This window comes from Papaver somniferum, chromosome 11 (genome assembly GCF_003573695.1).
Source record: "Papaver somniferum cultivar HN1 chromosome 11, ASM357369v1, whole genome shotgun sequence".
Taxonomy (NCBI): domain Eukaryota; kingdom Viridiplantae; phylum Streptophyta; class Magnoliopsida; order Ranunculales; family Papaveraceae; genus Papaver; species Papaver somniferum.
Genome location: NC_039368.1, coordinates 93235523 through 93307611, shown reverse-complemented (window position 1 = coordinate 93307611; position 72089 = coordinate 93235523). Strand labels below are relative to the sequence as shown.

General features: G+C 36.9%; 2 protein-coding genes, 1 long non-coding RNA gene and 1 other non-coding gene across 4 annotated transcripts; all 4 read left to right on the top strand.

Moving 5' to 3' along the window:
• Positions 1 to 37599: 37599 nt before the first annotated feature.
• LOC113324782 lies at positions 37600 to 38944 on the top strand. The gene is made up of 2 exons (XM_026573072.1): positions 37600 to 38212; positions 38310 to 38944. Exons 1-2 carry the CDS (start codon positions 37600 to 37602, stop codon positions 38942 to 38944), a joined length of 1248 nt encoding a protein of 415 aa, XP_026428857.1.
• Positions 38945 to 42281: 3337 nt separating this feature from the next.
• LOC113321848 (probable receptor-like protein kinase At5g59700) lies at positions 42282 to 45379 on the top strand. Its single transcript, XM_026569777.1, has one exon. The coding sequence runs from the start codon at positions 42627 to 42629 to the stop codon at positions 45138 to 45140; it is 2514 nt and encodes an 837-aa protein (XP_026425562.1). The 5' UTR covers positions 42282 to 42626; the 3' UTR covers positions 45141 to 45379.
• A 7586-nt stretch (positions 45380 to 52965) lies between these two features.
• TRNAT-CGU lies at positions 52966 to 53037 on the top strand. Its single transcript has one exon. It is a non-coding gene; the product is annotated as a tRNA-Thr (tRNA).
• Positions 53038 to 60919: 7882 nt separating this feature from the next.
• Positions 60920 to 64507, top strand: LOC113321527. The gene is made up of 5 exons (XR_003346734.1): positions 60920 to 61348; positions 61903 to 62645; positions 62945 to 63012; positions 63113 to 63220; positions 63936 to 64507. It is a non-coding gene; the product is annotated as an uncharacterized LOC113321527 (long non-coding RNA).
• The last annotated feature ends 7582 nt before the right edge of the window (positions 64508 to 72089 follow it).

Sequence of the window (72089 nt, the reverse complement as noted above, 5' to 3'; positions counted from 1 at the left end):
AATTACACTCAAAAGACGTACTTTTATGGTTCTCGCATGTGTGCATGTAGGAATGAGGAGAGAAATCTTGCGACACGTTGAATGGTGGGAAGGAAACCTTCCGAATATTTCTTGAGGTAAAAATCTTTTTCTGACGATCTATAAGAAAGGAAATCAACCATTATTATTGAGGATGAGATTATTTACTTACCTTCACATTAGATTGCCAATTATGATAGCACCACTCTTACAACATCCAATAGAAACATCTTCGGCTCCTCGTCTTCATCTTCTTGGTCTTCGTCTTCCACTTCAACTATTGATGATAAACTCTCGAACTTCGTAGATATTTGAAAATTTGTAACTATTTCTTTTAAATCCTTGTCTCTTGAAACTTCCTCATAGATTTTCTTTCCCCGCGGCTTATTGAATTAAAAATAAAAACAATGATAAATTTTTCTTTTGTCTCATTTTTTTATTTTTCAAGACAAGAGAAATAAAATACAAAACAAAGTGAAAATAAAACAAACCATGCCCGTGGGGAAAGTATTTTACCGCTTGATTCTTCACAACTTGCATCGTCTCGAAATCATAAAATTCAAAAAAAATAACCTTTTGCTTTTCTTTGCTCTTGTAAATAAGTCTTCAACATGTATATGTAATTCTTCTCCTTGTCTTGTTGCTTTACTTGAATATGAAATTTGCTCTTTTCTTGTTCCGTTGCTTGTAAACCTTGAACGTCTTCAACTTTCCTTTGAACTTGTGATGCTCCACTCCACATGTTGATGATGATGGTGTTTCTATGGACCCGTTGTTGTCGAGAGAATGGTGCTAACTCCAAATCGAACTACAAGAAGGAGGCTTTCATCCATAGACGTCACCCTCATGATTGACAAAATTAGCACTCAAGAGATCAAAAATAGTGCTGAAATTGGTGCGAAGTGGGGTAGCTCACCATTCTACCCGGAATTAACGTACGGTGACACACACTCAAAACAAAGCTTTTTTAGTCAGTTACAAAATATTTTGAGGTCGGTGCCTCACATGATGGAAACACGGGTAGTCTCCACTAATGATTGATCAGCAACTCTAATACTAAATATCTTTTTGCACCTTATTTTCCACCGACATGGTTAAATTGAGCCACAAACAGTAATGACTTCTCGCAAAGATTAATAACACCTAATTTTTAATATTCTCTGGCACTTCTAAGTTCCATTATTTCGGCCGAGAATTCCGTATGTAAACATAGATAGAAGTATACTAGTGACTCTAAAATCTCTACATGTTGGAGGTTTTATGCATTTTTTTTATATATGCTTATCGACTCCCCCACACTTAAACCTTACACTGTCCTCAATGTAATTGAATCCTCCTAGTAAAGTCACGGTGGGAAATCGTAACATGATATGAAACAAGAAAAATAAATAACAAAATAAAAAGCAAAAGGATAAGAAATACAAAACCAATGGGTTGCCTCCCATGAAGCGCTTGGTTTAACGCCGTCGGACCGACTTAGCTCTTGCTGCACATTACTCCTCCAGAGGGAGTACATCTTGAAGTCCAATCACGTCCACATACTCTGTTGGAAAGTTTTCATAATATGGCTTCAACAGTTCAACCTATGGTCGTTGAATTTTAAAGGTTTTCCTGTTTTGTCACTAACAATTTCAACTGCACCATAATCATAAACATTAGTAACAATAAATGGTCCATCCCAACTGGACTTAAGCTTACCCGGAAATAAACGTAAACGAGTATTAAATAAAAGAACTTTTTTCCCACAACAAAACATTTTCAAGAAATCATCTTGTCATGAAAAAGCTTGGTATTTTCCTTGTAAATACGGGCGCTCTCGTAAGAATCATTATGTATCTCCTCTAGCTCATTTGGTTGTAACTTTCTTTGCTTAACCGCTTCATAATAATCCATGTTGCACTTCTTTATCGCCAATAAGCCTTATTTTCAAGTTCAACAGGAAGATGACAAGCTTTGCCATAAACCAATCGATATGGAGACATACCAATTGGTGTCTTGTACGCTGTTCTATACGCCCAAGGTGCATCATTGAGCTTAAAGCTCCAATCTTTCCTTGTTGTGTTCACCGCTTTCTCAAGAATGGACTTGATCTCACGGTTTGAAGTTTCCGCTTGTCCACTAGTTTGTGGATGGTAAAGCGTACCAATCTTGTGTGTTATGTTGTACTTCTTGAGGAGAGCGTGGAAAGACTTCTTGAAATGTGATCCTCCATCGCTTATCACCAATCTTGGTGTATCGTGGCTAGTGAATATGTTTACTCTTACAAAATCACAAACAACTTGAGAATCATTAGTCTTGGTGGCTTTAGCTTCCACCCATTTTGAAACATAATCCACCGCAAGAAGTATATAAAAATTTCCATTTGAATTGACAAAAGGGCCCATAAAATCGATACCCCACACATCAAAAATCTCAACGACGAGAATTGGTGTGAGTGGCATTTGATTTCGAGCACCTAGATTGCCCATTTGTTGACATCTATCACAAGATTTACAAAAACCATACGAATCTTCAAACAAGGTGGGAAAAAATCCACTCTCGAGAACTTTAAGAGCGGTGCGTTTAGAACCAAAATGTCCATCACAAGAAAGAGTGTGACAAAAGGAAAGAATAGATTGAAATTCAGAGTTAGGTACGCACCTTCACATTATTTGATCAACGCCATATTTCCACAAGTATGGTTCATCCCACACATATTGCTGAGCTATCTTCTTAAGTTTCATATTTTGGAAGTTGGTCATTGTACTAGGTACCTTCCTTGTCACCAAGTAATTCACTATATCCACGTACCAAGGTGCAGAATCTTCTAACGAGAAAAGTTGTTCGTCCGGAAAACGATCTTGTAATGGAAGTTCTTCTTGAGACATAACAAGTCTACTAAGATGATCCGCAACGGTATTGTCCACACCTTTCATGTCTCAAATTTCTATGTCAAACTCTTGTAGCAATAGGATCCACCAGATGAGTCTTGACTTAGCTTATTTCTTCTTTATGAAGCATCTAAGTGCTTCATGATTGGAATATACAATAACCTTTGTACCACCAAGTATGATCAAAAATTTTCTAATGCAAAAACTATATCCAATAACTTCTTCTTCGTGGTAGAATAGTTGATTTGTGCATCATTGAGGGTCCTAGATGCATAATAGATAACATGAGACAACTTGTCCACTCTTTGACCCAAAACGGCTCCAACCGCATAATCACTAGCATCACACATTAATTCAAATGGAAGATTTTAATCCGGTGACTTGATAATTGGTGCACTTGTCAACATCGCCTTCAATTTATCAAAGGCATCCTTGCATTCCTTGTTGAAGTCGAAAGGTACCTGCTTTTGTAGTAACTTGCACATCGGCATGGAGATTTTGGATAAATCCTAGATAAACCTGAAAAGGCAGGGGTCTAACAACCACACCAAATATTTCTCTTAGCAATCTATATGGACTAACTCCAATATACTTTCAAGAGAATCAACTAGACAGTCGGACTCAATCTTAAGAAAAGTATATCAAAGAGTTGTATCTCAATTTGTCAATTCAATATGCAATCAAACAAATAGGAATTCGCGATCCCGATTGAATATAAGAAATAACTTGGACGGTATCAAAAACCAATATCCAAGTGTCAATAAAAGTAATCAACAACCAAAGGTTGGATTCACAATTGGTTGAACTTACGCACAACCTGTGATATTTCAATTATACAAACAAATATAATGCGGAAAATAAATAACACAGACATCATAAGTTTTGTTAACGATGAAACCGCAAATGCATAAAAACCTCGGGACCTAGTCCAGATTTGAACACCACATTGTATTAAGCCGCTACAGACACTAGCCTACTCCAAGTTAACTTCAGAATGGAATGTAGTTGAGCCCTAACCAATCTCACACTGATCAAGGTACATTTGCGCTCCTTACGTCTCTGAATCCCAGTAGGACTCTGCGCACTTGATTCCCTTAGCTGATCTCACCCACAACTAAGAGTTGCTACGACCCAAAGTCGAAGACTTTATAAAAAAAATTGTCTCACATAGAAAAGTCTATTGAGATAAATAAATCTGTCTCCCACAGAAATACCTATAAGTTTTGTTCCATCTTTTGATAAGTCAAGGTGAACAGGAACCAATTGATATACCAGACTTATATTCCCGAAGAACAACCTAGAAATATCAATCACCTCACAATAATCTTAATCGTATGGTATCGAAACAAGATATTGTGGAATAACGAACGATGAGACGGCGATGTTTGTGACTACTTTTTATCTTGCCTATCGGAGATTAAATCTCGAGCAAATATTAGAGAAGATAATACTCAATCACGATAGAAAACAACAAGATCAGAACATGCAACTATAGAGAAAATATTTGGGTCTGGCTTCACAATCCCAATGAAGTCTTCAAGTCGTTAACCTACAGGGTTTTGGAAAAACCTAAGTTTAAAGGAGAATCGACTCTAGTCGCAACTAATATCACACAGGAGGTGTGGGGATTAGGTTTCCCAGTTGTTAGAGTTCTCCTTTATATAGTCTTCAAATCCGGGTTTGCAATCAATTTGACCTTGTAACAAAGCATTCAATATTCATTGTTAGATGAAAACCTGATTATACTCAAGCTAATATATTTCTACCGTTAGATCGAACTTATCTTGTTACACACAAATGAAAAGTGACTTCATTTAGATATGAGTAACCGTACCTAAACGTGTACACCTTTGTTGGCTCAAAAATAGTTAACCGAAGTTAGCCATATGAATACTTTCATATCAACCTTATTCATCTTAACCATAACTAGTTCAAATGACTCAAATGAACCTAGTTCTAGAGTTGTTCAATTGTTTATATTCTCATAGAAATATACAAGACACAATTGAAGCAAAATCAATTTTGATTCACTCGAATCAAGTCATGAACATTATAGCCACGATTTGCAAAAGATTACATTCCCAAGGCCGGCCTTGGGCCAAAGCAGCCGAAGTATAACTTCGGGCAGCGCAAAAAGTGGGGCAGCAAATTTGTTGTCTGTAGTTATGTTGCATACAAGGATAAGATGAAATAACTATTTTTGTTGATGTAATTTGAAATAATTATATCATTAGTAGAGCAACAAAATGGAAACTCTATTAATTGAAGGGGGTGGCAAATAGCAAACATAAGAAAGATTGATTTTCTGGGGGAGGTCCTAAGGCTGATTTATGATATATGGAGGAGACATTAATTTGATTAGAAAATACTATAAGAATTTGTAGTAACTCAATTACTTCAATTTTGCATGCGACTTTGGAGTCGCTATAATCTCCATTATTGATCCGGAGACTTTATAATAAAATGAAAATTTGAGTTATATCCATATACATTAGACATTTTTCTCTAATTGTATGCTGATAAACCTTCGATGATTTTTTACCATCTGGGCATTGGAAAATGTCGGTTGTGGTCAATATTGACCGACTTAGTGAAATATTTAAAAGGGAAACACTTTCTTATTTGCTTTGGGCAGTAACAATGTCAGGACCGGCCCTGTGCATTCCTTATTATAATAAATGTATTAGTTCATGAACAAACCGATTTTAGAACATAACCCACTCAAATATGCAAACGGGTGTGCATACCTTAGTGGCCGGACTAAGTTTGGGTTCGCCATTATGCGAACGGGTACGCATACCACCAAACTCAGTAAAGTCCCAGAACTCGAACCTCACGCCAGTACGCGTACCAGTATGTATACTTAGTTCTCGGACCTCTACTAAACCAATCAGTACGCATACTGGTATGCATACCATGGTTCCCGAACTTGGATTACACATGTGCAAGTATGCATACTGTGCTTATATCCAATGTTTCATATCGAATGATCAATATGAAACATTTCGAGTCTACATCAAATGACTGTCTCACACAAATCATGTAAGATGTTACCAGGAGATTTTCACATGATCATCTTTTGACTTTCGTCAAGAATATAAGATGAACTTGGTTAAAGCGAAAGCTTACCAACACATATTTCGAGAAATATGTAAGCGAGTTAAACTCAGCTTGAAATATTAAATGTGTATAATTGAAGTTTATATAGCTATATTAATTTTGTCTCAAATAGGAGATAGAGTAGTTAGACTATTGAGTGTGATAGATGAGTTCAAGTCTCCATATACCTTTTGTTGATGAAGTTCCACAAGATCCCATTAGTAGTTATTCATCTTCAATCGATAACGCCGTGAAGTCTAATGCTTAACTACACTTTCTATCCTAATCTGGGACTTAGCTATAAGTAGACTAGAAATCAAGACTTATAGTTTTGGAAACTAAACTTGACAAACAAGCTTGAGATAGCAACGCTTGCGAGTTCGACCGAGAAGTGCTCTAACAAAACCGCCTATGGAAACATGCATGACCAAGAAATGAACGAATCTCCTCACCGAAGTGGGATATTGTAAGTTTCTTATTAAGTCTATCTTTGACTTGTCCACTTCGAGCCCTTGAGAGGACATAATGTGACCAAGTACTATGCCATTGGTTATCCTAAAGTAACATTTAAGGAGAAGATTAGTGTCTATACATCTTTTAAGAACTAGTTCAAGGTTGTCTAAACAACTATCAAAAGAATTTCCATAAACACTAAAGTCATCCATAAATACCTCAATGATGCGCTCCATATAATCGGAAAATATACTAACCATGCATCTTTGGAAAGTAGTGGGTGCATTGCAAAGACCAAACGACATTCGTCTATATGCAAACGTTCCAAACAGACAAATCAAGGTGGTCTTCTCTTGGTCCTCCGGTACAATAACAATTTGATAGTAACCCGAATACCCATCCAAGAAACAATAATGAGAATGCCCCACTAGCCGCTCCAACATTTGATCAATGAAAGGTAAAGGAAAGTGATCCTTTCGGGTTGCGGAATTACGCTTTCTATAGTCGATGCACATCCTCTAACCGGTTTGAACTCTTGTAGGAACAAGTTCATCGTCTTGATTTCTAACAACCGTAACACCGGACTTCTTTGGTACCACTTGTACCGGGCTAACCCACTTCCTATCGGAAATTGGGTAGATCACCCCTACACTTAGCAATTTGAGTATCGCTTTCTTCACAACCTCCATCATGGGAGGATTAAGCCTACGTTGAGCATCACGTACCGGCTTCACGTTCTCTTCCATTAGAATTCTATGCATGCACATTGATGGACTGATGCCTTTGATATCCGCAATTGTCCACCCAATTACCGTTTTGTGCTCTTTCAAAACTCTAAGCAAACGGTCTTCTTAGAGTACCGGCTTCACGTTCTCTTCCATTAGAATTCTATGCATGCACATTGATGGACTGATGCCTTTGATATCCGCAATTATCCACCCAATTACCGTTTTGTGCTCTTTCAAAACTCTAAGCAAACGGCCTTCTTGCACCGGTGTGAGGTTCTTTGCAATAATCACCGGAAGCTCATCTCCATATCCTAAGAAAGCATACTTCAAATGGTACGGAAGTGGCTTCAATTCTAGCTTAGGCGCCTTCACAATAAATGGTACAAGTAATTCATCATTTATGGGTAAAGAAATATATGAAACATTACCCTTTTTATCTTTTTGTAATGCAGTCAAGGAACCACACATCTGCACCAATTATTTGGAGATTTCAACATCCAAATTACACAAGACGTGGACGTCCAATTCAATGTTCTTTTGCAACACCATATCAAGTTCGTCATCTTGAGTCAATTCTACCATTTGTTGCGTTAATGATCCAATCACATCAATGGAGCAAACGGAATGCACGTCACTTGGATAACGCATGGCTTCAAATACGTTAAAGTGTACTATCTCCTTATCAAATTCCATGGAAAGGGTACCCTTGTCAACGTAAATCTTCGTCTTTGCGGTCTTCATAAATGGCCTCCCGAGAAGTAGAGAAATAGAAAAACGATTCTCATTGTTATCCATATACACCACAGAAATCAACCGGAAAAATTAGCTCGTTCACTTGCACTAGAACATCTTCTACGAGTTCCTTTGGATATAGGTTGGACTTGTTTGTTAATTGGATAATAACTCTTGTCTCTTTCAACGGTCCAAGATTCAAGTAGTCATATATATCGGCCGACATTACACTTATGGAAATTCCCAAGTCAAGTAAAACATGTTCAAACCTTTTCGTACCAATAGTAATTGGCACCGTGAAACCACCGGTATCCGTGCACTTTCTAGGAATCTTCTTCAAAAGCATAACCGACGCACACTTTAGTAATTTCATTATCAAGCAACCTATCATTCTTTGTGCACAATTCCTTCATGAACATAGCATACCTTGGTATTGTCTTGATGGCCTCTATGAATGGGATGTTGATTTCTATCTTCTTGAAGATATCCATGAGTGCCTTGTCTTGAGCTTCTTTCTTGGATTTAGAAAAACGACTAGGAAAAAGAGGTGGAGTAGTGAAAGTAGGAACCGGTTCCTTGGATTGGTCGGTTGATGTTGAATCCTCTTTTGGTTTGGCTTCCTCCTTGTCTTTGACTAACTTTTCAATAGCTTTTTCATGGTAACTTTGACTCTCCACTTGTATTCCACTTCTCAAAGTAACCACATTAACATTCTCTCTTGGATTCACAAATGGTTGTGAAGGAAGCGTTGTGGACATTTGAGTTTTCATTAAGTTCATATTGGTCGCCAATTGTCCCATTTGAGCCAAAGCCTTGATTGCCGAATCATTCTTTTGTTGGTTTTATTGTAACATAGAAGTGAGACCTTGCATCATGGTAATCATGTTCTCAGAGGAGTCTTCCTTGGAAACTTGTGGTTGAGATTGGAATCGTGATTGTTGGAAACCACCTTGTTGCACGTACGGATTGGGAATCGCCGCTTGCTTGTTCGCATAGCTAAAGTTCGGATGATCCTTCCAACCGGTATTGTAAGTATTTGAGTAAGGGTCATACTTTGACCTTTGATTAGGAAACAAAGAATTCACTTGTTCGGCCTCCTCTTCACAAGGAACAACTACATAAGCTATTTGTTGTACCATCTTTTCCATATTACTCATGTGATGTTCTATATGCGATAAATCTCCTATCTCGTTGACTCTTCGGATATTTAAATCATGTCTTGTATAAAATTGTTGTGCATTTGCGGCCATTGTCTCAATCAAACTAGTTGCTTGGGAAAGCATCTTCTCAGTAAAGGAACCACCCGCAGCTGGATCAATCAAGTTACGTTGCTCCGGAAGTTACTTCATAAAAATATTGAATGATGAGTGTTGTGATATGTTGTGATGTGGACAGCTTGCTAACAACTTCTTGTATCTTTCCGAATACTCATGCAGTGATTCCTGTAAAATTTGTAGAACACCACTAATCTCCTTACGAAAAATAGTTGCCTTGGAAGCTGGAAAATACTTCTCTAGAAATAACTTTTTCATCTCGGTCCACGTTGCAATGCTCCCTGGGGGTAGATAATACAACCATTCTTCGGCTAAGTCTTATAAAGAGAACGGAAAAGCTTGTAGCATAGCCTTATCCATATCGCCGTCTTCGGTATCTTGCGTAAGACTTGTCATCTTGTGCTGAAATTTTTGATGATGACGGTTTGGATCTTCACCAGGATGTCCTTGGAACTTCGGTAATGGTGAATTAGACTCGACTTCATCTTTATTGGGTTAGTTATTGAGATACCCAGTGGTTGCGAATCTAAATTTGGAGAAATTAACTCTCTCAACTTTCTCTCCACGGGTGGAGGTGGTGAAGGATTTACCATCTCTTCTGATGTAGATGGTTCTTCTTGCAAGTTACGAGCTTCTTGTAGTATTGTTCCCTTGCGAGTTGTAATCCCACAACGTTGGTAATCCCACTGTTTAGGTGCCAGAGATCAAGTACCTGAAACAAGATTCTCAAAAAACAAGTTAGATACGATGAATAAAGCAAAAAGAAAACAACTAAAATCGTCCGCTACTCACCGACAAGGGCGCCAAAATCTGATGCGCGTCGTAACCACAACAAATTAATTAATATTCTTCCACTTAATTAACAAGTAATATAGTGTAGTCAAGTTCATTCCCACGAGGAGCAAGAGATTTTTAGTTGTAAAATTGTCACAAAAGGGGGGGTTTTCTTGTTTTACGTTTGCAAAAGAAAGTAAACAAAGTAGTGTAAGTTGATATCAATAAGAGGGATTAGATCCAAGAATCGTTCTTCGTTGCCAAAGAATGATTAAAGTTATGTCATTGTCTACTTTTAATTAGTCACAAATTTTCATCAACCGTAGGTTAATAGGTTCGCTTAGCTAACCCGAAAATTCCTCTTTTCACTGAGTAAAAGGTCCGCTTAGTTATCAGATTCTATTCTAAAGAACGACCTTGAGGTTCGCTTGCAAGATGTAATTCAATGAACGCATTAAGATTTATGAATTTAGGTTTGACACTAGTAGTGAATTTATGAATTTAGGTCCACTATCTAGCATTGTTTTTACACAGAATTGCTCCACGGAATCCCTCCGCAAGGTCTTGTGTTTTCTACGTGTGTAGTGAATTATTCAACAATTACGTATATCCTAATCACCACTAGCTTTAGATCAATCAACAAATAAATTTAGTTGGCTACCTAAACAATCTATCAATCAAGCATAAACATTAATATTAGTAAAAACAAACGAAAATCATGTGAAAAACTTAGAAGTAAATTTAAAACAAAAACTCAAATCATGTTAAGAACTAGGAATTCATCCTCAATCAATAAGAAAATTAGCTACTCATGTTTTTGAAATTCACGCCAATAATTAAAAGAAGAATTTTAAAGTTCACACAAATAATTAAAAGAAGAAAAGATGTGAAAAGCAAACAAAAATACAAGTGTTGTTTGTGTAACGGTGTATAGAGAAAAGTAGAGAACTTCTCTATTTAAAGGTTTCAATTTGTTTGCAATCCTCTTAGGAATAGAATCTCTTCCCATTATAGCTCAAATTCCAAATCCAAACCTTTCTCAAATCCTTTCTTCTCTTTCCAAATTCAAGTCCAATTCCTCAAACCCATGAGTCTAGAAAATTCTGCACAAATTTGGTCGCCGGAATTTACTGGTACCACCGGAATCCGGTTAGAAAGTCACTGCGGAACTTTCTACTCCGCTAACAGAATATTCCGCCACATCGCCGTTAGACTTAACTGTCAACTGTTAGTCAAAGGATCAAGGAGTAGGAGATTCAGCTGAGTCAGCATCTGACTTGTCTGAATCGCCTTACTCAACTGAGTCATTGGCCGGATCGTTCATCGGCTAGTAACGAGTTGACTCGCCAGAATGGAAATACGGCCGAGTTTAGCCTGTTCTCTGGTGTTTCCCGTCCAAATTCAGGCCTTTCATTTCTTCACTTCCCTGCAATGTTTTCAGACATACATTCATTCCCTAACATTCATCTAAGAAACATCTTCAATTCAGCTCATCTGCAGCAACATCTTCTCGGAATCACAGCGTCATTCTTCACCTTAATCATCCAACGAAACCCATCTTTGATTCTTCTCAGAGGGTTCAAATCAACCCTCAATCCAAGTTGAACCCATCTTCAATCTACCCATTCAATCACCACCATCACAACTCTTCATGCCAGTATCAAAAACCCTTGTAAACATAACATCTCCAAACCCTTAGTTCGATTTCAACTCTCCGAATCACAGCAAAACCCTAACATCTTCATCACGAATCCATCAACAACAACAACACTGCAACTCCATGGCAGCTCCTCCATCTCGTCACTGTTTCCACATAAATCGACCATCAAACCCTTCTGAATCTGCCTCTGAACTTCGATATCCAACTGCAAGTCATCGCAGATCCAATTTCAAGCCATTGTTTGCCATATTCTCGATCCAGATTCAACGGCAACAGTCGCTGCTCGTTCTTCTTTCGATTCTTCCATTTCTCGATCTCAATTTCTCGGAAGTATTAACAATAGCAGCTGCTGCCTCCATTTCAGGTGGAATGAATGAGATGCAAATGATTGAGAGAAGATTACTCTTTTCGATTTTAGGGTTGGGGTATATTAGGGTAGGATGGGTACACCCCAGACTGGGTACCTATAATAGGTGGTCACTTCTGATAAGGGCTAGCCAAAGTTTCCAGCCTCGTATTCTCAACTGATTTGTATTTAATACTCCTTCAAATAGGGTTACCCCTTAACCTTGGCTGAAGTGCCACTAGCGAACGCTGTGAAATGACCTTTTTTTCTTTTTTTGCTTAAATTAAGATGATTTCTTCTTCTTTTCTTCCGCATGACTCCAAAGTAACTATAAAACTCAAAACACGCGTAAAATACATAATTTACATGAAAAATAGCAAAGAAAACATAAACACTAGATAAATAAATAGGGTGTATTCTACACCTATCACTAGTCATTTGTGCATAGTTCCTTACAGGTAGTCCTCTTTCTGGTTGAATCTCAGGCCTTAAGTTTTCGTCTTCATAGTTAGTCCAATTCTTATTATGATGGGTTTCCTGAATTACCATATTATGGATAATTATGGAAGTCAACATAGTCTTATGCATTTTACGAGCACTTAAACCATGATAAGGCCCACAAATGATGGCGAACTTCCGCTTCAGAATTCCAAAAGACTGTTCCACATCCTTTCTCAGTTCCATTTGTATACTATTAAAGTACGTGTATGAACGACCCATTTCACCGATAGGTGGCTGACGGTAACATTAAACTAAAGATGATCATTTTGGATAAATTCCATATGCAAGATAATAACTATGAGTATAGCGATTCTTGTTGATAGTGAGATCTACTTGAGGACTAAATCCACACTTTAAATCTTCAAACAAAGGCGATTTGTGTAAAACATTTATATCGTTCTGAGACCCGGAAGACCAAAAAAAGCGTGCCATATCCAACAATCATAAGAAGCAGCAGTCTCAAGGATAACTGTTGGTTTTGCGTAGTGACCCTTATACTGACTGGCCCAATAGGTAGGGCATTCTGTCCATACCCAATGCATGCAGTCAAGACTACCCAGCATTACTGGAAATCCCCTTTCCTGATTTTGCTTTAATATTTCTCTAACATCCGCGTCAGTTGGTTTTCATAAATAGGTTGGACCAAAATGATTAATCATTGCTTTGAAAAACAACGAAAGATACTTGTATGCGGTTGCTTTGCCCATACGAAGGTACTCATCATTAGAATTTGGAGGTTTGACATATCCTTGAATCCTTAAGGCCGGAGTAACCTTTTGTTCAGGGCTATGACCTCTAATATTCAGTGTATCATACTGATAATTACATTGAGGTTCGACCCGACAAATCTCACCAATAATCTTTAACACCAAATGTCGGGGCATGCGGAACTGGCCTTGGAAATTTTCATCAGAGAACACATAGTCGGGAAGAAAATAATCGTGCATCAGCTTCTCGGGCCATTCATCCCGACCCCGGTACGTATATCTTCTTGTGAACACTTCTCTTGGCTCTGGATCTCTAGGTATTTCCCCCCTATGAATATAGCTACAACAAATTGTTGGTTAGTTCTCTATCTTCATCTGGCTCATCATCAATTTGCTGCAACGCCTGAACGAACATTCTTTATTGTTCTTTAAATCGATCCATATGAATACGCACCTCTTTGTCAGAAGAATCCATTGATTTGAAACTAAAAAGTAAACTGAGGATTAAGGTACAAAAGAGTTGGATGATAAAGTTAATGAAAAAATGAGGTATGATTAAATTGAATTGAATGGGGTAAAATTATAGGGAGACGTGGGCAATGGCGAAGCTATAAACTAAACTAAAGGGAAGCAAAGTCTTGTTAGGGGCATCAAGAAAGCAAATTAGGCTTGGAGAAATTTTGACTTATATATTTTAGGCTTGGAAGCCCAATGGGTAGGGGTAGCAAGTGCACACCCTTGTTATTAGCTAGATTCGCCACTGGAGGTGGGGGGAAATAACCGTTGTATCATTATCTAATAAGCGACAAACTCTAAACTGAGTGGTCCCTTGGCCGCTGACGGTGCGGCAGAGACTCAATCGCTTAACCATTTTCCCATAGTAGCACGAACAATTTACCAGGCCAGCTGGCATGGCAAATGAGTGGGTTAGCCATCCCAATTCCCCGTAAGAACCGGCATAAGTAGCCAAACACAAAGAAAATGAACGCGCGATTGGGGGATATCAAAACTAATTGGGGGATATGAATTACTTTCCCCAACCAAAGGTATCTGCTAAGGGGTGTTTTTTGGGGCGAAAATACTAAAACACCCTTTGATTAATTAAAAAACATTATGAAAAGACTGTTATACCCTCTCCACAAAATAAAATCTTAAAACTAAAAATCAAAATACCAAATCAGTATCCCCCATTCAGTTCCGGCACACTCTAGGTTAGGGTTTCGATTTTTTTTCATCTTCTTCATCGTTCTTCATCCGCTCTTCATCGACGATTAATCGTTAATTCAAAAATTTCTTCGTCGATTAACCTACCCGAATCATAACCATGCCTCCACGAAAGAAATCAGATGCCCAATCGAAATCAAAATCGATTGCTCAACAGAAATTAGAGAAAAGGTTTGCTTTGATTGCTCAAGAGCAAGAACACTAAGAACAAGAGTTATCGGACGATCAACTACTCGGAAATATGGCTTCTGTGGAAGGTAAGTCATTTAAAACTGTTTAATTAGTGTTTCAATCGATTTGTATCTATGGGTTTAGGTCAAAATCGCGAAACCCTAACTGAAACAGTTGAGTTTCAGTAGTTCTGGCATTCAATTTAGTATGAATACCACACTGGAAATAAGTACCGGCATTCGATCTAGGATGAAGACCACACCGGTAGTGTCTCCCGGCATTTAATTTAGGTTGAAGACCGCACCGGAACATAGTTTCAGCATTCTATTTAGGTTGAAGACCACTTTGGAACCCAGTACCGGCATTGATTTTAACTTTTATGAATACGCCGGTAGTGAGCTTCTAATAAACAGAAAACTCTAGGATTTTGTTATTGGTACCGGCATACATTTTAGGTTAGATTCCATGCCGGTACTGGACTTTTGGTATCCAGGAACTTCCGAAAGAGTACCGGCATCCTAGAGATTTTTTTGCCAATGCCGGTATTAGGTCCCGGCATGAGTTTTTATTTTCCTTATCTGCCGGTACTAGTATTTTTTTATCCAGGAACTTCCTAAAGTGTACCGGCATCCTCGACAATTACTTTTCAATGCCGGTATTAGCTCCCGACATGTTTGATACTTTTTTTTAGTATGCCGGTAGTGATGATTCTATGCCGTAATGTGGTGTATATATGCCGGTATTAGAAATGAAAGTTAATTGTCTTATATTCATTTCGTGATTCTTTTGAAATAGATCTAAAGCAAAGGAAGCTAAAGCAAAGGAGGCTAACAAAGGAAAAGCTAAAGATGTTGTCACTAAGAAAAGAAAGAAGGATGGTCTTGATACTCCTCAGTCGCTGCCTCCTCAAGGGAAAAACAAAAAGCGTTTGGGTGCTGATACAAGTGGGGAAATTTGGGAGAGTGGTCGTGATCGTAGTAAAATCGTAACCCGTGAATCTACCGGAGCTGTTGAGGAGGAAGATGAGCAATATGAGCAAGATGAAGAGGAAAGTGAGGAGGAAGATAATGAGATTTGTCCATGCACGCACAAATTTTTCCTTAAACTTATCCAACAATTTATCCCGATAATATGAGACGGCACTTGGATACACTTCGTTATATTTGGCAATAAAAATGTTCAATCTCTTTTCATATATATCCTCGGTGAGAGACCAATAAACTTTCTCTCAATCATTTAGAAATTCCAACCATCTTTATGATTTTCATCGTGTTCTTTGTCTGCTCGCTCTTTAATCTTTCATCTTCTTCTTCTTCGGGTGATAGTTTCTTCTTGCGAACATCTTCCTCTAGTTGAGCAACCGTTATCTTCTTAATATCTGCCTTAGAGGGTTCAAACAAAGCATGACAATGTTTTATCATATTTTGACGTATATGATATGTACATAGGAAATTTTGTGCATCCGGAAATACGTCGGATATAGCATTCATTAGTGCGTCATCTTGATCGGTTATGATGACCCTCGGAAATTGATTTTCCGGGAACAATAATTTCAATTGTCGTAATGCCCAATGATAATTGTGATCCCTCTCGTTTTCCATTAAGCACCAAGCCAATGTGAATGATACCTTGTCCGATGTTTTCCCTACGATGTTGAAGAACGACATGTTGTATTTGTTTGTCTTGTAGGTGCAATCCATCATAAGGACACCACAACATGTATGAGCCAATTGTGAAAGCAAAGGATGCGCAATGAATATTTGAAGGGGTTTGTTGTCCGATCCTATTTTAATGTTACGCGTGTAGTTGTGATCCTAAACTAACTTCTCAAATTTTTGCATAACGGTCCTCCCTTTCCATTCCACCCTTCTAATGGTGCTTGTGCGCTATAAATTGTACTTAGGGAAGAAACGTTCTGATTAGCCTTTTCCTTGAAGCCTCTGAGAATCACTCTTGGTTTCATACATGCTTTGGTCATTATATTTATATCCTCGAATTCATGAGGTTTTAGCTTCGCAACTAGGGAGTGACCAACACAATCTTTCGTATCCCGGTGGTTATGACGGACAAACCACACCGTACAATCTCATTCCTTTTCTTTGTCTCTTAGATAGAATACAAGCTTAAAGGGGCAATTATCCTTCCTCGTACGAGTCTTGTATATCCTATTAGTCTTCTTTGGATATACATAAACCTTTCTCTTATGGCTAACCTTCTTCTTGTATTGCCCACTTCTCTCGCAAACCATCTCAAAACGATTGTCTGAACGTTGGGTATTCCTCACCAACACACACATGTTCTTAAGAGCCGTCTCTTTTGCCCAAGCAATTGCTTCCTCTGAAGATTTTATTCCCTACATAAGGACAACAATGGGAGATTATAAGGTTAATTACAAGAAATCCACACATAAAGTTCTAAAACTAGGTGAAAGTATTGTTTGGTAACATACCGGAGGCATTTTATAGTATTCGGACGTATCCAGACCAAGCGGTTTGGAATTTGTTGGATCAATGTATGTCACAATCTAAGAAATGAATGCAAATAAAATTAAATTAGTTCCAAATAAAATTAAATCACTATAGGGTACTAGTTCCGGCATGCTCGACGACAGTACCGCCAAAACAACCAAAGCCGGAAACATGTGACGGCATTCTCGAATAATGTTCCGGCATTCCGGAATTGCACTTGAAAAAGAAGACCTAATTTTAAACAGTACCGGCATTGTATTTTCTTGAACATTAATGTCGGAATTTGATGAGCATGAAAGTGCGAAGCATTTTCACCCATAAATACATTAGCTGGGACTCATTTTATCACTAATAAACTTGTTTGTACGTGTTTTTATGAAATAAGCTCTTATGGAGAAAGTTGCTCGAAAAGTGGTTTTTGTACCCCGAAGGACACATGTTATTCGGACTCTCAGTTTTGGAAATTATACTTAGGGAAGAAACGTTCTGATCAGCCTTTTCCTTGAAGCCTCTGAGAATCACTCTTGGTTTCATACATACTTTGGTCATTATCTTTATATCCTCGAATCCATGAGGTTTTAGCTTCGCAACTAGGGAGTGACCAACACAATCTTTCGGATCCCGGTGGTTATGACGGACAAACCACACCGTACAATCTCATTCCCTTTCTTTGTCTCTTAGATAAAATACAAGCTTAAAGGGGAAATTATCCTTCCTCGTACGAGTCTTGTATATCCTATTAGTCTTTTTTGGATATACATAAACCTTTCTCTTATGGCTACCCTTCTTCTTGTATTGCCCACTTATCTCGCAAACCATCTCAAAACAATTGTCTGAACGTTGGGTATTCCTCACCAACACACACATGTTCTTAAGAGCCGTCTCTTTTGCCCAAGAAATTGCTTCCTCTGAAGATTTTATTCCCTACATAAGGACAACAATGGGAGATTATAAGGTTAATTACAAGAAATCCCCACATAAAGTTCTAAAACTAGGTGAAAGTATTGTTTGGTAACATACCGGAGGCATTTTATAGTATTCGGACGTATCCGGACCAAGCTGTATGTCACAATCTAATAAATGAATGAAAATAAAATTGAATTAGTTCCAAATAAAATTAAATCACTATGCCGGGTACTAGTTCCGGCATGCTCGACGACAGTACCGCCAAAACAACCAAAGCCGGAAACATGTGACGGCATTCTCGAATAATGTTCCGGCATTCCGGAATTGCACTTGAAAAAGAAGACCTAATTTTAAACAGTACCGGTATTGTATTTTCTTGAACATTAATGTCGGAATTTGATGAGCACGAAAGTGCGAAGCATTTTCACCCATAAATACATTAGCTGGGACTCATTTTATCACTAATAAACTTGTTTGTACGTGTTTTTATTAAATAAGCTCTTATGGAGAAAGTTGCTCGAATAGTGGTTTTAGTACCCCGGAGGACACATGATATCGTACATGAGCTAATTGAAAATTTTCCGGTCCCAATAATATCCCCATATTATGTTCTTTACACACTTCCTTGTGTTGTAAAATCTTGGTTTGGAGGTAAGTCTCGGTTTTTGATAGTTTTAGTGTCTCCGCATCGTGATAACGTAAGTGTGAAGATGTCATTTGTAAATGTTGTATTTTGGGTGGATCCCCAAATTTTCAGGTTGTTAGTTTATGGGGATCCTTTTTGTATATTCCAGTAGGTGTATTTTTTTTTATATATTTTCGTTTAATTTTTGCATTTCTCATCTTAATATTTGCGTTGGATGACTCAATTACATTGAGAACAATGTAATGTTTAAGTGTGTGGGAGAGGTTAACTTTTTACTTTATTTTTTCAGGAAATTCCTTGCACATCATGACCAGTTGTGTAGCGGGTCTGCTCCTTTTTCTTGCATGTTATGACCAGCTGTGTAGCGGGTCTTTTATTTTTTCTTGTATTATATGACTAGCTGTGTAGCGGGTCTAAAAAATATATATAATAAAAAATAAAAAAATATGACTAGCTATGTAGCGGGTCTCTTTATCTTCATGTTATTATATGACCAGCTGTATAGCGGGTCTAAAAAAAAAGGACCAGCTGTGTAGCGGGTCTCTCTTTCTCTCTTATTATATGACCAGCTGTATAGCGGGTCAGTTTTCTGTTTTGCTCGAGGACTAGCAAAATGTAAGTGTGGGGGAATTTGATGAGCACGAAAGTGCGAAGCATTTTCACCCATAAATACATTAGCTGGGATCATTTTATCATTAATAAAATTGTTTGTAGGTGTTTTTATGAAATAAGCTCTTATGGAGAAAGGTTCTCGAAAAGTGGTTTTTGTACCCCGGAGGACACATGTTATTCGGACTCTCAGTTTTGGACAAGGGGTACCCAATTAATAAGGGGCATCCTAATTGCTATTCACACTACCGGATTGGATAAAGGGAGGAGTGGTGATTGCCTTTGATTTGTAAAAGGAAGGATATATTCACGGTTTGAAGAAAATAAAGGTGAAGCTATTGTTTGTGTTATTACATGCTGATTCAGAGAAGATTTTTCGTGGGAGTATATTCTGCATTGATTGGAGGAGTTATATGGAAGGAAATGGAAAGAAGATATTCTGTTTTGATTTGTTATTATCCTGAAGATAGTTCAACAGCTCATATACACGTAAGAGAAAAGGGAAGGAGAATAAAATCTCCATGATTTGGCAGAGAAGTCAAAAGAAGATATTTTCGGGTTTAAGTGATTTGATTCTCTGAGTTATAGTAAGAAGTTGCGTAGGATATTCTTTTAATATTTGTGGATGTCTAATGGGGGGTTTTGGGATGAATCAAACAACTTAGAATCATGTGATAATGATGGAAAATATTCCCGTGGAGAATAATGGAGTAAAGAGAGAATATTTGCGCATTGAACAAGAGATATTGGGTGCTGCTGAGACTATATAATGAGTTTACTGGAGTCATAGATGGGTATCGGGAGTTGGGAGAATTTGTAACGCTTGTTTAACGGTTTATGTTATTTTTCTCCTTTTCTTCATTGTAAACACCATTTGAGCTACATAAAAAATATTTTGAGAGTGTCTACATCATGAGTAGCTAAACCCCAACACTGGGACGACGGAGGAAGCCGAATTTCATACATGGGTTAAATTATTTTATTCTCTATATGACTTTTGCACTAATTAAAATAGAATTATGATTTTGATTAATTAGTTGTCATTTCATTTGATGGGTCATGCTTTCTTAGATGTTTTGATGTCCCAAACTTAGGATTTACAACTAATATTTTGAGAATCTATCTTAGAAAAAATAAGAGTCCATGTTTTTTATTTATTGAGATAGAATTGTTGAAGAATAAATAGTTGAACTTGATGATATGAATTCGGTGAAATCCTAGTCCCAGTAACTCTCGCTTTTATTTATCATTTTCATTAAATATTTAAATTTAATCTTCACAAGTCTTAGAGTTCGAATCTTTATTACTACAACAACAATCAAAAATCTTATAATTTTGGCGCCGCCGACGCGGATTTGTTTTTAGATTAATTTTTAGGTTTATTTTTATTTATTTTGTAAAGTATTTTTATTTCATTTTAGATTATTTTTTTCCTTTTTATGCGTTTCTTTTTGTATTTGTTTTCAGGGAATTTTTGAGGATGATGACTTCTTTTGAGGAGACGTCACCTAAGATGACGCTGGCGGAATATAAGCGTAGAAATTCAAATTATCAGGAAACCTCATCTGATATGACGCTTGCTGAATATAAGCGTAGGCAACAGTATGGAGTTTCTACTCCACATGTGGTAAGTGAAGAATCACCTTTAACAATATATGAGAAGTATTACAAACACACACCGCCTAGTTTGGAACAAATATTGAGAGTTCTTGAATGTCAAAGATATATGCTGATGATGATGAATCTTGCAGTGACTCTCTGTTCCAAACAGAACATATAGATGACCATGTGGATGATTGTGTGGATGATTTCCCTAATTCCATAGATGAATCCATCCCACAAGATAATTCACCAAACTTAGAGGTTGTTTCTAAACCCCTAGACTTCCAAAAGTTGCCTAATTTAGGGTTAGAATTGTGTGCTTCTACAGTGTTGTTGGATTACTTTGCATCTAAGTACCCAGAGGACTTGCCTATTCCTGATATCGTACATGAGCCAATTGAAAATTTTCCAGTCCCAATAATATCCCCATATTATGTTCTTTACACACTTCCTTGTGTTGTAAAAACTTGGTTTGGAGGTAAGTCTCAGTTTTTCATAGCTTCAGTGTCTCCGCATCGTGATAACGTAAGTGTGAAGCTGTCATTTGTAAATGTTGTATTTTGGGTGGATCCCCTAATTTTCAGGTTATTAGTTTATGGGGATCCTTTTTGTATATTCCAGTAGGTGTATTTTTTTTTTATATATTTTCGTTTACTTTTTGCATTTCCCATCTTAATATTTGCGTTGGATGACTCAATTACATTGAGGACAATGTAATGTTTAAGTGCGCGGGAGAGGTTAACTTTTTACTTTATTTTTTCAGGAAATTCCTTGCACATCATGACTAGCTGTGTAGCGGGTCTTCTCCTTTTTCTTGCATGTTATGACCAACTGTGTAGCGGGTCTTTTCTTTTTTCTTGCATGTTATGACCAGTTGTGTAGCGGGTCTTTTCTTTTTTCTTGTATTATATGACCAGCTGTGTAGCGGGTCTAAAAAAAATAAAAAAATATGACCAGCTATGTAGCGGGTCTCTTTATCTTCATCTTATTATATGATCAGCTGTGTAGTGGGTCTAAAAAAAAAAGACCAGCTGTGTAGCGGGTCTCTCTTTCTCTCTTATTATATGACCAGCTGTATAGCGGGTCAGTTTTCTGTTTTGCTCGAGGACTAGCAAAATGTAAGTGTGGGGGAATTTGATGAGCACGAAAGTGCGAAGCATTTTCACCCATAAATACATTAGCTGGGATCATTTTATCATTAATAAACTTGTTTGTAGGTGTTTTTATGAAATAAGCTCTTATGGAGAAAGGTTCTCGAAAAGTGGTTTTTGTACCCCGGAGGACACATGTTATTCGGACTCTCAGTTTTGGACAAGGGGTACCCAATTACTAAGGGGCATTCTAATTGTTATTCGCACTCCCGGATTGGATAAGGGGAGGAGTGGTGATTGCCTTTGATTTGTAAAAGGAAGGATATATTCTCGGTTTGAAGAAAATAAAGGTGAAGCTATTGTTTGTGTTATTACATGATGATTTGGAGAAGATTTTCCGTGGGAGTATATTCTGCATTAATTGGAGGAGTTATATGGAAGGAAATGGAAAGAAGATATTATGTTTTGATCTGTTATTATCTTGAAGATAGTTCAACAGCTCATATACACGTAACAAAAAAGGGAAGGAGAATAAAATCTCCATGATTTAGCAGAGAAGTCAAAAGAAGATTTTTTCGGGTTTAAGTGATTTGATTCTCTGAGTTATAGTAGGAAGTTACGTAGGATATTCTTTTAATATTTGTGGATGTCTAATGGGGGGTTTTGGGATGAATCAAACAACTTAGAATCGCTTGATAATAATGGAAAATATTCCCGTGGAGAATAATGGAGTAAAGAGAGAATATTTGCGCATTGAACAAGAGATATTGGCTGCTGCTGAGACTATATAATGAGTTTACTGGAGTCATAGATGGGTATCGGGAGTTGGGAGAGTTTGTAACGCCTGTTTAGCGGTTTATGTTATTTTTCTCCTTTTCTTCATTGTAAACACCATTTGAGCTACATAAAAAATATTTTGAGAGTGTCTACATCATGAGTAGCTAAACCCCAACATCGGGACGATGGAGGAAGCCGAATTTCATACATGGGTAAAATTATTTTATTCTCTATATGACTTTTGCACTAATTAAAATAGAATTATGATTTTGATTAATTAGTTGTCATTTCATTTGATGGGTCATGCTTTCTTAGATGTTTTGATGTCCCAAACTTAGGATTTACAACTAATATTTTGAGAATCTATCTTGGCAAAAATAAGAGTCCATGTTTTTTATTTATTGAGTTAGAATTGTTGAAGAATAAATAATTGTACTTGATGATATGAATTCGGTGAAATCCTAGTCCCAGTAACTCTCTTTTATTTATCATTTTCATTAAATCTTTAAATTTAATCTTCACAAGTCTTAGAGTTTGAATCTTTATTACTACAACAACAATCAAAAATCTTATAATTTTGGCGTCGCCGATCCGGATTTTTTTAGATTAATTTTTAGGTTTATTTTTATTTATTTTGTAAAGTATTTTTATTTCATTTTAGATTATTTTTTTCCTTTTTATGCGTTTCTTTTTGTATTTGTTTTCAGAGAATTTTTGAGGATGATGACTTCTTTTGAGGAGACGTCACCTAAGATGACGCTGGCGGAATATAAGCTTAGAAAATCAAATTATCAGGAAACCTCATCTGATATGACGCTTGCTGAATATAAGTGTAGGCAACAGTATGGAGTTTCTACTCCACATGTGGTAAGTGAAGAATCACCTTTAACAATATATGAGAAGTATTACAAACACACACCGCCTAGTTTGGAACAAAGATTGAGAGTTCTTGAATGTCAAAGATATATGATGATGATGATGAATCTTGCAGTGACTCTCTGTTCCAAACAGAACATATAGATGACCATGTGGACGATTGTGTGGATGATTTCCCTAATTCCATAGATGAATCCATCCCACAAGATAATTCACCCAACTTAGAGGTTGTTTCTAAACCCCTAGACTTCCAAAAGTTGCCTAATTTAGGGCTAGAATTGTGTGATTCTAAAGTGTTGTTGGATTACTTTGCATCTAAGTACCCAGAGGACTTTCCTATTCCTGATATCGTACATGAGCCAATTGAAGATTTTCCAGTCCGAATAATATCCCCATATTATGTTTTATGCACACTTCCTTGTGTTGTAAAATCTTGGTTTGGAGGTAGGTCTCAGTTTTTGATAGTTTCAGTGTCTCCCCATCATGATAACATAATTGTTATTCGCACTCTGATGTAATTTCAAAGTTGTTGTAGTAATATGATTCGTTCAATACTTGTGAAAGCGGATTTTTAGATTTTTTAATAAATAAAAATAGCGACCTAAATTAAAAAGATGTTGTGAAAATTATGGAGAGAATAGGACTAGGATTCCACCATTGGTTGATATTAGTGATTTAATAAAACAATAATTATTCAACTCAACATTCAAATTGATTCTAATAGTATTGCCTAGACATGTAGATTTCCAAAAGAATAGATGTTAATCCAAGCATAGAATATCAAAACCCTAAAGCAAGCATATTCTATCAAGAGAAAATACACCTAACTAATCAAAATCATATAAACAATTTTTAGTTCAATGCAAAAATCATAATTGAGTTGTTGTAATTAATTAATAAAAATATATCACTTTTACCGAAACAACGGCTTCCTCCATAGCCCCAAGGATTGGATTTAGCTCATCATTGTGGAAATGCGCGCAAAAGTTGATTTCATTGCTCAAAGTATTTACAAATGATGAATTGGAGAAAAACTATTAAAAATCGGGTGTTTGCAACGTTTTTAATTGTTGCAAAACACTGTTACATAAAACGATAAAATCCAACTGTCGATGTTCAGCTTCTACGACCCCCGCCTCTTTGTCGTTATCACTGTTGATAAACGACTGTCTTCGTGAGTCTGTTCTTCGTGTTCTTCAGTTCTGCAGCAGCAGAAATGGTGTTCTCTGCAACTCGATTTTTCGGCTCTGTGATGCTCTGTAACTCTCCCAAACTCTCTATCTCCTCATTGATACCCAAGACACTTTTATTTATACTGTGAAGCCAATCTTAGGTCGACAATCATCTCAATTACTCCAAAAGATCTTCGCAATTAATGAAAGTATTTCACGGGAATATTTCCTCTCCATTTTCACACGTCTTCTGAGTTGTATGGTATATCCAAATCTTCTCATTTAATTGAGCCAAATAATGAAGAGAATATCTTCAATTAATTCCGTGAATAATTCCTTCATCGTTTTCGAAAATATCCAAAAGTACACGATTTCCTTCCATTCAAGAGACGTACAAAATATTACTATCATGGTAAGAAGATAATCATGTCTTAAAGACACAAATATCCCATAATATCATGACCAGAATCTGACACAGTTGAGATTTCTTTTCTCGCCAAATATCTTTCCCGTGAAGAAGAAGATGGGTTCCCCCTATCCGGTCCTGGGGTACGAATAGCAGATGCCATGAGGGGTGTCTCTGATCAGCTGTTTGGGTGCAAATATCCTTTGGGTACCCCTTATCATTTGGGCGCCCCTTATCCACAAGTGAGAGTCTGAATAACACGTTCCTTCCGGTGCTTTAGACGACTTTTCGAGGCGATTTTTCCAAGAATGTTTATTTCCAAAAATACCTAAAAAACAGATAAAATACCATAATAAGTACAGAAAATCGAGTACCAACAATACATGAAATTTAGGACAACGTAGACACAAAAATGTGTCTATCAAATACCCCCAAACTTATTATTTGCTAGTCCTCGAGAAAATCTAGAAAATAAAAATGACTACACTTAGCACGTGCAACAAGCCGTTAAACCGCTAGGTGGCCCTAGTGGTGGAGTGTTGTCTCCGGAGGGTTTACCAGAGGTGTACCCACAAAACCTTTACTCCAGACCCTAGCTATCTACGCAGAACCTTGGAAGGCACTAAAGAATCTCCTTGGTTGGAATACAATCATTGACTATAGGAGGAAGTACCCTGATGCGAAATTCCAATTGATGTACACGAGTTTGCACTCAGCATACTAAAATTCATATATAAGTGACAGAGCTTTACTCAGATAGTTTATGTACATCATAACCGGAGTCAACCAATCACATGGAAAGATTAAGAAGATGGATAAAGAGATGGTTAAAAGTGAACGGTGTTTCCGATATCTGTCTGAAGGCCTCTGCCAAGGTGAACCTATCCTAATGTACTGAGATACCGGTCTGACTAATATCAACACATCTGGCATATACAAGGGGACTAGTGGTCGATAAACCTAACTCTAGGTCAACACAACTGGCATATACAAGGGCACAGTGCTCGACTTTATTGAATTTATTCCGGTTGGTCTAATGTTCTGGTCTCTTTTTTTTTTGTTGGTATCTCATTCATCTATTCCACCCCAGCAAAATTAACAACTTGAATCATGTGCCCCACCAAATCACTTAAAAAATAAAAACAGAAGGATTAGGATTCAACGAGATATGGCGAAACTACCATGTTTTTTTTTAATTCTAACACATGAGCTCTGTGCTTTTATGAATAGACTCTTTAGATGTTTCCATCTAATAAGATTGGTTTCTCAACTCCTACAACCAAGATGTTCCCATCCACTTAGATTGGTTAGTGCCAACCTTAATAAGCATAAATTTCTAGGCTCTGGAGTTTATTTGTTGCAGCTAAGAGCTAACAAAAAGTTTCTTCCCCCCCCAAACTTAAATCTAACATTGTCCTCAATGTTCTAAAGATGAAATTAAAAGCATGAACAATAAGAAACTGTTACCACTTGATGGATGGAAAAAGAAATAAGGAAGGATATTACCGTAAGCATGAGTACCTCCCAGGAAATGCTAAATTTAAAGTCTTTAGCTAGACATCAAATACCTCAAAAAGGATTGTCACCTTCCAAAGTCATATATCAATAGTCGAAACAATTGTGGGTCCATAAGACCAAATAGAGCTGACACCAGTATGAGACAACTGCACTGATTCAGAAAAATGAAAAGAAGGAGCACGTCCTCATCTAAGGTTTCTGTCAAGACAACTGGGTTTATCTGCGGCGCGTAATTGAACTTCATATGTGTGTCTCGATAAATAGATTCATCCGAAAAAAGGGTCTCTAATACCTGGGTTACCTCCTGGACAGTATCAGGAGGATCGGGTTGCGGAGTCTGAAAAGACTCAAGTAATATCTCAGATGTACAAGGCTCGAGTCCCAAGTTAGGGACTCTAATTAGGGATACGATACAATCACAAGAACCATCACTACCCCCGAACTTAGGGTTCACAGACAAACCTCTAACTATTTCTTGAATTTCCGGATCTTCAGAGTCCTTAAAATACTCAAGAGATTCTTCTAGTTCTCTACCCCCAAACTTAGGGTCATCATATTCTCAGAAAAACCTAAAACTATTGCCTGAATTTCTGGGTCCATAGAATCTTTAAAATACTCAAGAGCTTCTTCTAAAGATTGATCACATATCTGATCTAAGAGAATGGTTTCCTCAAAATCATCTAAAGAATCTACCAGTAAAGTGTCAAGCCAATTATCCTGAACCAAATCCTGAACTAAAGTGCTAATCATATTCACTTCTTCTAAATCATCATTCTCAGAAGGTTGTCTAGTAACATTAAAGACATTTAGTTCAGTGGTCATATTACCAAAGGATATGTTCATAAGCCCAGTCCTACAGTTGATGACAGCGTTAGCTGTGGCTAAAAATGGGCGACCTAAAATCACTGGGATTTGACGACTTGGGTCCTGAACAGGCTGGGTGTCTAGAACAACGAAATCCACAGGATAAATAAACTTATCAACCTCAATCAGAACATCCTCTATGACACCACGAGGGACTTTGACAGACCTATCAGCTAATTGTAGTGTCATTTTAGTCGGTTTCAACTTACCAAGACCTAGCTGGGTGTATACATGATACGGGAGTAAGTTAACACTAGCTCCTAAGTCAAGTAAAGCTTTATCGACCATGTGATTACCAATCGCACAACATATGGTGGGGCATCCAGGATCCTTATACTTAGGGGGTGTTTGGTTCAGAAGAATGGAACTTACCTGACCAGCTAAAAAAGCTTTCTTATGGACATTAAGCTTACGCTTTCGTGTACAAAGATTTAAGGAACTTGGCATAAGCAGGCATCTGCCTAATTGCTTCTAATAGCGGAATGTTGATGTTCACCTGCTTAAATGTTTCCATTATCTCGTTGAAAGTCGACTCCTTCTTTGTTGGGGCTAACAAATGTGGATATGGGGCTCTAGGCACAAAGGTAGACCTATCAGGAATTTCTTGGGAATCCTTAGAGACTGTTTCAGTTTCCTCGTCTACGGGCTCCTCTTGGGAAGTAGAAGGTGGAACTACAGTATGTCCACTAGGCATGGCTACCTTATTGTCTACCGTTTTACCACTCCTAAGGGTTGTTATCGAGTTCACATGGTTTGATGATTTCTCACCAGCTAAAGATATTTGATGGACTCCCCTAGGGTTGGGTTGTGGTTGACTAGGAAACTTTCCTTTTTCTCTCAATGTCTCATTTATCTGACTAACCTGGGTTTTCAACTCGGAAATAGCCTGAGAGTTAGCCTGACCTATTCTCTTATTTTCTTCTAAACCTTGAGCAACAGATTGCTGAAACTGCACAGTGTTACGAGTTAACAAAGCAAGAGACTCTTCTAAACTCATAATCTTCTTATCCGAAGGGTTCTGAAACTGTGCCGGAGCTGAAGGATTCTTAGTATAGCCAAAACCTGGGGGAACCTGAGCATTACTAGACTGACCTTGATTCTGGCCCTTGGACCAAGAAAGGTTTGGATGGTTTCTCCAGCCAGGGTTATAGGTTTCTGAATATGGGTCAAACTTTGTTGGTTATCAAACCTAGTGTTGTTATAAAGAGCATTGGCTTGCTCTTCAACAACATGGCCTTCCCAAAAAGGCTCATTTCTTCCACTACTACCACTAGAATGACCTAATTCTAAGGCTTCTAACCTTTTGGCTATAGCTGCTATTTTGGCATCTGACTCATAAGATCCTTCTACCCTATTAACATTTCCTCTACTTAGAAGAATTGTTTTCTGGGGTTCCCTACTATTTTCCCATTGTTGGGTCTTATCGGCGATTTCATTCAAAAATGTCATCGCTTCATCAACATTTTATTCTCAAACCCACCTGTGCATAAGGACTCAACCATGGTTGTTGTTGAATAATCTAAACCCTCGTAGAGGATCTGAACTAACCTAACCTTCTCCAAACCATGATGAGGACATTGAGATATCAAGTCATTGAACCTTTCTAAGTACCTATATAAAGATTCTCCCTCTTGTTGGGCAAAAGTACATATTTGTGTCCTAATAGACGATGTTTTATGCCTTGGGAAAAACTTATGTATAAAGGCAGAAGTAAGTTGGTCATAGGTTTCAATTGACTCAGAGTCCAAACTATACACCAAGATTTGGCTTTATTTTAAGGAAAAGGGAATAACCTAAGTTTCAACGCATCATCACTTAGGTTTTTAATTTTCAGAGTACTACAAACTTCCTCAAATTCCCTAACATGAAAATAGGGGTTCTCATTCTCCTTCCCTAAAAACATTGGGAGCATCTGTAAAGTCCCAGGTTTCAGTTCATAATTTGCCTCGGTTTCAGCTAACTTGATACAAGACGGACGAGAGGTCCTAGTTGGGTTTAGCAAAGCTTTCAAAGTTGTCATTTATGGCACTACCAAAGGACTAGGAGTACTAGGGGTACTTTCCTCACAAAGAGACAGATTCTCAAAACTGAAGTTTCCAAAAACGGGGCTCTCAAAAGAAGAGTCTTCGAGCTCCCCGTCTTCACAAGAAGAACTACTAGGTTTTTCACTAATCAAACGACCTAGAGTGTTTCTTTTCCAAGCCCGTTTAAAAACTTCGGGCATACACTAGAAAAACAAAATCAAAAAGAAAAGTCCTGAAAAGGAAGGGATGTTCTATGCAAACAAAAACAAGGCTGACTCCACCACAACAAACCTACTGATTTCTAGCAAACAAAAAGCATGATGGCTCCACTTAGATTGTTTCTAGACCAGCTTCTAATCCTTCGAACGGGAATTCGTTATAATTTAAGCAAACCCCTCTGGAATCAATTCGAGTTAAAGTAAGTTGAATAGAGGCGAGGGAAGCTCGGTGGATCTTTGATACCCAAGGCCTCACCGGTATTACAAGGCGGCGCAGTTACGCATTCAACTTACATAAACCGTCAAGAACTACGAAGTATGCTTAAAAGAGTAACCAATATTTTTCGAATGACTTTCCTGTTAAGCTCGTTACCCTATCGGTCTCGTTCTAGTCAAATTTTTAGGCCTAGGTTCGCGTTTGGTGTCGTTTTCCTAAGTCGGGCAAGAAGAGAACGGTGATGAAATCCGAACCCTTATCTTGTATGGCCAGTCCTTGCCCTTTACTAGGTAATTAAAGCAGCCGTTTCAAGTCCTCAACATATATGCATACGAAGGAAGACAGTAACTCGTTGACAGGGGATTCGCCAGTGTTTCGACAAACTTACCTCCCGTACCAGACGGGGGATGAACCTTTGTAGTCGACTCGGGCCATGACTCCTATGTCATGTACGAACCCGAGGGGCCGAGGTGATATCGTAATCACCGTCCTTTTCTGCAAACAGTTTATATTTAAACTACCCTTCCGTAGAGTTTAAAAATAATTTCCCAAAATTTAAAGTCCAAAGTCCAAAAATATAAAGTGCAAAAGAAAAAGAAAGTCTAAAAAAAATAAAAATCTACAAAAATAAAAATGTCTCTCTCTTTTTTTTTTCTCTCTTTTTTTTATAAAAAAAAAATCTTCTTCTTTCGCTCCTTTCGCTTTGCCTTTTACTCCAGTCTTTAAGTATTCACCAAAAGCTTTGGAAAAATTTTCTTTCGCTCCAAATTCCAAAATCTGAAAGAAAAAGACAAAAACCCAAAAACGTAAAGAAGAACAAATAAAAATAAAAACCTAAAAAATAAATCTAAAAACTCTAGCCTAAAGACAAGTCCGCGTCGGCGGCGCCAAAAATTTGATGTAATTTCAAAGTTGTTATAGTAATATGATTCGTTCAAGACTTGTGAAAGCGGATTTTTAGATTTTTTAATAAATAAAAATAGCGACCTAAATTAAAAAGATGTTGTGAAAATTATGGAGAGAATAGGACTAGGATTCCACCATTGGTTGATATTAGTGATTTAATAAAACAATAATTATTCAACTCAACATTCAAATTGATTCTAATAGTATTGCCTAGACATGTAGATTTCCAAAAGAATAGATGTTAATCCAAGCATAGAATATCAAAACCCTAAAGCAAGCATATTCTATCAAGAGAAAATACACCTAACTAATCAAAATCATATAAACAATTTTTAGTTCAATGCAAAAATCATAATAGAGTTGTTGTAATTAATTAATAAAAATATATTACTTTTACCGAAACAACGGCTTCCTCCATAGCCCCAAGGATTGGGTTTAGCTAATCATTGTGGAAATGCGCGCAAAAGTTGATTTCGTTGCTCAAAGTATTTACAAATGATGAATTGGAGAAAAACTATTAAAAATCGGGTGTTTGCAACGTTTTTAATTGTTGCAAAACACTGTTACATAAAACGATAAAAGCCAATTGTCGCTGTTCAGCTTCTACGACCCCCGCCTCTGTGTCGTTATCACTGTTGATAAACGAATGTCTTCGTGAGTCTGTTCTTCGTGTTCTTCAGTTTTGCAGCAGCAGAAATGGTGTTCTCTGCAACTCGATTTTTCGGCTCTGTGATGCTCTGTAACTCTCCCAAACTCTCTATCTCCTCACTGATACCCAAGACACTCTTATTTATACTGTGAAGCCAATCTTAGGTCGACAATCATCTCAATTACTCCAAAAGATCTTTGCAGTTAATGAAAGTATTTCACGGGAATATTTCCTCTCCATTTTCACACGTCTTCTGAGTTGTATGGTATATCCAAATCTTCTCATTTAATTGAGCTAAATAATGAAGAGAATATCTTCAATTAATTCCGTGAATAATTCCTTCCCTGTTTTCGAAAATATCCAAAAGTATACGATCTCCTTCCATTCAAGACACGTACAAAATATTACTATCATGGTAAGAAGATAATCATGTATTAAAGACACAAATATCCCCATAATATCATGACCAGAATCTCACACAGTTGAGATTTCTTTTCCCGCCAAATATCTTTCCCGTGAAGAAGAAGATGGGTGCCCCCTATCCGGTCCTGGGGTGCGAATAGCATATGCCATGAGGGGTGTCTCTCATCAGCTGCTTGGGTGAAAATATCCTTTGGGTACCCTTTATCATTTGGGCGCCCCTTATCCACAAGTGAGAGTCTGAATAACACGTTCCTTCTGGTGCTTTAGACGACTTTTCGAGGCGATTTTTCCAATAATGTTTATTTCCAAAAATACCTAAAAACACATAAAATACCATAATAAGTACAAAAATCGAGTACCAACAATACATGACATTAAGGACAACGTAGACACAAAAATGTATCTATCACACTCTCGGATTGGATAAGAGGAGGAGCGGTGATTGCCTGAGCGGTGATTGCCTTTGATTTGTAAAAGGAAGGATATATTCTCGGTTTGAAGAAAATAAAGGTGAAGCTATTGTTTGTGTTATTACATGCTGATTTGGAGAAGATTTTCCGTGGGAGTATATTCTGCATTGATTGGAGGAGTTATATGGAAGGAAATGGAAAGAAGATATTATGTTTTGATTTGTTATTATCCTGAAGATAGTTCAACAGCTCATATACACGTAACAGAAAAGGTAAGGAGAATAAAATCTCCATGATTTGGCAGAGAAGTCAAAAGAAGATATTCTCGGGTTTAAGTGATTTGATTCTCTGAGTTATAGTAGGAAGTTACGTAGGATATTCTTTTAATATTTGTGGATGTCTAATGGGGGGTTTTGGGATGAATCAAACAACTTAGAATCACGTGATAATAATGGAAAATATTCCCGTGGAGAATAATGGAGTAAAGAGAGAATATTTGCACATTGAACAAGAGATATTGGGTGCTGGTGATACTATATAATGAGTTTACTAGAGTCATAGATGGGTATCGAGAGTTGGGAGAGTTTGTAACGCTTGTTTAGCGGTTTATGTTATTTTTCTCCTTTTCTTCATTGTAAACACCATTTGAGCTATATAAAAAATATTTTGAGAGTGTCTACATCATGAGTAGCTAAACCCCAACACTAGGACGACGGAGGAAGCCGAATTTCATACATGGGTAAAATTATTTTATTCTCTATATGACTTTTGCACTAATTAAAATAGAGTTATGATTTTGATTAATTAGTTGTCATTTCATTTGATGGGTCATGCTTTCTTAGATGATTTGATGTCTCATACTTAGGATTTACAACTAATATTTTGAGAATCTATCTTGGCAAAAATAAGAGTCCATGTTTTTTATTTATTGAGCTAGAATTGTTGAAGAATAAATAATTGAACTTGATGATATGAATTCCGTGAAATCCTAGTCCCGGTAACTCTCGCTTTTATTTATCATTTTCATTAAATCTTAGAGTTCAAATCTTTATTACTACAACAACAATAAAAAATCTTATCATAATTGCAATACAAGCATGCTCGATATGTAAAGTTCCAAGCCGGTATTTTGTGCCGACTTTGTCTATAATTTATAAACCACGCCGGTATTAGGTGCCGGCGTGCTCGATAACTTATATACCACGCTGGTATTTAAGTTCAAAAATCTTTAACTCCGGGATGTTTTTCTTGTGGTACCGGCATGGTAAAGTTAGGAGTGAACCCTGCCAATTTGGATATTCCATGGAATATTCGGTGGTAGGTAAAAAGTTAACTGCGTGCCGGCATGGATTTTTTTGGTTGAAGACCACGCCGACAATTGTTTCAAAATGGGGGATATTTTTCGCCAACATGGAAATAGTATGAATATCGTGCCGGTTCTGGTGGTGCCGGCGTGGTATTCATACTACGAGTATGCCGGCACCAAGCTTTTTCAGAGAAAAAATAGCGGTTTCAAAAAAAAAACAAACAAATTTTCGACCTCTTAGCAACATTATCTGTGTGTTGGGGATGCTTGTATGTTGAACTTGTTTACTTTCTTGGGTTGGTTCTTCAAAAAACACTTCATGCTCACGAAAATCATATTCCAAGGGTGTTGGTTCATCATATAAGTCCAATTGTGAGTTTTTATCATTAACCGAAGATTGAAGATATGCTTCTTGTTTTAGTTGAGCTAAAGATTCAACAGCTGCAATTCTCTCCTCACAATCATCTTCCATTTTCACAAAAAAAATTCCACTCAAAAATATTTTTCCCTCCTTCTACACTCACCTCACCCACACAAATTCAAATAAAAATACACACTAATCTATCCCCAAATACTTAAGATTTAACTAATTATTATTAACCACTAAACCTGATTAGTGAGGGCTAGATTAGGAATTAAAAAAATAATTACATAAGGGGTGACCCATATTTGATATTTGGATCCAGTTTTTGTCATGTAGCTATATCCCCCAATTAGTTTTGATGTCCCCCAATCGCACGTTCAAGAAAATATGGATTTTTATTTTATTTATTTATTTTTTTGACAGTGTCACTGCTCCGGAAACATTGTATGACAACATAAACTCACTCGGACATCCTACAAAGAGAAGACAATAAAAGAAGAAAAAACCCTAACGATTATTTTGGAGGGAACTTAAACATGAAAAAGCTGGTTAGTTGGGTAGTCACTATCCTAACAGCATAAGAGCAAGTCTTATGGTGGAATCCGTCCATCTTCCATCTTCCACGCCACCTCAGCACTTGGAACTGTGGATGGAAGTGCAAGTGTAATGGTGGAACACAGAAAACGCTAACGAGAATAGCGTAAAACGCGAATAATAATAGCGCATGGAAAACACTATTAAGAATAGCGCTTGACTCAAGTCAACGGTCAAAACGCTATTCTTAATAGCGCCAAACGCAATTGTTAACAGTGCTTAGATAACGCAATTGTTAATAGCGCCTAACGCTATTGTTAATACCGCTTTTTGATTCTTATATCCAGTAACACCATCGACCCCTTCTTCTTCCTCCTCAGTTCATCTTCTACTCGTGAAAAAAAGAAGAAAAACCGAACCTAAAACCCCCTTGTTTAATTCTCAGAGCATGGTTCAAATCAATGAAATTGCTTCAAAGGGTTTGTTCTCTGCTTCATAAGGAATCGAAGCATACTTAAATTTCTCAATTTAATTGAGAATCCGAAGAGAGGTTAGTTGAATTATAATTTGAGTTTATTATATGTTTTGATGAAATGTTAGGGCTTTAGATGATATTATTGTTGATTGTATGCATGATACTCGATTGTATGATGAATGATAACAATTTTAATTCTAACAATAACGAATTTGACATGTAATTTAGAGTTTTAGATGATGAACATTGTGTAATTTAGGGTTTTAGATGATGAACATTGTGAAATTTCCATGAGATAATGAATTAACATGTTTTAGTTACATTATGTAAACAATTTAAGTGCATTGTGTGACTGTATTGTTTTTATTTGATGATTTTGTATAAATTATGGATATGGATGTGTATATGATCTTGAGTTCAAAAGAATCGGATAAGAAACATATTTCTACACGTATAGACCCACTTGATACACAGCATGATATCACGTTTAGAAGTAATCTAGAAGACCTTGAGGATTTATATAAACGTGCGGTGGTTCATGAAAGTGTTAGTCAAGTTCTTCAAAATTCCGGCCTTGCTAGATTTTTTGAAATTAGAATTAAGAGAGCTGATCAACAACTAGCTAATGCAATCATAGAGAGGTGGTGGTATAACACCAATTCGTTTCATTTCCCAAACTTTGAAATTGGTTTCACCCCTTTTGGATTTTGTCCACTTAACCGGAATTTCTATTGGAAATGGTCGTAGAAGATTGGAACACGCCGCTACAAGTAGATGGAAAAGTAGAGAAAATCAACAACTAGAGGATACCTACTTTAGACTTATGCATGGGTATGCACACTACAACAAGCACTCACCTGAATTTCCTATTAGTTGCCTCGCAAACTATATCAAGGACAATCCAATTAATGATGAAAATTGGGAGATTGTGACTCGATACTTCTTATTATGGGTGATTTCAAAAATTTTATTGGCACATACCACTACAAGAGCAAGCAAAGTTTGGATCGCCTCCTTGCGTGATTTGAATGCGATTGGTAATTATGATTGGGGTTCGGGTTGTTTTAGTCACTTGTATAGTAGCATGAGTGCAGTTGCTAGAGGTGGAAAAAACATGTGTGGAATGGCGATGGTTTTAGAATATTGGTTATACATATATTTTCGTACTTTGACGTTTTTTCTCCAATAAGGTGTACCGACTGATGTATGGCCTGCAATTATGATATTTAAGAAAGATAGTCTAGTGAAGTTGCAAAGGTGTACTTCCAAACACTCTCTTAATACAGCTCGCCAACAAATTGAGTTGAGGACAATTGTTGGAACAAAATGGCAACCATGGTCTACTAGTATGTATAGAGATCATCCTGATATAGTGCATGCTCGTGAAATCTCCAATCAAAGAGTGGGTTTCTATAATACGGAAAGAGATACTAGTATCATGTATCTTGGTGAACGGTTTTTAAGGCAAACAAGGGGATTTATAACAGTTCCAAGAATTCCACGTGAACGTTTGGAATACCTTTCTATCCCCCATGATACTATTGATGTGGTTGAAAGACGGGACTATAAGCATGTTGATGAGAGCATGTATGTGTGGTGGTGGAAGCAACAATCTATTGGATTTTTTCTCTCAGAAATATATCGTCAAGAAAACAGAGATGAAGTTGGAGCTGCAAGTACTCAAGATCCGACTTTTCTGGTGAATCAGGTCCCCCTAATACATCCATCACGGTATAAGTATGACAACGTCTCACAAGCTTCACCTGAATTTCCAAGAGTTTCTTTTTGTACCGTACGTTCAGACAGTGAAGGAAATCGTGTTCAAGTGCCTTTGCAAGCACCCGATCCTCCTACATTTACGTATGATGTTAATTGGGGAACAAGGGTTAGTAATTTTTGGTTTTAACTCCTTCAATTATTTTGTTTTCTATATTATTATGATTTTCTTTACACATTAGAAGTTCCTTCATATATTTGCTATCTTGATGTTTCTTTTAAGGATCAATGGAAAGATTTTGCGCATAGGTTAGCTACGTTAAATCTTGCAAAGGACCATTATTAATTTGAAATAGATTGTGCACGTGCTCTTGGGGAAGGATCGACGTCAACCCAATCATGTTATGATCTTGGAGATAACTCTCAATGGTCAATACATAAAAGACCAGCCACAAGTCAATCAGATGATGCACATGGTCATTATGTTCCACAAGATGAAGTAGTTCCAGAAGTAGTTCCAGAGTCACAATTAACTCAATTGATGAATAATGGTGGGATTGGTTTAAGTGAAGATGAAATGGCAAGGATGTGAGGATTAAGTAATGAGGGAACATAGATGTGTTTTCGTTAATGAATTTGTCTTTTCTTTTGTATGAAACTTGGATGTGTTTTCTTTAATGAACTTGTCTTTTCTTTTGTATGAAACTTGGATGTGTTTTCTTTAATGAATGTGTGCATGAATGTCTTCTCTTTTGTATGGATCTTTTTTCTTCTGTATGGATTCAAAAATCTTGGAATGCTTACAATATTTGAGTTTTGTTTACAGGTGCAATGTGAATGATGGAAATATTTTAGGTATGTACTAATGACGTATGGTATCGATCTTAGCATTGGTGATGATAGCAAGGATAGAGCAATTGTGGTGTACCAGTATATGAATCAAAGAATGCATGGTCTCTTCCAACCGGTGCCTCAAGAAGTATTGAAGCTAAAAATGGTGGAAAGAAACCGAGAGGATGGAGATGCAAGAATGATGCATGACTACTTTGGACCTAACCGTACTTGGGGCCCTAAGAAGTTCCACCAACGTTTGGGTATGTATCGACCTCTTTTCTTACGTATTCTAAGTGAGATTGCTGTTGCGGATCTTGCTTTTGATTTCCAAGTTGATTGCACCGGAAAACTTGGTCACTCTCCCCACATGAAGATGTATGTCGTAATGAAATGTTTGTGTAAAGGTATAGCCGCTGATAGCACAGATGATTATGTCCGTATGGGAGCGCCAACCGTCTATATGTATGTGAAGAGGTTTATCGGGGTAATTGTTCGCCGCTTTGATCCAAGGTACATGCGACTTCCTACAAGAGAAGACACGAAAAGATTATTGGCAGAAAATGCGGCTAGAGGGTTTCCTGGAATGCTTGGAAGTGTTGATTGTATGCATTTTCGGTGGAAGAATTGTCCAACAGCATGGGCAGGTACGTTGCGCGGGCATGATAAAAAAACCTACCATGATCTTAGAAGCCGTGGCATCATATGATCGGTGGTTTTGGCATGGTTTCTTTGGAACACCAGGGTCAAACAATGACTTGAACGTCTTGACTCAATCTCCACTTTTTGATAAGATGGTTAATGGTTTAGCAGCTCCTTGTAATTGTCGCATCAATGGCCACAACTACGACAAGGGTTACTACTTAGAGGGTAATATATATCCACGATTTTCTTGTATTGTGCAGTCATTCAAAATTCTTCTTCCAAATCAGCCAGCTAATACGGTGTTCAATAAATACCAACAAGCGAAGAAAAAGGATGTTGAAAGGGCTTTTGGAACTCTCCAAAACAAGTTACAAATAAAAAAAAAGCCAGCATTTTACTGGGATAGGGAGGATATAAACTTTATTATCAAGGCTTGTTTGATTTCGCATAACATGGTCATTGAGAATGAAAGACGTAACTTAGATTGGGGTCAAGTCGTGAACGAACCAATACGACAGGTTACTGGAATACCGAGGTCATACTACAAGTTAAGGAATGATGAGGCATATCTCCAACTCCGCAATGATCTTGTTCAACACATTTGGATACGACATGGACTAGGTTTTAGAGATGGTGAAATGCCACCAGAATCTCCCCCTCCGCCACCAGATGATCTTGACGGTTCGGATGGTGAATTCGATCCTACCGATGTTTACCCACCAGAACAACTTTAGTCTTTTTTCGTAAGATTTCGAAGAACAACTTTAGTCTTTTTTCGTAAGATTTCGAATGAACTTTCAGTATGTAAGCAACTTGGTTGCAATCCTATGATTTCTAGATTTTAAAATTAAGAAATATTAAAATTTTCATTGTATTATTTATGGTTTTCATTGTTTTCAAAAGAGAAGAAAAAAAAACTAAGTATGGATTTCCAAAAGAGAAGAAAAAAAACTAAGTATGGAACTTGAAGAATTGGCTTAGGTTCTGGATGTTTTTCAAGAAATGTGCTAATGAGAAGAGCGTTTGGCGCTGTTAAGAATAACGCCGAACACTATTAAGCATTGCGTTTCATTTCTAACCATTAGATCTTAACGACTCATTCTAATCAACGACTCACAAAAAAACGCTATTAACAACAGCGTTTTACGACTATTTTTTTGAATTCGAAATTTTCCCTGTAAATTGATCACTTCTCAGCTCAGACCAAAACCTTTCAATCTCTAGATTTTTTTCTCCATCTTCTTAAAATTCATCGTAATTCAGACTTTTTTTTAACCATGGCAAAATATGCTACACCCGAATATGTTGCAATCACCAAAGTTTGGATAAGCATTACACTTGATGGTGTTGCCGGAGTTGATCAAAAATCAAACCAGTTTTGGGAGCGGGTATTCGATACCTATATAAGCAGCTTTGGGAATAAGTATGATAGGACTGTTCATAAGTTGCAAAATAGATTTGGTACCTTGAAAAAAGATGTCAAAAATTGGGTTGGCATCTTAAGAAATTTGCATAGAAACAATGCAAGCGGATGCGGAATTGATGATCTTGTAAGCTTTATTAAGATTTCTTAATGTATATCATTTTATTTTATTGAAGGATTTATAACTTGGGTTTTTGTTTGTTTTTTGTAGGAGAGTAAAGCTAGATTGGAATATAGTAAGGTTAGCAAGGGAAAACCTTTTAGAAATGAAGAGGTGTACCGACTTTTCAAAGCCCATGTTCCTGGATTCAATCCCGAAGAATTTGATCCTACCCAAAATGAGGAAGATGAATCGGAGGCTCCTAGTGTTAATGCTTCAACAAGTAGTGTTCCAGCAAGAAGTGACCCAAGATGGTATGAAGAGGATGGCCCTCGTCGACCAATGGGAAAAAGGGCTCAACAAAGGGAAGCTTCGGAGCTATTGGCCATCAACGACAGAACCGACCGTATTTTGAAATATTTTAGTGAAGAGAATGCAAAGAAGATGGCAAGATTGGATGGAAAAGAAGAATATTTATTAACTATTGCAGAGACAAACAAGAAATCCGTGGATTTAGCTTTGGAGAAACATGAACTCGAAGTGTTGGATGTGGAGGTTGAGACCTTGCCGGAATGGAAGCAGCAATTTATGTTGGATAAAAAAATAAGATTTTGGAAAAACATGGGTATCCTCCTAGAACACTTGGTGCAAACTATGGTTATCCTAACACTAGCAATGTTCGTCATTTCAATATATGAAACCATGTAGCTTATGGAAACTATTTAGCTTCAATTATGTTTTTATCTTTTTTTTTTTCAATTTGATGTAGTGGAATCAATGTAGTTGAAGTTTTTTTAGTATCAATCAAGTTTCAAGTTCATTCAATTTTATCTTCTTTTTGATTTGATTTGATTCAATATATGAAACTAAAAAATTAGTTTGTTCAAGAGGAAAAAATGAGAGACTAGAAAAAAATCTAAGTATAAGATAGGAGAAGTCGAGTGGCTCCTGAATGTTTTTTGTGATTAGCGCAATTAAGGTTGGCGTTTGGCGCAAATAAGAATGGCGCTTAACACTATTCTCAATTGCGTTTTATTCTGCACCATTGGATTCTCAACGGCTCCTTCTAATCAACGACTCAAAATAAACGCGATTAAGAATGGCACTTAACGCTATTCTCAATAGCGTTTCAACGGTCAGATTTTCAAAATTAAAATTTATCTATAAATTGGCTTCTTCAACAAAAATCAAACCATCCCAAAATCTCAAGATTTTCTTTGCTTCCTATCTCTCCTGATTTTATATTTTTAATTCCAAACCTTCTTTCAATTAAGTGCAAGTATGGCATACACTACAATTGAAGATGTTGCAATCACCAAAGCTTGGATGAGAATTAGTCAACCGATTGTTGGACAAAATCAAGGAGTCAACAACTATTGGGAAAGGGTGCTTCAAGCCGTTGTAGAAGAAGCGGGTGGTAATGAAAACGGAAGAACAAGACAAAGTATTCAAAATAGGTGGTCGGTGATAAAAAACCAAACCAAAATTTACATGGGTATCATACATTCAATTTATGCAAATATGCCCGGAGGAGGATGGACGTTAGAAAAAGTTGTAAGTATTATTCAATGGAACCTCTTATTTTCAATTATCCACGGATAATTGAAAATAATATTTTAAGTCATTAGTTTTCTAAATGGGAGATTATGTTTATTTATTTTGTAGGAGGCACATGCTAAACTCTATATTCTCAACAAAACAACAAAGATTTTGCATATGATCATGTGTACCAAATTCTTAAAAACCATCCCTCTTTCGGAAATTAAATATCGTGATCTTACCGATGATGAAGTGAATTTTGAGAAATGATGAAGCTTGACAATGAAAATCGGATCATGTTAAATCTAAATATTAGTTATTCCAATCCATGTAATGTCGCTTTTAGTTTTTTTAATCCATGTACCTTAATCTATGAAATGAAAATTAGCTAATTTAAATCCTGTTTCAATTTCAAATTTATAAATTTTGTTTTGTACTTTTAAAGATTTTTTATTTTCAATTTATAGGTAAAGAAACAGGAGTGATGTGAGAAGAGTGTAAGAAAAATAAATAACACGAAACGCTATTGTTAATAGCACAAAACGCTATTGTTAATAGCACAAAACGCTATTGTTAATGGCGCTAAGAAACGTTGTTGTTAATAGCGGTAAGCGCCATTCTTTTTAGCGCTTGACTTACGTTATTTTGATTAGCGTTCATCGCTATTCATATTAGCGTTTCTTATCCTCTACTGCGCCAATCTTATTGGCGTTCAACGCTATTCTTATTGGTGTTTGGATGGATTTCACGAACCCTTCCAACAAACCATGAAACCTTGCTTGAATTTTCTGTGAAAAACCCAACTTAAAAGCCACTAAACTTGATATTCCATGAATTTTCCACACTTGGAATATGTTGGATTCCCCCGTAAGACTTCCTATGATAAAAATGAAAATATGCCGTAAGCCTAAGTGTCAACGTATGCACACTGCATACCGTAAATGACTCCTTTTAATGAAGTGTATTGAAAATGTCATATCAGTTTCTTATTAACAAACAAAAAGTTATCTTCTCTTTTTCCATTCTTCAATCAATTCACTCAAACTTCAATATTTCGTTGTTACTTTCTCTCTCCCTTTATAGAAAGAAAGAAAAAGAAAAACCACACACACACACACCCCATTTCATGTTTTTCTCCAAAAGGATCATCATCAGAAGAAGGATGAATGGGTAAAAACAAGAAGAAACAGAGGCAGAAAATCTAATTCCGTGTCACTGAATCAAAGAAAAAGGTCAACTCTTTCCTATGCTTAACTGAATTTCCTGTAGTTGATTTTTGCTGTAACTGTTATAAACCCTAGAATTGAGCTTTTAAAAGACGTTAAATTTTTTTCGTTGAACCATTATTTCTATCATGTCGGGAGTGAGAAGATTTAAACCATTGGTGTGGGTTTGGTTTCTGTTTTGTTTGTTGAGTTTGACAAATGGATTTGACCCTATAGACAATTACCTTATAGACTGTGGATCGAATACTAATACTCCGGCTGATAATCGTGTTTTTCGTGCTGATAATTCTGGTTCTCAAATGCTTTCAACCGATGAAAATATCATAGCAAACACCACTGCGAATTCAATTTCGGCCATTACCGGTGTGCGTCTATATCAAACAGCTAGAATCTTTAAAGGAATGTCTTCTTACAAGTTTCGGATACAGAATAAGGGTAGACATTGGATTAGACTGTATTTTTATCCTTTTGTATATCAAGAATATGACATGAGTCTAGCAAGTTTTTCCGTTTCTGCTCAACGAATTGTTATCCTAAGTAATTTCCAGCCTAAGAAAGGTTCTGTAGTGAAGGAATTTTCGTTAAATGTTTACTCGGATGAACTTATTCTTGAATTTGCTCCTTCAGAGAATTCCTTTGCTTTTGTAAATGCATTGGAAGTTGTTTCAATCCCTGCGGAACTCATCCCGGATGAAGCTCAGACTTTCTCTCCTACTGGACAATACCAGGGTTTGTCGCAACAGGTTTTGGAGACTGCTTATAGGGTGAACATGGGTGGACTTTTGGTTTCTCCTTCTAATGATACTCTTGGTCGAACTTGGTTGTCCGATCAGGACTTTTTGGTCAACAAAAACCTGGTCAAATCAGTGTCAAATATTCCTGCTGTAACATATGTGACTGGGGGTCCTACCCGGGAAATTGCTCCTGACTCTGTGTATGGTACTGCCTCAGAGATGAACTCAGGGGGTGACCCCAACAGCAATTTTAATGTTACATGGGAGTTCGATATGGATACTGGTTTCCCGTATCTGGTCCGATTACACTTCTGTGATATAGTTAGTAAAGCTCTTAACCAGCTCTACTTCAATGTGTTTGTGAACGCCTCGATTGTCTCCCAAGATCTGGATCTTAGTATTAAGAATAACCGCCTCGGTACTCCATATTTTGTGGACTTCGTTACTAAATCAAGTGTAAGCAACAAACTTAGAATAAGTGTTGGCCGTTCTACGGTGAAAGATGCCGATCCTAATGCCATACTGAACGGGCTGGAGATTATGAAGATGAACAGTTCTTTAACCGGCCTTGGTCCTGCCATTCCTGCAACAGCACCTAAAATGAAGGTTGGTTTAATAGTGGGACTTGTCCTTGCAGGTGTTTTTTCCATAGCAATGTTGGCTTTAGTTCTCCTTTTCTTAATGCGAACAAGAAAGGTATCTGGACATGACCAGAATTCGAAAATATGGATGCCATTCTCCATGATTGGAGGAAACTCCCATAGCACTGGAAGCAAGTTATCTAACAGACCTCTTGAAAGTACTGCATCGAATCAAGGGTACCGGTTTCCTTTTGCTGTAATGCAAGATGCTACTAATAGCTTTGATGAAGGTTGGGTAATTGGTGTCGGTGGTTTCGGGAAGGTTTACAAGGGAACTCTAAAAGATGGAACAAAAGTGGCAGTAAAGAGGGGAAATTCTAAATCTCAACAGGGCTTGGCAGAGTTTCTCACAGAAATTGAGATGTTATCACAGTTCCGTCATCGGCATTTAGTTGCATTGATTGGATACTGTGATGAAAGAAATGAGATGATCCTAGTCTATGAATATATGGAAAATGGGACTTTGAAAAATCATCTCTATGGTTCAGAACTACCCAGTTTGAGTTGGAAGCAACGACTAGATATTTGCATTGGATCAGCTAGAGGACTCCATTATCTTCATACTGGTAATGCAAAGGCTATTATCCACCGTGACGTCAAGTCTGCAAACATTTTACTTGATGAAAATTTCATGTCGAAAGTGGCAGATTTTGGGCTTTCGAAGGCAGGGCCAGAACTTGATCAAACTCATGTTAGTACGGCAGTGAAAGGGAGTTTTGGGTATCTAGATCCGGAGTATTTTAGGAGGCAACAGTTGACAGAGAAGTCGGATGTGTACTCATTTGGAGTAGTTCTGTTTGAGGTTCTTTGTGCAAGGCCCGTGATCGATCCATCACTTCCTAGGGAGCAGGTGAATTTGGCCGAATGGGCAACGAAATGGCAGACAAGTGGTCAGTTGGATCAAATAATTGATCCAAATCTTGCAGGAAAAATTAGAGCTGATTCCTTGAGGAAATTTGGAGAGACAGCCGAGAAATGTTTAGCTGAATATGGTGTTGATCGACCCACTATGGGAGATGTGTTGTGGAATCTTGAATACGTACTTCAACTTCAAGATGCAATGGTTTCACATGATCCTGATGAGGATAGTATAAACCGAATTGGTGAACTTTCTCCACTGGTTCACAATGTAAATCTCATGGATAGCAATACGAGTATTACTGATCAACATCAACGGTTTGCGAATTCAATAGACGGTTTGGATGACGTCTCTGAAAGTTCGATGAGTCAAGTATTTTCACAGATAGTAAAATCCGAAGGAAGGTAATGGAATGAAAATATCACATATTGTTTCGTAGTTTTTTCATATCTTTGTTGTTTTTTCTGTATTTCGTTATACTTATTGGTGGTTTCCTTCCCTTGAATCAAATTGTGAATAATGCAGTTTCCACTTTTTGTCTTCTTGATGTATATACGAAATGTTATAGTCGTCAACGTCCGTTTTATGATTCATCTTGAGTAATAGTATTTGTATGGTTTTCTTCAAGTTTGAATTATTCTGATTACTTTGAGGAACTTTTTTACTGAACATCTCTATCTTTCATTCATGCTTTATAATTTTCTATGCTTTAAATTTTAAACTTTTTTACTGAACTTCTTTACAATTCAAAAATTTTCTTGGCTTTTTTTTTTTTTTTTTTTTTTTTTGCTCTTATCATTTATCTTCTCAACAACATCTTGCTAGTTTATGGGGTTTTACATTGCTTGCGTCGGGAACCTTCATTGGGTTATTCCGAATGCACACCACAATAAATGCAGGTCTTGGTTGCAGTTAGTGAATCTTTATTCGTTGCAGTTAGTGAATCTTTATTGCAAGGTGGTGGTATAGGGCACGGCCAGTTCCAGCCCTATAGCCATACTCTTTCCAAGCCTGGCTCCAGTCCACGGGGTATTGATTCCAATACAATACACATACCGAACCCCATTTGGAATGAGCGATGCTTTTGCCATAGTTTGATGACTTTGCTCCTTCATTTGTTTTGTTAAGACAGCAGCCAGACATGCCTGGTCAGTAGAGTTCACTGTTGGGCCATCGCGCTTGATGTACTTTGTTAAGTCTTTAAGAATTAAGACTGAGAATCCATCATGCGGCCTGCCCGTTTCAAAACCTCAACTCTCTCGGTCCCATTTTCGCTATTGGCATGCTGGCCTATGACGGTCGATTTTATGACGATAGGTTTTGTGATAGAATCCTATTATTGGGGCTTAAAACAGATGGGTTTGTGGGTTTTTTTTTGGAGTCACGAAATAACAATCCATGGGTCCCTTATCTATAATTTTCTTTAGTGTGTAATCTACCCTTCATTTGATTAGTGCTAATTAAATTGATTAAGCTAACTACTCAGTCTTAGTGAATCGATTAGACTAATCAAAATACTAATCATTTGAAAATCAAAACTTGATTTTATTGAGTCTTGAAGAAGGATAAATGTTGATTTTGGAAAAACAATTTTGACAAATTTTGAAGACAAATGACGAAACCCTTCATCACAAAACTCAAGATAATCTTATAATCAACTCCCGACATCAATTTTATCAGTTCAACTCCGTCGAAAATCTGAACAAAAATCTGGAATTTTCTGCAGTAACGGCTGGGTAAACTTGTCGACCCGGCCGAAACACCACATAACGGTTGGGATATTAAGAATTCCAAGTCGTAAATAACTAAAACGTCTGGGATGTTAGGAACTCCTAGCCGTGATTGAAAATATCGGACGGGACATTACGAACTTCTGGCCGTAATTCTTCAATGAATTACCCGAGTCTGCAAAACGTCTGGATATACAAACTTTCCCGGCCGTAATTAGATTTGAAAGTTGAAATTTTTTTGGATTCAACATGAATTCTTAATACGATTGAAAATTACTGATACTTTCATTAACTAGACCACAATAAAACTCATTACATGCTTAATATATCCCCATTAAAAAGTTGGTTTTAGTAACATCCCTTCCGATGTATCAAGAAATATTTGATGATGGTCATTTGAGCTTCGAAGTTGAAATTATAACCTTTTCATTTTCTCCATTCCTTGTTAGCTTGAGCTACGAATTCTTCATCAGTCTCACCCCTAAGTCGAAGTTGCTTGCACATACTAAGTAAAGCCATATACTATTCCACTTTTTTGCGTATGTTTGAGAATCGAAGATACAATTCAATCCCATCGCGGTTGTTAGGGTTACCTGTTTCACTACAAAAAATTTCAAAAATCGTCTTCCAATAAGATTGACTTGGTACACCACCATTCCTTCGTTCTTCTCCCTTTTTTGGATATCATAGCACAAAATTTTGACAAAGAGATAAGTCTTCATTCAAATTAAAGTCGGGTTTATCCTTTGAGTACATTGCATTGAGTTATTAGGAGTTTTACTAGAGCTTGTAGGTGTGATTTTGATTTGGAATGGATGGTTATATGGAGAACAAGTTATTTCAAGTTTAAATAGGTGGTTGAACATCTAGAACCTTCTATAGATTAGTCTTCAAACAGATCTATTTTTCAAAATTAAAAAAACTAGCCGATTTGAAGTGGTACAAGTGAAATTATAGCGAATTACGGCTGGGAAATGCTAGGTATACCAAGCTGTAATTCTGTACGCCCTGCAGAGTTGGCGGTCTGTCAGAGTTACGGTTGGGATTCCCGGCCGAGATTCTGATTTTTTAATTTTAGGCAGAATAACGGCTGGGATTCCTGTCCGTGAACAACATTACGGCTTGGATATGTAACCGTTTCTAGGAGCCTTTTTTTGTTGGGTTTATCAGAGTACTAAACGACTAAGAATGTCCCAACCGTAACCAACCACGGATGGGTTTCCTAACCGTGCAGAGTTTAATGGCAGGGAATTGTCTAGGTCGACCAAGACATAAATATATTTACAGATATAATTCCTTACCGTGATTCTAACACGACTTGGATATCTAGCCGTAAACATAAGTCATTGTAGTTCAGGGAATTCAGACCAAAAAACGGCTAGGTGTTTCCCAACCGTGAACCTCCTACGGACGGGTTTCCTAACCGTTTTGAGTTTCACGGCTGGGAGTTCCTAACCGTTGTTCTTTTTACGACTATGAAAGATTGTTTTTCAAGATTTATAGGCATTTTCGGATAGGTTTTGTGAAGCATCGACCTAGCCGAAAATGCCTGAAAAAAAACAAGATGTTGTTTTTTTCCTCATTTTTCTTAGATTAAACACATTGAAAAACTAAAATTAATTCATAAAATGCAAAGTTATACAAATCCATCCATCTAAATCCTTAACCAAACAACGAAAAACATTAAAATGTCAAAGGCTAACAAAATATCCATGAAGTAAAATACTAAAAAACGAGTGTGGACTCGTTCAGAAACTCATCCAAATCGTCAACCGGCACCGGTTCAACAACTCTCGCCTTTTTACCTCCTTTTCCTTTGGCACCTTGAGGTGGAGTCTTTTTACTTCCACCGCGTCCACCTCGAGCACTTGTTCCACCTCGAAATTTTCCACCATGAGCAGCACTTGTTCCAGCATGACCTCCCTTTGTTCCTCCTTTTTTGCCGCCTTTAGCACTTGTTCCTCCTTTTTTGCCGCCTTTAGCACTTGTTCCTCCTTTTTTGCCGCCTCTCCCTTGCTTTGATGGAGCTTGCTGACGGGGGGGGGGGGGGGGGGGGGGGGGGGGGGGGGAGTATCCGGGTCGTCGTCGCTAGGAGAAGGAGACCTAGGCCTCTTATTTCTCCTTAATCGTGCACCTTCTTCAGGATATAAACCTCCTTTCTCAGGGAGTATTATTCCTTGGACTCGATTCCGAAGTAATCTTAGTTCAGGGATTGTTAACATCTCTCCCGCATCAATCATACCGGTGATGTTGTTGGACATCCAATTAACTCGTTCGATCTATTTTTCATATTAAATACACTTATTCATGGCTAATCAAAAAAAATATTTATAAACATAATTAGTAGTATACGTACCACCATGTTCTCCCATTCCTTTTGTTCATTTATCTCTTCCGTTGATTTTGAACTCTCTTTCGCCGCCTTCTTATAATGTTTCCGCGCCTCGGAATCCAAATTTTCCACATAAGGATGAGCCCACTCTTTATACCATCCCATGTAATTAGGATCCTCTTCGGAAGTCCCATGATCAGCTTCAAGCCCTCTTGTATTCATTTGGTTTGCCGATTGGGAACGAGCATTCCAATTCTCGATCGATGGAGCTATTTCCGTTGCATAGTTCAATTTGACAGTACTTTCCTTAAAGATGTAATTGGATACGCTCAGTGGAAAACGAGATTCTTGAGGTATAATTTTCTGGACAAAACCAATTTGGCGGAGCGTCCTACGAGGATCCAAAATGACGAACCCGGTTGAATGAAACAAAGGGCCCGTCTAAGTCGCCACATTAGAAAATATTCTATCACCAACTTCCTCATCTCCATCCTCATCAAGTTTCAAATATGGATCAAACACAACATCATTAATTGTCAAAGCATCCAAATTTCTCCTCATTTCGACCATTTCATTCTCTTTATACTTGTGTTGGGTCCCGTTAAAGGGGTATCTTCCTCCTGTAGGTTTATCTAGAGGCCATTTTGTATCCCAAGTAGGCCTCAAGGATTTGAAATGGTCGTAAACCCATGACTACGGAACAAAAATTAATCAATTATACACACAAACCAATATATATATAAAAGTAAAATAAACCAACATTTGTTATATTAACACAAAAATATACTTGGATAAGAGCAACACATCCCGTGATTTGTGTTTCGTTCCACCTAGTAGCTTTGCAAATACTTTCCATCACACTAGAAAGGAGGGCGGTGCCCCACGAGTACCTAGGTACCTTGTTTGTTTCCAGATCGAGACTGAGAGTCTTCAACCACTGCAAAAAAACAAGCATTTACCTTATTTCCTGAGAAATCGGGAAAAAAGACGGTCCCAAGAGCGTGCAAAAAGTAAGATATAGACGTATGTCTAGCTCTTTCTCTGTCCATCACGAACTCTCCATTCTTGGTCCTACGGTCAGAATGCTCAAACTGGCCCCTCAGACGAACCAGGTTAATCTTCCTTGACATATTAACACCTTCACGAGGTTCACCCGATTCTTTAGGTCTCCTTTTAGCTCTGGGCTGGTTTCCGTAACCAATCTCAAACTCTTCTTCCGTTTGATCATTGCTCCATCCAAGACAGTGTCTAGTCAAGGCATAAAGCTCATCATAAGGTAGAGAACTGTTGAAACCCTCATACACAGCCTTTCCTTCCAAAGCAAGACCGGTGATTGACTTTACATCATCCGGAATCATAGTCATCTCACCGAATGGGAGTTGGAAAGTCATGGTTTCGGGCCAGAATCTTTCTCTAAAATTACAAACTGTTACAACATCATACGATTTCTGCAGCGCTTCGATTCCAGACCATAACCCCGAAGCTTTTACCAAAGCTACCACATATGGATGCTCTGGATCATCACCCTATAAAGGCCAAAACCTTGGTTATTGGTGCTTTAGTTTAGGAACCGCTTTATCGGAAACTACACATAATATAAAATTTTGGTTTTTATGATTGAATATCCATGATAAAATGAAAACATCATATAATAGGTTTGAAAACAACATATATTAGGTTTCATTTATTACCTTTGCGGCACAGAGTCTAGCAGCCCATGAAGACTTGTAACCCATCAAGACAGAACGATCTCTTGGCTCACCCCAAGGTATCCCGTTACCCTTCTTAGGTATAAACTCCACGACATCAATGATTTTTCTTGCATTTTCCTTTGGTGGATAGTTCTTTTTTCCATCCTTCTTGTCCTCCTCAATCACTTCTTTACATTTATCAATAGCAGAACCACTAGAAGTGCCAACTTCAGTAATAGCAAGTACACCTTGATTTCCTCCACCTTCATTTCTTCCACCTTCATTTCCTCCAGTAACAGCAGCATCATCATTTCCTCCACCTTCATTTCCTCCAGTAACAGCAATACCATCATTTCCTCCACCTTCATTTGTTCCAGAAACAACCTCACCTTGATTTCCTCCACCTTCATTTCTTCCACTTTCATTTCCTACAGTCTCACCTCCACCTTCATTTCCTCCAGTAAGAGAAACACCATCATTTCCTCCAGTAATAGCAAGTACACCTTCACTTGTATTCCTTGCGTTTGCACCTAATGGTTTTCCATGATGGGGTTGTGGAGTGGGCTCACTAGAAGGTGTTACTTCTACTGATCTTCTCTTCCCCTTTTCTTCTTTTCTGTTCAAAGACAAACCAGACCAAAATGAAAAACAAGATAAGTCACAATGGCTAGGATGTGTACAAAGTTCCAGATGAAAACAAAATTACGGATGGGATAATTATCAAAAGTCCAAGACGTAAATAAAAAACGTCTAGGATAAATAGAAAATCCCAGCCGCAAATATAATAACGGATGGGAAGTTGATTTATCGACCAAGCCGTAAAAACCATAACGGATGGGATTTTTTTTCTTTTCATTGCTTTCTCATATTACGGATAGGAAGACCTAGCCGCCTAATAAAGTCGTCTAGGAAACTATTATTTACGATTTGGAAAACCAATTACAGACAACAAAACCTAGACATTACCACTACCGCTGAAACATGCATTCGAATTCAGAGACATATACGGCTAGGAAAGTCCCAGCCGTGATTCAGTCTTTGCGGATGGGAATAATTTATCTCGTACGCATATACCAGAATTACGGCAGGGTATTCAACAATTTCCCATCCGTGAAAATTAAAACGGCTGGGAGTTCTTATATGTCCCAACCGTGTTACAATTAAACGGCTGGGTATTCAACATATCCCAACCGTGATACATATTTACGGCTGGGAATCAAAGAACTCCCGGCCGTAATCAAATTCTGAAACTGTTTTTTCAGACCGAAAATCTTCGAAACCAACTGAAAGATCGAGAAAGAGCTTAAATAAACAGTGGGTATTTCGATTCATACCTTATTGCTGTCATCTCATGAGGCTGGGAGGCTGGTCCATCTCTTTCATTCAATTCCTCTTCATCTTCACTTACCACTTCATTAGTTGAAGTTGGTTTCTCTGCTTCAATAGGAGTTGATTCGACGAAGAATGACCTAATTTTTCCTTTGCTTTCATGCTTTTATACAATGAGTTTAATCGACGACGTAATTTTTTTGAATCGGCGATTAATCGTTTCAAACGAAGAATGATAGATGAAGAAGAATGAAAACAGAAAAAGGGGAGTAAGGGAAGAAAAAGAAGAAGAAGAAGAAGAAGAAGAAGAAGAAGAAGGAGGAGGAGGAGGAGGAGGAGGAGGAGGAGGAGGAAAAGAGAGAGGTGGTGGTGGGACGGTTTTTTTTTCTTTTAATGATTTTGATTTTTTGTTTAATTTAATGATTTTTTTATTAGATTAATCAGTTAATGGAAGGATAGAAATGTCATAAGTGAAAATTATTGAGGGTGTTTTTGAACTTTTACATAAATCTGATCTCCTCCTATACCATTTAGTCTCCACAAAATCTTTCAAACCCCCGAAGTCCCACCCCCTCAAAGCCCCAATAATGGAGTTCTTTGTGATAACTTCAAACTTTTGATCCGTAGTATCCCCCTGCTGCACCCTTGATCAATTTAGAAAGTCGTCGAATTTAAGCAACAAGAAGGCAATTCATAGCAATGTTTTCAAAATAGAAATAAGAAAAATAGTAAAGATTAATGGATTGTACCACTGCTAACCTATTTAGTGCGATACAGGATGATTTGTTATACGCAAGTTCCACCAACCATGACGCATTTTTGTGACACTGACACCGATAAAATGAAACTAAAATACATTCTTCTTGCAGATTTTAATCTTAAGAAATCGTTATTTTGAGGCAAGTTGTTGTTTCTTGGGTTACCAGCACTTAGGTGATAGTGATATGACCTAGTGGAAACCGCATAACCTACCTAACTAGTCTATGCGTGCGTGCATTGTCAGCTCCTAATTGGCCCTGAAAGTTCAAACTTGAAACGAAGTTTTAGTCAATGTGTAATGCCTAGTGGTGCGTCCACCGGTGGAGTGGTTTGGGCTACCGTTGTCTAACGAGTGACTACTTATTCGTTAAACATACAAATACAGCCAACCAGCTTCTGTAGCATAGTGGTATTGCGTTCGCTTCGTAAGCGAAAGGTCGTGAGTTCAATCCTCACCAGGAGCATTTGATATTTTTTGTATCCAACATTAATGATATGGTCTCCGGACCTTTTTTCTCTTTTTTTTGTAGGCGTTGGTCAAACATGATATGGCCTCTCGCCAGAATGCTTAAGTCGTTATGTTAAAGATATGGTCTCCTGGCCCTGTTTTTTTTTTTTGTAGGCGTTGGTCAAACATGATATGGCCTCTCACCAGAATTCTTAAGTCGTTATGTTAAATACAATAGTATATGTTAAAGCGCTTATGCATTGACATTTTATAGTTATTGCCAGAATTTATTTGGTAGGAATTTAGTAGATGTAAACATGGCCATAAATTAATCAGTTTAGTACTCATCCCCCACACCCCACTTTCCTTCTTCCCCAATCAAATTCCCTTATATAGGAAGAGAGAAATTGGGTTTTGAGGAATTTCCAACCCCATTTGGATATCGCAATTCCCCTATTTAAGAGATCAAATCTCTCATTGGAGATGGTCTTAAAAACAATGTCATATGTTACAGCGCTTATACATCAGCATTCATGATTATTTATTTCCAGAATTTATTTGGTAGGAGTTTAGTAAATGACATTTCATTTGGTATTTTTTGTATCCAACATTGTAAACGTTACCATAAATTAATGATACGGTCTCCGATTTTTTTTTTTTTTGTAGGCATTGGTAAAACATGATATGGCCTCTCGCCAGAATTTTTGAGTCGTTACGTTAAACACGATGACATATGTGGGCGTTTATAGTTATTTCAAGAACTTATTTGATAGGAATTTAGTAAATGTAAACGTGGCCATAAAGTAATGATACGGTCTTCGGGCATTTTTTTGTTTTTCCTGTATACGTTGGTCAAACGTGATATGGCCTCCCGCCAGAATTCTTGAGTCGCTGTGTTAAAGACAATGTCATATATTAAAACACTTATACATAAGCATTCATAGTTATTTAGTACAAAAGTTCATTTGATTGCGAAAATGCTAAGAAACAGTGTTGGCATACAATAAAATAAATAAATAAAAAACTTTGAACACGTCCAGAATAACAAACTAACACTTTCTACCACCATGAACAACATCAACACTGGCAATACATGCTAACAATCTATGAAATATTGAAACCAGATAGCAAATGAAATCTCCAAAAAGGTCTACGTTGGTTAAACACGTTTTCTCTCCTAATTGTTGTACAAAATAGAATTAATAGTTGGCTAACCCAATTTCTGTCTCAGGCCGGAAGAACTACATTGGTTAAACACGTAGGCGAAGCAATGTCTTCATATCAAATGGGTATATTCTTGATTCCAAAAGACCTATGTGAGGAGATTGATACTCACATAATGATACATAAATGTGAAAGCTCCACCTGATTGCTTCGGAAAACATCTGTAAATCCAAAAAGGAAGGAGGCTTGGAATTTAGAAAATGTGAAGTAAATAATTTGGCAATGATGGCTAGGAGTGTATGGAGGCTGGTGGAAAATCCAGACTCCCTCCTAGCTAAAGTTCTAAAAGCAAAGTACTTCCCCAAAACAGATGTATTAAATGCTAAATGTCCAAATTATTCTTATTGGGCATGGAAATGCCTTCACAACACCGTGATAAAGTTTAATCCATTTATCTCATGGGTAGTGGGGGAAGGAAGTTTCATTGACCCTTGGTGTAACAATTGGATCCCTGGAAAAGGGAGTGCCACACCAAAGGCTAACACTGCGCCTGATGTGAACATAAGAGTAAATGATTTATCATTCAGGAAACTAGCACTTGGGATACGACAAAATTAAGTGTCATTTTTTCATCAAAGTTCAACATAAATGATTGAAAAAATCCCTCTCAGTATTGATCCTCTAGTGATAGAAGGGTGTGGGTTCCATCAAAAGATGATAACTTCAATACTAAGTCTTCATACTCTACTCTAAGTGTGAGTGGGGACTTGTCCAACTCTAATCTATGACAATCTTTATGGAAACAAAACTTACCTGCAAGGCTGAAGCTCTTCGTTTGGAAAGCACTTAAAGGTGCCATACCAGTAAATGTGATTATTCATAAGCGCATACACACCTCTGAATTTACCTCTCGAAGATGCAAAAGGAAGTCAGAGTGTATTGCGAATTCCCTTGTTTCTTTTGTTAAACTTGATGAAGGGTGGAGAATGTTAAACATACAAAATAGACAGTTCATGAACTTTACACTTGATCAATGATTAGATATTGGTTAAGGCTTAAACCCTACACAGACTCCTCTGATAGAGATGATCTTTTCCCCATAATTTCCTGCATCATGTGGTCAATCTGGACAAGTAGAAATGAAATTGTGCATAATAAGAAATTAGAGGAAGTTGTGGCAATTTTTGCTAGAGTTATATCTATGTTGTTGACTAACCCTAAACCCCCAATTTTGAATAGTATATCTGTAATTACCCCTAAACAATCAGATTCTGCTTGGGTTGCTCCACCAAAGGATTGAGTTAAGATAAATACATACCGGGGTTGGAATTTAAATTCTCAAGATGGGGGAATGGGGTTCATCATCAGAGATTCATATCAAGAATTTATCTTCGCTCAATCAACTTACCTTGTTTGTTTTTCAGCTAAGGAAGCGGAGACCAGAGTCATCAAGGATGCTTTAAAGCTTTCTTGGGAGAAGAAGAAAGATCAGATCATTATTGAAAGTGATACAACAACGATTGAAAATCAATAACATGACTTTTTTGGGAGATCAAAGAACCCATTTTCAGTTTCAAGACATCAAAACCCTAATAACAAAATTTCAATCTATTTCTTTTTTGTATGTCAATCGCACTGCTAATAGAGTAGCTCACGAACTAGCAAAGTGGGCTAAGGCTAAGAAAAACCACATGGTTTGGCCTGTGCCACCAGTGTGGTTGTTGCCATCACTATGTGATGACCACAGATCCCTAAGGGGAAACGAGTAATTTGTTATACTCTTTGAGTGCTTAAAAGAAATGAAATCTTCTTTACTTTTCTCATTACTGCACACTTTTTTAATGAATTTCTCATATTAACCTTCTCTTTAACTTTTCCAAAACATTTCTTAGTTTTTTTTTTTTGAACAGTTTTTTTTTTACGAAAATGTGCAACTTCTTAAATACATTTGTATACACGGAATACCATCGACAACTCTTGGGGAATTATAATTCCAACTCTGATGATGCCGATAACGAGCACTAATCTTATGATCATCAATTTTATTGGAACATACTAACTTCATGAATTTCAGCATCAGATTCTGGCCACTCATAAACATTTAGATAAGTAGCTCTAACAAGAAGATGAACATCTTTGGCACAACTTGATATGCAACCAGATGAATTCATCTTTGTTTCTTCCGGCTGGTGGTATGGGTCAATTTTCTGTGGAGTTGCAAAATTGGTTTTAAAAGTTAGAATTAAAGACGAAAGTAAAACTTAGATTGCAAAAAAAAATATACAAGAGAAAGAGAATCATAACACATTATATAAGAGGTGCTTGATCAGGGAACTCTCTATTTTTTAGTGGTTTTATGTGTATTTAGGTGTTTATGTGAAGGATGAAATGATTCAACATGATAAGTGATGATTGTTTATTCCATTATATCTTGTTGTAGCAGTAGGCAAGAACTAGGTAAAAAAACATCAAACAAATTATTGGTTTGATTCTGAGTCTAGAAAGAAAAATCCTGTAAGAAAATTTCCCCAAAAGCCCACTCGGTTTGGAAAAGTGTAGCATGTTGTCAATTCAAAATAACTATTATTTCATTAGTCTCGTTATTTTATACAGTCTACGATCAACTTATTACCTTACTAGGGTAACCCTGACCGTAGCTTTTCGATTTCTTTTGTGTTGTATGGTTTATTTTACGCTTATGATTTGTTTTCTAACCAAAATTATATAATAATATGCTTAATGAGTAATACATAACTTAATTTGTTTACAAAATAAAATAAAATAAAATAAAATAATACATCAGCTAACAGCCAATGCAGATACCATGTGCATTTGTACTGCTCTTTGCATAAGATTTTATGGGCAAAGAAAATTGATCACTTTTATTTACCGCATATGTTGCCTTGATTATATATATAAGGGTATTTCAAATTTCTACTCTAATTTCGTTTAATGTAAATAAGTCGATTTCCTTTCGATGTTGGTACTGTACGGTAATTGTTTCCCTTTGTCTTTGATTTCTCTTTTTGATAAGAAAAATCGGATACCCTTTGAATCAGGGGATAAATCAGTTTAACTTTTTTTTTTTTGAAATTTCTACAATTCCTTTAATCAATTAATCTCTTTTGCTTACAAATCTGTTTGTTCTTAGAGTTGAAAGGAAAGAAGCTTAAGATGGTGTCTTTGAAAAATCCTCGTGGTCATTCCAAGGATGCTTAATGTCATTCCAAAAGTATAACTCACAAATACCAATCAAAGATCACAAGTTCATAAGCCAAGTCTAGTCGCTGAAACTAAGGAATATCCAAAACATTCTTTTGAATGAGCAACTTCTGAATGATATACGTAACGATATCGATATTGGTAAAAAATGTTAACCAGAGGGAAAGAAAAGAATTTCAAGAGGTCAGGTTACCTATACAGTTTATGTTTAATCTAAAAGAACCATTGAGAAGAGGAGGATGTCTTGACACAACGGCTGGAGACAGGGTATGGGTGATACACAATTTTGAAATGTAGTTGTTAGAACATTGCTCGGTCGAACTCACAAGTGTTGCTATATCAAGCTTGTTGTCAAATTTAGTTGTCAAAACTATATCTTGATTTTTAGTCTACAATTAGTTAAGTCTCAGGTCTAGGATAGTGGGGTTGACACACAAACCAGTAATCATTTGCATTCTACCATTTGAAGGCGAAGATCAACCGAAGCTTTTGGATAACTTCATCAACAAAAGGTAAGTGAAGACTGAACCACCTATTTCTCAAGTTATATTCACTTTTCTATCTTGAGACGATTGTCGCGTAGCTAACTATACCGGCTTGCATAGACAAGAATTTCGATTCGAGAACGAATTATTTAATTTACGAATTTCTCGAAATATAATGACTAAGCTTAATGAACATTTATTCATACTTGATCAAATTCGGTGGAGAACAATTTATTGTTCGCAACCAAATCATGATTCAAGTTTATCGTTCGAAAATAGCCTGGAACAGTGATATATGTCATTGATGTTATTCAGGAATGTTTCGAATCGATTTAGAGAAATACAGAACTACTATATTCGGAATTTTTCTGAAGTCGTATTACATGTATTCATACACGTAGCGGAGTAGCTAGATATCGACCTTCAGATTTGTGTACATCATGGAAAAATCTGTTTGTTTCGGGATCCAGATAGGTATGTGTATTCATATACAAACCATTGTGAAACTGTGGTAAGGGAACCGGATTAAACTAATCAAACCGGTATGCGAGCCAAAACAGTTCTATGTTCTACAACCAGTTTAGTACCCAAACCGAGACGTAACTTAACGTTTTGTGAACTGCTGGTGTTGTGTTATTTCTTTTTCCACATTATATTTTTTATCTTTGTAATTGAAATATCACAGGTTGTACGTTGATCAATCACAGTACCTAGGTCCAACCTTGTTAATTGGAAAAGACTTGATTGATCCTTGGACATTGGTCTTTGATACCATCCAAGAACTCTCTTTGTAGTTAGGTTCACAGATTCAATTCTGCAAACGTTCTAACAGCAAGAGAGAGAGAGAGAGAGATATATAACTCTAGGCACTTTCCTTGATTGAGTTTTACTCTCGGAGTTGTGTTGAGTTTGTCCATACATATTGCCTAAGAAAAAGTTGATGGTGTATTTTGGTACTCCCAGCGTTTTCAGTTGGTATCAGAGCAGGAAAACACGTTAAGGCCTAACAAGTTTATGTTTGAAGCAGTTTGATTACATGGACAGAGACGAAATCTCTAAAAACGTAACACCATCTCGTAATCGTTCAGACATTTTTCCAAAGATTTTTTCACATGATAAAACTGTCACATCTCGTATATCATCTAAAATTGTGGATAACTGGGAAGCACGCCTAGAAAAACAGCTGGATGAGCTTTCTCACGAAAGTAATTCTGATATTTATGAAGATGTTGATAAGGAAGTCTCACAATACATTAAATTTATTTGACCATTTCTAAAAAGAAAAAAGATCGACATTGTGTCTGACTCCATTTCTGACTCCTCTTTGTCTAGAAAAAAATAAACTGAGAAAGATCGTTAGAGGTTATAATTATGATTATCACTAAGTACAATCCCTTCTTAAAGATTGCAGTACCAAGGATCCGTGGTACAATATGGATCCTTGGTACTGCGATTCCGGCGCGACACATCATCTAACTGCAGATGATACTGGTTTTGATTTTACTTCTTATTCAACTGGTAACGAAAGGATAACTACAACCAACGGTGAAGGTATGCCAATTTCTAAACATGGCTCAGCTACTATTCTAGTTCCTAACCATGAATTTAAACTCAATGACATTCTCCATGTTCCCACTACATCTCATAATCTTCTTTCTGTCTATCAGTTCACCAAAGATAATCATTGATCTCTAACTTTTACGTCTGAATGCTTTGTTATGAAGGATCTTTCAACCGGGAGGATCCTTTATCAAGGGATCAATGAAAATGGATTATACCCATTCCACCGCACTCCATCAAATAAAGTTCAAGCTCTTTTCAGTGCTAAAACTTCACCTGATGTTTGGCATCGACGTCTTGAACACCCATCTTTTAGTTCATTCAATAAGCTTTATAAGGATTTTGACTTACATGATGCATCTTCAAAACCTTTATTTTGTAAAGAATGTCAGTTATCTAGGAGTCATAACCAACCCTTTAAACTTCCCGATTCTGTTTCAACTCAACCTCTCGAGTTACTTCATATGGATGTTTGGGGTCCTGCACCAATTGCTTCTTTTTCGGGATATAGATATTATGTTAACATAATTGATGATTATACAAAATTTTGCTGGATTTATCCACTCTCTGTTAAGTCTGACTTTCGCACAATCTTTATTCATTTTAAATCTTACATTGAGAATTCTCTTGGATCTTCAATAAAGAAAATTCGCACCGATGGTGGTGGTGAATTTGTCCACTAAAAATTGGGTTTATTTCTTGCTCAATCAGGCATAACTCGTGAGTTTTCATGTCCACACACACAAGAGCAGAACGGAGTTCCAGAGGCGAAGCACGGACATCTTATTGACATCACTAGAACTGTTTTAATTCAAGCGAAAATGCCTGATTCTTACTGGTTCGAAGCATGCTCAACAGAAAATTATCTTATCAACCGACTCCCTACAAGGTCCATTGATTTTATGTCTCCATTCTACAAGCTATACAACAAGGTGCTAGACTATGCATTCTTAAGATCTTTCAGTTGCGCCTGCTATCCATGGTTGAGACCTTACACTAGTTTTAAGCTTGAACCTCGCAGTAAGCAATGTGTTTTTCTAGGTTACAGTAACAAGCATAAATGGTATCGATGTTTGGATCCAACAAACGGCAGAGTGTACATCTCTCGGCATGTGGTTTTTAATGAAGCCTCATTCCCTTATTTTGATCTAACTCATACAACTACACCATATGGCCTGATTTGAGACATATTGTTTTTTGGGCTTGAGACACATATAAATGTCTGCACTTACTCCACACATATAAGTGTCTCGGACCGATAATATGTGTTGTATTAGTTCCGATTTTTCTGAATTAATTAAGGGACACTCTAGCTACACCGAAATGTGTCTCAAACTCTCAATATATAGATTATTATAATATTTTTGTTTAATAGGGCCTTTTAGTAATAATCTGTTTTTTATTTTTTGTTTTATTAAAAACCATCTCTACGGTCCATTCTTTTTTATTTTCGGTTTCCCTTTCTCTTTTTCGGTTCTCTTCCTCCGGTATTAACAAACACAAAACTGCAGCCGCTTTCTATTATCTTTTCTACATCTTTTTTCTCTCCCAATTGAACAATAATAAGAGAGCTAATCATCTCTTCATCTTCCTAACCTATCACCGCCGCCACCACCATCTGTTTCCCTATCACTCCTGCAACCACCATCACAACCACTCTCACTTTCTCTGTAAGATAACCTTTTACATAAATCAAACCCCTAGAAACCACCTTTTCACTTAATCTAAATAATGAAGCCCTTTGCATAAATCAAAACCCTGGAACATTGATTTCAAATTGATTTTGTAAAAACCCTAAATTTAATTTCATCTCGATTTTGAATTTGCAGTTCAAGTGCAAAACCTTGAAGATTCTGCTGTGTGAAGATTCCAAGACTTCGGTCTGGTTGTCTGATGGTATAATCCCTACTTTATTTGTTGATTTTGGTTTCCAATCTTTAATTTTGAGGGTTTTGATTATTTACTTTCCATTTTAGCTTTTCTTTCAGCTGAATCTTGTTGTGTGATGGATTGAAGATTAAATCTGTTGACATATGAATTGCTTCACAGATCTGAATAGTTTTGGTTTACATGAATTTTTAGGATAAACATTTTCTTGGAGATATCAACATTTTTTGTTTCAAGTTGAATATGACAGACTTTTCTCTTCTTTGAAGCAAAACGATTTTGATCTATACATACTAGGTTAATCTGGTTTATATGATTTGGTGCCATAAACAGCAGGGGAAGATCTAGGATTCGAGAAATGGATGGGCAAGTTACCAATCAACACATATTTTAAGGGGTGCAAAATGATTAAAATGACTAAAAATGGGATAAATTAGTTCAAATTGGACTTAAGAGCTCACATTTGAGGAGGTGCAATTGCACACCCACCTCTCCATGTGGCTCCACCCCTGATAGGAAGTTAAGCTAATTACTTAATGAACTCTTGGTTTTTCTTGTTGCAGCCTGATGGCCAAATGCTTAGTGGCAAGACTGTTGGCGAAGGAGATGATGCATTCAACACCTTTTTCAGTGAAACTGGTGCTGGAAGGCATGTCCCCCGTGAAACTTTTGTAGACCTCGAACCCACTTCATTGATTAAGTGAGAACTGGAACATAACCCAACTCTCTCATCTCACTTAGAAGTTCTCAGTCATCGCTAGCTGCATACCACCTTCATCACCAGCTCGAGAATCATCACCACCTTTGCATATCTGCACCTACACCTTCAACAGTTTGCGTCATACCATTCATAGCTTCACAAGTTTAGTTGCATCATCATCATTTGCAGCCACCAACACACCACCAAGCTAGTTGCAGTTCTACTTCCCTATGATAACCAATATCAAGTATTAAGTTTATATTTTTATCTTGTATGGTTGCGCATTTTTTTATGATATTTCAGGGTCAGCACTTATGGATCTTACCACTTTAAATCCTTCGTCAGAGAATCGAGCAGTCTCATGAAATAATGATAAAGCTTTAACTCGACACCTTTTTCTTTTAAAAATTTATCACATGTGAGCTAAATTGGCAAGCTGGGATTGGCATTGGGATTTTCTTGGTTTAAAGTGTTGGTGCTTGTGCCAACGCGAGAATCATGTATTCAGGTAAAGGAAATCCCTCAAAAATTACTGCACTGATTCCATTGGATGGTTCCAGTTCTTTTAATGGGACGTGAAGAACATATCATCGAGGCTTCACAAAGGTATATAAATACAATACCTCTGATAGCTACTTTTTTGTCCAAATTTGGTAGTAGGAAAAGAGGTTTAGCGGTAATTTCTGTGTGGTATTACCATCGAGTAGTTCCAGGTTTCTGGACGCCCTGTCAAAATGGTAATTTCTTATGTAGTTTAGTGTTTTGTTTTTATGGTAGGATTCTAGGTATATCATCAGGACTTTTAAGCTCACTACTCCTAGTTGGAAGCTCTCAACCTTGATCTTTGTATACTATCTGATTTTCATTTAATGAAGCTTCTTAGATAATCTTATTTGCTTCTGTAGGTGTACTAATGGTTCTATGCAAGGGTCCAACCATATTCGGAGACGACGGCAGTACATCTTTGCTCAAAGTTGCTATTATACTATAGTGCTCATAAGCGTAAATTTTACGAGTGTTGGTTTCACGTAATTTCTTCTTCAGTTTCTTATCAATATGACTTGTCATTTCAGGGCATTTGAAGAGTTAGAAAATTGAGTTCCCCAAGGCAGGTTATTACATAGTATACCAGCAAAACAACAAAACACTTCTATGAAACAAGAGTATTGTTCTGATGACAGGTGACCAGTACAGCTAGATAAATTTTACTTTGTTTTTGTCTGTGGTGTTGTATTTGTTATGTCTTCTGTTTTTTTAACACTGAGATGTTGTTTACTCTTTATGGCTTTATCTCTAGAGTATTGCATCTATAGTATATTCATGTAGAAATGGAACTGATGCAGCTTTTTTTTCGTAAGGATGCCGAGTCAATTAGTGTTGCTTCCACTTTAGATTCTGATTATGAGAACAGTAGGCTCCTTAGGTATGAGTGTTAACCTGTTTTAAAACAAATTCTAGCAGTTAACGAGAGTTATTAACCTGTTTACAAATGCCTCTGAGAAATTTGGATGAACCAGTACGTAGCCATCCTAACCGCGGATAGAGATTTTAGGAATGGCATTGTTCCCACAATAAGGGAATGACTTGTTTTAGGGCCTAAATGATTTCTCCCTTCTGAACCAACTTGGAGGAAGATAACATTTTATGAAAATCTGAACCAGTTGTAGAATTGTAAGACTGGACTACCTACAATGGCATATTGTTAAGTCAACCTTAAGGAAAGATTTTGTTTGTCATTCAATTTTTTGGATAAATGAACATTATATTGATCTCAAATTGTTTCTTTGGTGTCAGGTTGTCGCTTAATCATGACAAATATTAATTTATATTCACTTTTGAATTTGAACTACCTCACCCATGGTTTCTGAAACCTGATATTGTGGATGGTTGATGCAGATGCAAAGATCCCTTCAGGTGCTATAGAGGAACGTGCAAGGTACCTACAAAAATTGTGGAAGAACAAGAGAGTATTGGGAAAGAATTCATGCCAGCTACAGCTTACAAAAGGTCCTTGTCAACTGACATTCAAACACATGCAAAGGATCCTCATAAGCACTCCGAGCAACAGTTTGATGCTCTTGCGGTACCTCCACATTCCGAGTTTGTGACAGAGTTATCCTCATCATCCCTTCCGTCCAATTTGCAACTATTAGTGTGTTCAATAGTGAGACAAGAGAATTTCCAAAGGAAAGCAAGGACACTGAATCTGTTAACTTTCTTACTTCCTTGATTTGAGATTTTACTGAATGATGTGCATGTTTTAAATGTGCAGGTATTGTTTTGTATATTGTGTTTCTTTTGTTTTAGATGTGCATACATAAAAGATGGAACAACTATAATCAATAAATGAGAATATGTATGGAGTTTTAGGTAGAGGTCATAATGATGAGAATGTGATGTATTATGCAACTTGAGTGGGAATCTGAAGAAAACCAAATCTACAGGTGCAGGAAATTTGGATTTTGGAAATTCCCAATTGAAAAATTAGGTTTTTTTTTAAATGCTTTTGAGACACATATAAAAGTCTCTGAAATAATTTATAAGTCGCTTTAATTAGCCAAAAAGTGTGTCGCTAACTAATTAAAGAGACACTTATATATGTCTCTTAAATTAATTAAGAGACACTTATAAGTGTCCCTTAGGCGTCGCAAGAGATTCCGGACGCACGATTTGAGACACTTATATGTGTCTCTTAAATTAATAACAACAAATATAAATGCCTCAAAACAGTGAATTTGGTGTAGCAACTTTGTCACAGGTCAGTCTTACAGATACTTCCATGCCTTCTTTATCCTTAACTTCAGCACTAGTGTCACCTTCCATCAGTGACTTACCCACTGTTTCTTCAACTACGACACCTGGTGATCATATTGTTGCTACTGAAATCACATTGCCTACTTCTTCTAGCATCAATACTACAGCGCCCTCAACGATGAATACTTCTTGTTATAGCATACTCGGTTGAACCCACCAAGCTTTGGTATGTCAAGTTTGGTTGTCATATTTTAGTGAGTCAAAACTCAATTAAAGAGTCGCGTGATTATGTACTAGAGACAACTTCGTATAGGTTAGGCTAGAAAGATTAGGATTATGAGACATACAAGTACTACTCGAAGACTTGAAGAATGTGAATAAGTAAAGAGATACATCAACAACATCATCCTTCCTCTTGAGGTTAGTAATATTTTGACTTGAACTGTTTCATTCCTAAAGTATCTTTCAAGTCGTGCTATATTGAAAACATAACTGCGAAGCTGTGAATGATTATACTCTAGTAGACATAGTGTTAAGGAATAGAATACGAAGTACAACGCTTATCTTTTGAACTTCGTATATAAGACGTTGACATAATCGTTTGAATGCTATTGTGATTATGTGTATGGGTAAAGGTGAAGATTTCATCATAGGAAACAATGTTTACATTTGTTTAAAGGAAGTACATTCATGAACTTGTTTTATGAATAGAAAGGGAAATCGCTAGGCTTATTGGTATTGTTATTCATTGCATATCTTTGGATTACCAATATGTGTGAGTTAGTATAACCGATCATAACTTGTTATGTATCTTGGTAAAACTAGTCACAGTGCCTGACTTATGTATTGATATGACTTTTATTAGTGTAACCGATCCTAAGTAACCACCTGAGATGGTATGATCGATATTTGTAATTGGTGTGACCGATCCTAGTGATTGGTGTGATCGATCATAAAAGTATTGTGTAATCGATCCTTGTAATTGGCGTAACCGGTCCTAGTAATTGGTGTAACCGGTCCTAGTGACTTGTGTAACCGATCACAACTAATACCATGAGAATATGGTAACCAGTCATGGTAATTGAGGTAACCAATCCTGGTAACTGATGTAACCGGTCCCAGTAACCATATGAAGGTAGAACCGATCCTTGTGTTTAGTAAAACCGTAAACCCATGATTAGTGAACTGATATTTGATCAATCACATAGTTGTTTGGAAGTGTGGTATAATCAGTTCCAAGATTGTAAATATGAAAGAGGATTTACATAAGAAAAGATGTCGACATACTTTGAGCATGCTCAATAATTCTTATTTTTTATTGTTTAAAGATATTCCTTAATTACTCAAGGAGATCCCGAACCAAAAATAAGCTAAGAATCTTTTTATTAAGGTTATTAGTTTTTGCAAATCTCTAGAGAATAAAAATCGGTATTGTGTGCATTTACTGGTTGGAGATTTTCTAGTTGAGATTTCGTTTATTTTGGACAAAGCATTTCCAGGAATTATGAAAACCGATTTAGTAATATATTGCATATCTTGAGAATATTCAGTTTTGGAAATTCGTTGGTGTTCAAACTTCCTTGGTCTATGAATACCCAAGTTTGCATTTCGAGCAAACTATCTTAAGAGCTAGCAAAACCACCTAAGTTGTGTTGTTACTGGTGGAGCCGTCTATCCGGAGAGGAAAGTAACCTAATTAGGAGAAATCTCTTACGACCGATCGTTTAAAGACTTCTGTGGGATCAAGAAGCTCTACGAGTACCGTTGGTGGGAAACTAGATAATTGCAGTTTATTTTAGTTTTCGATTGATTTGATTGACTAACGGTTGTTGAACTTTGATTGCACCAAGTTTGTTTATTCTTGAGAATTTTCTCTTCTGATATAAGATTCACTCAAACTAGATCTAAGTATCGACGGGATCTTGAGAACTGTTTGTAGATCTAAAGACGTCTTGTGATAATCCATTGTTACAGACTCCGTTCTATGCGTGATTAATTACAAGAGATTCAAGTTGTGTTGTCCAGGTGTTTATTGAAGATCTAAGAAGATTTGAAGACAAAGCAGATTTCTGATTTGGGTTCTATATCTTTGGTGCACCAAAACTTGATCGGCTGGGATTCGACTAATATCGAATTTATTCGATTGATTAGTTGCTTGAGATCGGTAGCAATAATAGATCTCTTGAGTTCTATTTGATTGTTACAAATCCGGATTTTATTACTTCGGTAATTGAAGATTGGATTGATCTAACCAGGGCAAAGGAGTTTATTGATTAAACGGAAGAGCCTTTGCATATGACTTGAGATATTTTCATTGGAAAGAATCAATAGAGTTGTTACCAAATAGATTTGTTGTTCCTTTACTGTTTGGAATACGATCTAAAGGAATTGTTCCAGTGCGTGCACTTATTGAATGTCGGAAGCGCATGGATACTGAAGAAACTAGGTGAACTATAGGTTTAGTTTCTTGGTCTCAACTATACGAAGTTTGTGTTGATTTTGTATAGCGACTTAATTCTGAGAGTATTCAATTTCGGACTAGGTCCCGGGATTTTTCTGCATTTGCGATTTCCTCGTCAACAAAATCTTGTTGTGTCTTTTACTTTTCTATTTCCGCAATTATAATTGATTTATTATAATTAGAAGTAAAATAAAAAAAAATGTTAATTCCGAATATACTTGATAGTGATCCTATAAAGTCTGGTTAAGTCTGAACCTATTACCAAGTATCATACTTCGTTGTTGTGTTGTCTCGATCTCATATTCATAGACGATCACACGAAGTATGAACCGATTAGTTGTATTGTCTCAACTCAGTCCATAGACAATCACTTTAGGTAGAGGACTTATAGGTGGATAAATAAAAGATTGTGGTGTATTTGAGTACCCTCGTCTTTTCAATTGGTATCAGAGCAGGCAAACACGAAAAGATCTAACAATCTGTGTTTGGTGCGATCCAACCTATAAAAAATGAGTCAAAATAAGAAAAGCAAAGATAAACTTATGAAGAACTCAGTTAACGTTCATCAAGATAATGAGAATAGGGTCTCAGAAATGGTCAATGGATATTGGTCTCGTAAATCTTCTCGAAAATCAAGGAAAAAGTCTAAGACTGATAACTTGATTAAGGATCAGGATCCTGATCAGAAACGAACGAATCCAAAACTAAAGGAACATGTTTTGGATCCGACTCCAATCACCAGTAAAAAATCTTCTTCTTTTAAAAGGGAAAAGAGATTTAATTCACTGCTCTGTCCAAGTTCTGAATTTTGAAGAATGTTAGAAATACTTTTCAAACATGTTGAAAACTATTCAGAAGATGGAAAAAACATTGACAGCCTAGATGATGTCCTAGAACTTATTGTTCAATTAAATGTAAGAATATGTGAAGGAAAGCGAGAAACACTCAGGCTTCAGAATAATCTAGCTGATTATTTGGAACAAAAATTGGCTATGTGCAATGAAGTATATAAGCAAACTTCAGAGTGTGAACTTCTTACTCATTCGCTGGAACATTCACAAATAAGGAATAAGATCCTTATAGAAGATCTTCTTACAAAGACATGTCGAAAGGTATACCTTGATAAGTGTTTAGAAAAACTTTTTCAACAAGGAATGGATATCTTAAGAGGACATATAGATTGTCTTGAACAAAAGCCATCTGCAATCTATTTAATGGCAGATCAAGATCACACGGGTTCGAATTCTAAGAACATACCATCCTGGGCACAAGATGTAATCAAGGATATAGCATCACGCAGTATTCCTGACAAAGTGGATAAATCTGAAATCCGTACAAGGGAACACAACTATGTTCCTAAAAATAAAAAGGAAGAAGTTCCTCAACAGGTCTTTAGTGAGAAAGGTTCTTCTCACCCTAACACTTGAATGTGTTGGAAAGTGCATCCTTACAGTTCCCGATCATTTGATGTAAGGAAGCATAAGTACCTGGGCATTGTGTATCCTGTTAATATGTCCCTTATTCAACATAGAGAATATACACAATCCACCAAAAGATGTTTTATGTAGAAAGGTTGTATTACAACAACTTGTGTAAACATGATAAGTTTACTTGTTTAAAAGTATCTCTTGATACTCGATCAGAAAGATCAATTCTTTCCACTTGTGATTCATTAATTCCTAAAATGCGAAAATCTTTTCAATTCTGGTCAGAATTACTTTTTTAAGGATGATACATATGTATGGTATGTGTTAAAGAAATTCCACGTACATATATATAACCTCAACTTGGTTGAGAACTTATGCTAAGGGATGAATCCTCAAACCAGATCTCAAGCTAAAATTCTGAAAGCATTGAGTGGAATGGATTCTAATTAAACTATCAATCTTGATGATTCCTTCAAGAAATCTGGTTGTGAAGATAAGGAAAAAGAAAAGGAAGATGTGACTCATCCTCTTGTCCAAAACAATTTGGATGCTAATATTGATATTTTCAATCTACGACAAGTCCTCCTCAGTACTATTGAAACACATCATAGACAGGCAGCACTACTAAGAACTGTTATCTGTCACCAAAGAAAGCTAATTAAACTTGGAATCGATAACAGGGAATACGCTCGAAATATTAATCGAAAGTGTTAGAGCACTGCTCGGTCTAACTCGCATGCGTTTCTATCTCAAGCATGTTTGTCAATGTTAGTGATCAAAACTATAAGTCTTGATTTCTATCCTATTTATAGATGTCTCGGACAAGGACATAGATAGTGTAGTTGAGCTTAGATTTCACAGAGTTCATCATTTGAAAACGAAGAACTACTAAGGGGAGCTTGTGGAACTTCTTCGACAAAAGGTATGTGGAGAATTGAACTCATCTATCACATGGAAAGTCTATTTCTATTATCTCCTATATTGAGACATAAATCGTGTTACGATATAGTTTTCTCTGTGCACATTTGAGATTTCGAGCTGAGTATATCTCGCTTACATATTTCTCAAAATATATGTTGGTAAGCTTTCGCTTCGACCAAGTTCATCTTATATCATGAGAAAATTTCCGAGTAACATCTTACATGGTTTGTGTGAGACAATCATTTGATGTAGGCTTGGAATGTTTGGATAATGAGTATTTCAATATCTTGAAAATTGCTTTGATGCTAATAGTGTGTGAAAACGGATATTGTCATTACAGAAGAATGTTTCAATGATTGAAATAAAGAGTTGAGAATGTAACCATGTCTGGATATAAGCATATATAGTGTGTTCGCACATTAGTGTATAAATCCACAAACCGGGAACCAAGTGTATGCATATGTGTGTATACCAAATTGGTGAAGGAGACAAGATAAGTATGCGTACCCGTAGGTATACCGGCGGAAGTTTTCGAACCGAAAATATCTGCTGAGTTTGGGAATTACAAACTCCTAAACTAGTCACCTTAAGTATGCATACCCGTACGCATACTGGCGGAATTTTTCGAACATAAAATTTTTGTTGTGTTTGGAAACTTAACAAACTCAAATCTGGTTGCTTAAGTACGCATACCCGTACGTATACTTAAGCTGGTTACTTTGTCAAATCGGTCAGTTCATGAACTTAAACATTTAAATCATAAGGAATGCAATCTTTGAAAACCGTGGCTATAATGTTCATGATTGATTTAAGTGAATCAAACCGATTTTGTTTCAATTGTGTTTTTTATAACAATTGAACAACTCTTTAACTAGTTTCATTTCAGTCGTTTGAACTAGTTATGGTTGAGATGAATAAGGTTGATATGAGAGTAATCATATGGCTAACTTTGGTTAATTGTTTGTGAACCAACATGGTGTACACGTTTAGGTACGTTACATAAACCTAAATGAGGGTACATTTAATTTGTGTGTTGATGTGTTTTTTCAAAGTTGTTGTAGTGATATGATTCGTTCAAGACTTGTGAAAGCGGATTTTTAGATTTTTTTAATAAATAAAAATAGCGAACTAAATTAAAAAGATGCTGTGAAAATTATGGAGAGAATGGGGCTAGGATCCCACCATTGGTTTATATTAGTGATTTAATAAAACAATAGTTATGCAACTCAACATTCAAATTGATTCTAATAGTATTGTCTAGACATGTAGATTTCCAAAAGAATAGATGTTAATCCAAGCATAGAATATCAAAACCCTAAAGCAAGCATATTCTATCAAGAGAAAATACACCTAACTAATCAAAATCATATAAACAATTTTTAGTTCAATGCAAAAATCATAATAGAGTTGTTGTAATTAATTCATAGAAATATATCACTTTTACCGAAACAACGACTTCCTCCATATCCCCAAGGATTGGGTTTAGCTCATCATGATGTTGGAAACACGCTCAAAAGTTGATTTCATTGCTCAAAGTAGGTGTACAAATGATGAAATGGAGAAAATGATGAAAATCGGGTGTTTGCAAGGTTTATAATTGTTGCAAAACACTGTTACAAAGAACGATAAATAAGGCCTGCTGTTGTTGTATCTCTGCGACCCTCGTGTGGCTGTCGTTTTCAATGTAGCATATAAGACTGCCTCTGGTGGTCTTTTGTTCTTCGTGTTCTTGGTGCAGCAACAGAAACAGAGTTCTGAAAACTCTTGATTCACGCCTCCTGAGCTCTCCTCTCGACCCCAAACTCTCTGTACCCCTTCTATGTGATCCTAGGAACCTATTTATACATCATTGCGACATTGAATCTCCCAAAATATCTTTATTTAATCCTATTATTTCTTTTATTCTCGAAAATATATTGTTTCCAGACATCGTTTTCCTACGCGTCTGCACCTGTATTTCTTTCCTTCTATAACTTCTTCACGCTCCAGAATATCGATCAACTCTTCCAAGCACGTGCAGTACACGTTTAAATTCCTCACAACTCGTGTAAGCTCATGTTTTTCCTCCAACTCCCTGTTTGGATTAAACCAAGTTATCCATCCAAATTCGATCGAAACAAACACCCATACTAGCTCTGTTAGGACATATCACAACTACCCATGAAGTTTCAGCGATTGAATCACACAAAAACCCCTCTAAATGATGAACTAAAAATCTGCCAGGGAAGAACCAAACTTTCCCGCCATTTTTCTGTTTGAAGGAAGAAGAAAGGTCAGCCCTTATCCAATGTCTTGGGTGCCAAATAACCAGTCGGTGCTATAGACAAATGGGCTACACATAGTCGTGGGTTCTCCTTAGCAAAAGTGGGGGTCCGTATAGCAAATGTCCTCCGGGGGTACTCCGAGCAACTTTTTGAGCCAAATTTTCCAACAATATTTATTTCCAAAAAAATACCTACAAACATACAAAACACCATAATAAGTACG

Bases quoted from the DNA above. Each gene is read 5' to 3' on its own strand.
- LOC113324782 (XM_026573072.1), top strand. From the start codon at position 37,600: ATGACGTATGGTATCGATCTTAGCATTGGTGATGATAGCAAGGATAGA. The intron at 38,213-38,309 runs GTACGTTGCGCG...TTGGAACACCAG, and splicing joins TTGTCCAACAGCATGGGCAG to GGTCAAACAATGACTTGAAC.
- LOC113321848 (XM_026569777.1), top strand. From the start codon at position 42,627: ATGTCGGGAGTGAGAAGATTTAAACCATTGGTGTGGGTTTGGTTTCTG.